This window comes from Triticum urartu, chromosome 1A (genome assembly GCF_056163025.1).
Source record: "Triticum urartu cultivar PI428250 chromosome 1A, HENAU_Tu73, whole genome shotgun sequence".
Classification (NCBI taxonomy): Eukaryota; Viridiplantae; Streptophyta; class Magnoliopsida; order Poales; family Poaceae; genus Triticum; species Triticum urartu.
Genome location: NC_141873.1, coordinates 279,917,513 through 279,989,601, shown reverse-complemented (window position 1 = coordinate 279,989,601; position 72,089 = coordinate 279,917,513). Strand labels below are relative to the sequence as shown.

The following is a 72,089-nucleotide window of genomic DNA, read 5'->3' as shown; positions in this document are numbered from 1 at the left end:
TTGTTATGCGGTCTGACTGATAAAGATCGTTGTAGAATATGTAGGAGCCAATATGGGCATCCAGGTCCCGCTATTGGTTATTGACCAGAGACGTGTCTCGGTCATGTCTACATTGTTCTCGAACCGTAGGGTCCGCACGCTTAACGTTACGATGACAGTTATTATGAGTTTATGCATTTTTTTGACTGGGAACTGTGGGTCAAAACCCCCACGGAGTTTATGCATTTTGATGTACCGAAGTTAGTTCGGAGTCCCGGATGTGATCACGGACATGATCGAGACATAAAGATTGATATATTGGAAGCCTACATTTGGACATCGGATTCATTCCAGGTGAAATCGGGATTTTACCGGAGTACCGGGGGGTTACCGGAACCCCCCCGGGGGTTAATGGGCCTACATGGGCCATAAGGGAGAAGAGAGGGGCCGGCCAGGGAAGGCCACGCGCCCCCTCCCCCCCTAGTCCGAATAGGACAAGGAAGGGGGGGCGGCGCCCCCCTTTCCTCTTCTCCCCCCCCCCTTTTCCTTCTCCAACAAGGCAAGAGAGGGGGAGTCCTACTCCCGGTGGGAGTAGGACTCCTCCAGGCGCACCCCTTGGCGCCGGCCGCACCTCCCCCTCCCTCCTTTATATACGGGGGCAAGGGGGCACCCTAGAACACACAAGTTGATCCTCGTGATCGTTCCTTAGCCGTGTGCGGTGCCCCCTTCCACCATATTCCACCTCGATCATATCGTTGCAGTGCTTAGGCGAAGCCCTGCGTCGGTAGAACATCATCATCGTCACCACACCGTCGTGCTGACGGAACTCATCCCCAAAGCTTTGCTGGATCGGAGCCTGGGGAGCGTCATCGAGCTGTACGTGTGCTAAGAACTCGGAGGTGCCGGAGTAACGGTACTTGGATCGGTCGGATTGGGAAGACGTACGACTACTTCCTCTATGTTGCATCATCGCTTCCGCTTCGGTCTACGAGGGTACGTAGACAACACTCTCCCCTCTCGTTGCTATGCATCACCATGATCTTGCGTGTGCGTAGGAAATTTTTTGAAATTACTACATTCCCCAACAGTGGCATCCGAGCCTAGGTTTTATGTGTTGATGTTATATGCACGAGTAGAACACAAGTGAGTTGTGGGCGATATAAGTCATACTGCTTACCAGCATGTCACACTTTGGTTCAGCGGTATTGTTGGACGAAGCAGCCCGGACCGACATTACGCGTACGCTTACGCGAGACCGGTTCTCCCGACGTGCTTTGAACATAGGTGGCTTGCGGGTGACAGTTTCTCCAACTTTAGTTGAATCGAGTGTGGCTACACCCAGTCCTTGCGAAGGTTAAAACAGCACCAACTTGACAAACTATCGTTGTGGTTTTGATGCGTAGGTAAGATTGGTTCTTGCTTAAGCCCGTAGCAGCCACGTAAAAACTTGCAACAACAAAGTAGAGGACGTCTAACTTGTTTTTGCAGGGCATGTTGTGATGTGATATGGTCAAGACATGATGCTAAATTTTATTGTATGAGATGATCATGTTTTGTAACCGAGTTATCGGCAACTGGCAGGAGCCATATGGTTGTCTCTTTATTGTATGCAATGCAATCGCCCTGTAATGCTTTACTTTATCACTAAGCGGTAGCGATAGTCGTAGAAGCATAAGATTGGCGAGACAACAACGATGCTACGATGGAGATCAAGGTGTCGCGCCGGTGACGATGGTGATCATGACGGTGCTTCGGAGATGGAGATCACAAGCACAAGATGATGATGGCCATATCATATCACTTATATTGATTGCATGTGATGTTTATCTTTTTTTTGCATCTTATCTTGCTTTGATTGACGGTAGCATTATAAGATGATCTCTCACTAATTATCAAGAAGTGTTCTCCCTGAGTATGCACCGTTGCCAAAGTTCGTCGTGCCCAGACACCATGTGATGATCGGGTGTGATAAGCTCTACGTCCATCTACAACGGGTGCAAGCCAGTTTTGCACACGCAGAATACTCGGGTTAAACTTGACGAGCCTAGCATATGCAGATATGGCCTCGGAACACGGAGACCGAAAGGTCGAGCGTGAATCATATAGTAGATATGATCAACATAACGATGTTCACCATTGAAAACTACTCCATTTCACGTGATGATCGGTTATGGTTTAGTTGATTTGGATCACGTGATCACTTAGAGGATTAGAGGGATGTCTATCTAAGTGGGAGTTCTTTAAGTAATTTGATTAATTGAACTTAAATTTATCATGAACTTAGTACCTAATAGTATCTTTCTTATGTATGTTTGATTGTAGATAGATGGCCCGTGTTGTTGTTCCGTTGAATTTTAATGCGTTCCTTGAGAAAGCAAAGTTGAAAGATGATGGTAGCAATTACACGGACTGGGTCCGTAACTTGAGGATTATCCTCATTGCTGCACAGAAGAATTACGTCCTGGAAGCACCGCTGGGTGCCAGGCCTGCTGTTGGAGCAACACCAGATGTTATGAACGTCTGGCAAAGCAAAGCTGATGACTACTCGATAGTTCAGTGTGCCATGCTTTACGGCTTAGAATCGGGACTTCAACGACGTTTTGAACGTCATGGAGCATATGAGATGTTCCAGGAGTTGAAGTTAATATTTCAAGCAAATGCCTGGATTGAGAGATATGAAGTCTCCAATAAGTTCTATAGCTGCAAGATGGAGGAGAACAGTTCTGTCGGTGAGCATATACTCAAAATGTCTGGGTATAATAATCACTTGATTCAATTGGGAGTTAATCTTCTAGATGATTGCGTCATTGACAGAATTCTCCAATCACTGCCACCAAGCTACAAGAGCTTTGTGATGAACTATAATATGCAAGGGATGAATAAGACTATTCCCGAGCTCTTCGCAATGCTAAAAGCTGCGGAGGTAGAAATCAAGAAGGAGCATCAAGTGTTGATGGTCAACAAGACCACTAGTTTCAAGAAAAAGGGCAAAGGGAAGAAGAAGGGGAACTTCAAAAAGAACGGCAAGCAAGTTGCTACTCAAGAGAAGAAACCCAAGTCTGGACCTAAGCCTGAAACTGAGTGCTTCTACTGCAAGCAGACTGGTCACTGGAAGCGGAACTGCCCCAAGTATTTGGCGGATAATAAGGATGGCAAGGTGAACAAAGGTATATGTGATATACATGTTATTGATGTGTACCTTACTAGAGCTCGCAGTAGCACCTGGGTATTTGATACTGGTTCTGTTGCTAATATTTGCAACTCAAAACAGGGACTACGGATTAAGCGAACACTGGCAAAGGACGAGGTGACGATGCGCGTGGGAAATGGTTCCAAAGTCGATGTGATCGCGGTCGGCACGCTACCTCTACATCTACCTTCAGGATTAGTATTAGACCTAAATAATTGTTATTTGGTGCCAGCGTTGAGCATGAACATTATATCTAGATCTTGTTTGATGTGAGACGGTTATTCATTTAAATCAGAGAATAATGGTTGTTCTATTTATATGAGTAATATCTTTTATGGTCATGCACTTTTGAAGAGTGGTCTATTTTTGATGAATCTTGATAGTAGTAACACACATATTCATAATGTTGAAGCCAAAAGATGCAGAGTTCATAATGATAGTGCAACTTATTTGTGGCACTGCCGTTTAGGTCATATCGGTATAAAGTGCATGAAGAAACTCCATACTGATGGACTTTTGGAACCACTTGATTATGAATCACTTGGTACTTGCGAACCGTGCCTCATAGGCAAGATGACTAAAACACCGTTCTCCGTTTCTATGGAGAGAGCAACAGATTTGTTGGAAATCATACATACAGATGTATGTGGTCCGATGAATATTGAGGCTCGTGGCGGATATCGTTATTTTCTCACCTTCACAGATGATTTAAGCAGATATGGGTATATCTACTTAATGAAACATAAGTCTGAAACATTTGAAAAGTTCAAAGAATTTCAGAGTGAAGTTGAAAATCATCGTAACAAGAAAATAAAGTTTCTACGATCTGATCGTGGAGGAGAATATTTGAGTTACGAGTTTGGTGTACATTTGAAACAATGCGGAATAGTTTCGCAACTCACGCCACCCGGAACACCACAGCGTAATGGTGTGTCCGAACGTCGTAATCGTACTTTACTAGATATGGTGCGATCTATGATGTCTCTTACTGATTTACCGCTATCGTTTTGGGGTTATGCTTTAGAGACGGCCGCATTCACGTTAAATAGGGCACCATCGAAATCCGTTGAGACGACGCCTTATGAACTATGGTTTGGTAAGAAACCAAAGTTGTCGTTTCTTAAAGTTTGGGGCTGCGATGCTTATGTGAAAAAGCTTCAACCTGATAAGCTCGAACCCAAATCAGAGAAATGTGTCTTCATAGGATACCCAAAGGAAACTGTTGGGTACACCTTCTATCACAGATCCGAAGGCAAGACATTCGTTGCTAAGAATGGATCCTTTCTAGAGAAGGAGTTTCTCTCGAAAGAAGTGAGTGGGAGGAAAGTAGAACTTGATGAGGTAACTGTACCTGCTCCCTTATTGGAAAGTAGTACATCACAGAAACCTGTTTCTGCGACACCTACACCAATTAGTGAGGAAGCTAGTGATAATGATCATGAAACTTCAGAACAAGATACTACTGAACCTCGTAGATCAACCAGAGTAAGATCCGCGCCAGAGTGGTACGGTAATCCTATTCTGGAAGTCATGCTACTAGATCATGATGAACCTACGAACTATGAAGAAGCGATGGTGAGCCCAGATTCCGCAAAATGGCTTGAAGCCATGAAATCTGAGATGGGATCCATGTATGAGAACAAAGTCTGGACTTTGGTTGACTTGCCCGATGGTCGGCAAGCAATTGAGAATAAATGGATCTTCAAGAAGAAGACTGACGCTGAAGGTAATGTTACTGTCTACAAAGCTCGACTTGTCGCAAAAGGTTTTCGACAAGTTCAAGGGATTGACTACGATGAGACCTTCTCACCCGTAGCGATGCTTAAGTCTGTCCGAATCATGTTAGCAATTGCCGCATTTTATGATTATGAAATTTGGCAGATGGATGTCAAAACTGCATTCCTGAATGGATTTCTGGAAGAAGAGTTGTATATGATGCAACCGGAAGGTTTTGTCGATACAAAGGGAGCTAACAAAGTGTGCAAGCTCCAGCGATCCATTTATGGACTGGTGCAAGCCTCTCGGAGTTGGAATAAATGCTTTGATAGTGTGATCAAAGCATTTGGTTTTATACAGACTTTTGGAGAAGCCTGTATTTACAAGAAAGTGAGTGGGAGCTCTGTAGCATTTCTGATATTATATGTAGATGACATATTACTGATTGGAAATGATATAGAATTTCTGGATAGCATAAAGGGATACTTGAATAAGAGTTTTTCAATGAAAGACCTCGGTGAAGCTGCTTATATATTAGGAATAAAGATCTATAGAGATAGATCAAGACGCTTAATTGGACTTTCACAAAGCACATACCTTGACAAGATTTTGAAGAAGTTCAAAATGGATCAAGCAAAGAAAGGGTTCTTGCCTGTGTTACAAGGTGTGAAGTTGAGTCAGACTCAATGCCCGACCACTGCAGAAGATAGAGAGAAAATGAAAGATGTTCCCTATGCTTCAGCCATAGGATCTATCATGTATGCAATGTTGTGTACCAGACCTGATGTGTGCCTTGCTATAAGTCTAGCAGGGAGGTACCAAAGTAATCCAGGAGTCGATCACTGGACAGCGGTCAAGAACATCCTGAAGTACCTGAAAAGGACTAAGGATATGTTTCTCGTATATGGAGGTGACAAAGAGCTCATCGTAAACGGTTACGTTGATGCAAGCTTTGACACTGATCCGGACGATTCTAAATCGCAAACCGGATACGTGTTTACATTAAACGGTGGAGCTGTCCGTTGGTGCAGTTCTAAACAAAGCGTTGTGGCGGGATCTACATGTGAAGCGGAATACATAGCTGCTTCGGAAGCAGCAAACGAAGGAGTCTGGATGAAGGAGTTCATATCCGATCTAGGTGTCATACCTAGTGCATCGGGTCCAATGAAAATCTTTTGTGACAATACTGGTGCAAAATTGCCTTGGCAAAGGAATCCAGATTTCACAAGAGAACCAAGCACATCAAGAGACGCTTCAATTCCATCCGGGATCTAGTCCAGGTGGGAGACATAGAGATTTGCAAGATACATACGGATCTGAATGTTGCAGACCCATTGACTAAGCCTCTTCCACGAGCAAAACATGATCAGCACCAAGGCTCCATGGGTGTTAGAATCATTACTGTGTAATCTAGATTATTGACTCTAGTGCAAGTGGGAGACTGAAGGAAATATGCCCTAGAGGCAATAATAAAGTTATTATTTATTTCCTTATATCATGATAAATGTTTATTATTCATGCTAGAATTTTATTAACCGGAAACATAATACATGTGTGAATACATAGACAAACAGAGTGTCACTAGTATGCCTCTACTAGACTAGCTCGTTAATCAAAGATGGTTATGTTTCCTAACCATAGACAAAAGAGTTGTTATTTGATTAACGGGATCACATCATTAGTTGAATGATCTGATTGACATGACTCATTCCATTAGCTCAGCACCCGATCGTTTAGTATATTGCTATTGCTTTCTTCATGACTTATACATGTTCCTATGACTATGAGATTATGTAACTCCCGTGTGCCGGAGGAACACTTTGTGTGCTACCAAACGTCACAACGTAACTGGGTGATTATAAAGGTGCTCTACAGGTGTCTCCAAAGGTACATGTTGGGTTGACGTATTTCGAGATTAGGATTTGTCACTCCGATCGTCGGAGAGGTATCTCTGGGCCCTCTCGGTAATGCACATCACATAAGCCTTGCAAGCAATGCAACCAATGAGTTAGTTGCGAGATGATGTATTACGGAACGAGTAAAGAGACTTGCCGGTAATGAGATTGAACTAGGTATTGGATACCGACGATCGAATCTCGGGCAAGTAACATACCGATGACAAAGGGAACAACGTATGTTGTTATGCGGTCTGACCGATAAAGATCTTTGTAGAATATGTAGGAGCCAATATGCGCATCCAGGTCCCGCTATTGGTTATTGACCAGAGACGTGTCTCGGTCATGTCTACATTGTTCTTGAACCGTAGGGTCCGCACGCTTAACGTTACGATGACAGTTATTATGAGTTTATGCATTTTGATGTACCGAAGTTATTTCGGAGTCCAGGATGTGATCACGGACATGACGAGGAGTCTCGAAATGATCGAGACATAAAGATTGATATATTGGAAGCCTACATTTGGACATCGGATTCATTCCGGGTGAAATCGGGATTTTACCAGAGTACCGGGGGGTTACCGGAACCCCCCCGGGGGTTAATGGGCCTACATGGGCCATAAGGGAGAAGAGAGGGGCCGGTCAGGGAAGGCCATGCTCCCCCTCCCCCCTAGTCCGAATAGGACAAGGAAGGGGGGGCCTTTCCTCTTCTCCCTCCCCTTTTCCTTCTCCAACAAGGCAAGAGAGGGGGAGTCCTACTCCCGGTGGGAGTAGGACTCCTCCAGGCGCACCCCTTGGGGCTGGCCGCACCTCCCCCTCCCTCCTTTATATACGGGGGCAAGGGGGCACCCTAGAACACACAAGTTGATCCTCGTGATCGTTCCTTAGCCGTGTGCGGTGCCCCCTTCCACCATATTCCACCTCGATCATATCGTTGAAGTGCTTAGGTGAAGCCCTGCGTCGGTAGAACATCATCATCGTCACCACGCCGTCGTGCTAACGGAACTCATCCCTGAAGCTTTGCTGGATCGGAGCCCGGGGAGCGTCATCGAGCTGTACGTGTGCTAAGAACTCAGAAGTGCCGGAGTAACGGTACTTGGATCGGTCGGATCGGGAAGACGTACGACTACTTCCTCTACGTTGCATCATCGCTTCCGCTTCGGTCTACGAGGGTACGTAGACAACACTCTCCCCTCTTGTTGCTATGCATCACCATGATCTTGCGTGTGCGTAGGAAAAATTTTGAAATTACTACGTTCCCCAATAGAAGGCACTGAGGATCTGGTGAGGTGACGAGCACGGAGCGGGCCACGAGCCAGAGCTCGATTCCTCAGGTTTGCCAGCGTTGCAGGGACGAACCCGAGCACAAGCGATGTGCCAGCATGTGTAGCCCCGTTGCGGGATGAGCAGGAGACCGGTCAGCAACGCGGGAAGCCGCGAAGGACAACGGACAAGTAAGCGATAATCGTCAAGTAACTCATGGAAGGAGATAAGCTAGCTTGGATAAATGCAAGAACGATACATGCCGCAGGGACGGACCCACGCGGCCTGGGGACGATGCAGCCCGAGGGACGCCCCCAACAGAATAAGTTAAAGATGCAAAAGGATACATGTCGCAGGGACAGGACCGTGCGACTTGGGGATAATGCTGCCCGAGGGGCGCCCTCAACTGAATGAATCGGAAAGAGTCACCTGGCACCATTGCTGAAGGGATGTTGAAGCAGCTGAAGACGCATGTTGAAGAAGTTGTTCCTCACGAGTCGCCTGAGTCCAGAGCCTCGGGAAGCTCTGGGGCCCGGGATGCTCATGAATAACCGTCGCCATTTTCTACTAGGACTGCGTGATGCTTGGCTTCCTGAGCTGCCGGAGTGCTCCGCAGGTGGCGCTGGAAGGTGACATTCGCGTTCGGCAGGCCGAATGGCATGCGAACATAGCTGTGAGGTGGACCCTCGCACCAACCAACGGGCGAAGACCAGAAACGCTCCTGGGATGCGGCCCTGTCGAGCCCTGGGATGTTGACGCAGACACGCAGCTCATTATCCTCGCCAGGAAAAAGAGTTGCACTAGGTGCTGGGCGGCGATCGCGGCGCATGGTCCTCGCCTCTTGAAGCTCCTCGGTCGCCTTGGTGATGAACTCCTGAGCACTGGGTACTCCCTGCCTTGTGCCCTCATGAGGGAAGCGTGCGGTGAAGCATGCCTCCATGTGGTGCCCGAGCACGTCCCTTGTGACATTGGCTAAGTCAGAGGCCATCCAACAGAGAGCCCCCGAGCCCAGCCCGAGGAGGGTGCCGGGCACGCCTTCCTATTCGAGGAACGGAGGCGCCCCGTCCGTGGGCGTAGGTCATGAGGTGGTTCCACTAGAGACACCGCTCTCCTGAAGCTTCTAGCTACGCAGCTGCTTCTTCTTATTCTTGGGGACAGCCTCAGGTGGGTAGATGGCACCTTCGTTGTCTGGGTCTTCGGCCGCCGCAGCCTGGTAGGCGTGCTCTAGAGAGCACACTGCATCCTTCTCCTCGCAAGCGACCGTGATGACGCTGTAGCTCCCTGGCATCTTGAGGACGTTGTAACCATGGTGGGTCATTGCCATGAACTTGGCCATGGCCGGATACCCAAGGATGGTGTTGTACGGAAGGCAAATGTGGGCCACGTCGAAGTCGATGAGCTCAGTGTGGTAGTTGTCGCGCCTGCTGAAGGTGACAGGGAGGCATATTTTCCCTATCGGGGTGGTGGAGCCGTCGGTCACTCCTGAGAAGGGCTTGGTGGGCTGCAGCTGATCATATGGCACTTGGAGGCGATCAAACGTCTCGATGGAGAGAACATTGAATTCTGCACCGCCGTCGATGAGGGTCTTAGTGACAAGGACATTGCTGATGATGGGCGAGAAGAGCATCGGAAGGACGCCGATAGTTGCCACGCACTTGAGCTATGGTGTACTTGGACCACCTGAGAGGGCGTGTGGCCTCGAGCCTGGGAAGGTCCGCGTTCACCTCACGAGCAAACTATTTGAAGACGTGCTGGGAGGTTGGGGCCTGAGCGCCACCCAGGATGCAGGTTGTGGCGTGAGGCTCCTGGAAGCCCCCAACCCCCTCATCCTGGTGGTGGTCGTCGTTCCTCCTTGGTGGTGGTGGCAACGGAGGGAGGCCAGCGTTGCCCTGAGGGCGGTCCTCATGAGGCTGGTCCCTCCAGGCGCCCTCACGAGGCTGATCCTGCCAGTGGTCCTTGACGGAGTCCTGGACTAAGGGGTCCTCGGGCGTCTGACCTATTGGATATGGGCCGGACTGATGGGTTGTGAAGATACGAAGACCGAAGACTCTAACCGTGTCCGGATGGGACTCTCCTTGGCGTGGGAGGCAAGCTTGGCGACCAAATATGAATATTCCTTTTTCTATAACCGACCTTGTGTAACTCTAGATCCCTCCTGTGCTTATATAAACCGGAGGGCTAAGTCCGTAGATACCCGAATAATCATAGCCAGGTTAGACTCTTAGGGTTTAGCCATTACGATCTCGTGGTAGATCAACTCTTGTAATACTCGTATTCATCAAGATCAATCAAGCAGGACATAGGGTATTACCTCCATAGAGAGGGCCCGAACCTAGGTAAAACATTGTGTCCCCCGTCTCCTGTTACCATCGATCCCAGAAGCACAGTTCAGGACCCCCTACCCGAGATCCGCCGGTTTTGACACCGACATTGGTGCTCTCATTGAGAGTTCCACTATGACATCGACGACAGGATTGATGGCTCACGTTGTTCTCAAGGACAATATCACCGCCGAAGGAGCATTGGCCCCAGGCCAAACCCTCCGGCTGGGCGGCTTTACCATGACCGCCCGTTCGGTTGTTAAGCCGATGATGACCTCCCGGGTCATCGAAAATCCCCTTCGTATCGACTCCGAACACTCCAAGCAGATGGATCCAATGGAGCTTTCGTCTTTAAACAAGCTCCTAGATCGCATCGCCGCCTGGGGGCTGCCACAGACTACGATCGAATTGGGTCTAAACCCGATCAGAGAGAAATCAAATCTCCACCGATCACCCACCAGATAGCGATAGTCAAGGAGCGAGACGATAACTCTTCATCCATACTAAGGACGGACTATGTCCGGATCTCCGGCTTTGAAGAGCCGGACAGCCACCTGCGAGGAGATGCATCCTGGTCTTCGAACATAGAATCGGACGACGGGCCTAAGAAATCAGTGGATATCCCGGAGCTCGATCTGTTAAGTCTGGAAGTCCTTCAGACTCCGGATCCAAAATTGGGTCAGGGTTCAGATTTAAAACCACCCACCCACCCAAATATAAGCGCTCTCATGAGCATACAACAGCAGTCTCAGGAAACAGGCCACCACTTCTGGGCCAGATTCCTTCTTGTCAAAGACAAGATTAAAGATTGCCGCAACAAGGAAGCGATCTCAACGTTCCGCAAAAATTGCATGGACAAAGGTATCCTCAACGCCACCAACCGCCGTCACATACTATAGTTCGTTGACTTGCCAACTATCGTACAGAAGTACAGCGCAATGGAAAGCGCTTGGAAAACTCAGGCAGCCCGTTGGGAACCATCGGTCCCCACTCACTCCCTCATTCGAGCGAAAAGGGCACCCTTGTAACATGCCCGGTCCAATAGTAAAGAAATATAAGTCCAGTACGAGGCGCGGAACCGTTCTGGAAGGATGGCTCGATGGGCCATGCAAAATACACACAACACCGGATAACATACCAACACATAGCCTTAGAGCATGTTGGATACTCCGGCAAGTGGCCAAGAGCGGCGAGGATATCCTCACCAAGAATACCCCAGAACAGCACCCCCCAGAAGACGACGACCCCAAAGTACTGACGGTCTTCGAGACATTCGCCTCAAACAATAGGCACAAAAGGGCACTCCGCAGACTCGCCGAAGTGTGTCAAATAGCAGCAATAAACCCTTGGAACAACATGGCTATAACTTTCAATGCCGGTGAAGAACCAAAATACAGGACAGTCCGAGCACCAGCCACCTTGGTCCTCAGTCCAATCATGGACGGCTTTTGGCTCACCAAGGTTCTCATGGACGGCGGTAGCGGACTAAACCTCATCCATGAAGATACACTCCACAAAATGGAAATAGATAGGAGCCGCATCGAGCAAAGCAGCACGACCTTCCTAGGAATCATTTCCTGTCGGGAGGCGCGGTGTGCGGGAAAAATAACACTCGACGTGGTATTCGGCACGTCGGAGAATTATCGGTCAGAAGAAATAACCTTCCAAGTGGCCCTTTCAGTAGCGGATATCATGCCCTCTTGGGGCGAGAGGCATTTACACGCTTCCAAGTTGTACCTCATTATGGGTACATGAAGCTTAAGATGCCCGGACCCAACAGCATAATCACTCTCGCCAGTGATCTGGACATAGCACTCTGCGCCGAAAATAAAACCGCATCCCTGGCCCTTGAGGCATTATCTAAAGCCCTCGCGACCGAAGAATTAACCGCACTGTGCTCCATGGTGGACAGAGACGATGTAATCTTAGACAAACGCCCCAAATCCACCTCCTTCAAGCCAGCGAAAGAAATAGTCAAATTCCAGGTCCATCCAACGGACCCCAAGAAGACAGCATCTATTGGGGCACAGCTAGACCCAACGGTCGACGCCGCGCTACAAGATTTTCTTCGCGAAAATTGGGACGTATTCGCCTGGCACCCTTCTAACATGCCAGGAATCCCACGCAAGCAGGTCGAACACAGCCTCAACATATTAAAGGGATACAAACTGGTCAAACAAACACTGCGGCGCTTTTCCGAACCCAAATGCCAAGCCATGGGAGAGGAGCTAGCCAAGCTAATCGAGACCGGATTCATTAGAGAAATAAAACATCCAGACTGGCTGGCAAACCTGGTGATGGTACCAAAGAAGGATAAATCCTGGCGCTTGTAACTCCAACAACACAGCCGAATACGAGGCCTTATTGCATGGTCTCCGGATGGCTGTCTCCATTGGCATACAGTGCCTGGAGGTGCGCCGGGACTCAAACCTTGCAATATCTCAAATAAATGGAGACTTTGATGCCAAAGATCCGAAGATGGCAGCTTAGCATAACGCCGTCCTAAAAATATCGGCTCGGTTCGAGGGGCTCGAGTTCCATCACATGGCTCAAGAAAGTAATCAAGCGGCGGACGTTCTTGCTCGTATCGGCGCCAAGCGCGACACCGTCCCACCTAACATATGTCTGGAAAGGCTTTTTAAGCCATCCGTGGTGTGGCAAGGGGAAAGCGGCAACACCAGTCCGGATCTGAACACAACCCCAGATTCCGAACACACCGATACCATCAGAGGCTCAGCCACCGAAATAACACCGTCGGCCCATCTTATTATGGCAGTCATTGCCCCATGGACCGAACCCTTCTTAGCCTACCTTAATAGGAAGGAACTTCCTAAGGATTAGAATGAGGCCCGCCGCATTGTCCGGCGTTCGAACGCCTACAAGGTCCACAACGAAGAGCTATATAAGAAAAGCGCTACCGGAGTCCTTCAAAGATGTATCTCCGAGGAAGAGGGGCGACAGCTCTAGGCTGAGATTCATGCCGGTCTCGGTGGGCACCACGCCGCAGCTCGGGCCCTTGTTATCAAGGCCTTCCGTACAGGGTTTTATTGGCGGACGGCCTGAGCAGATGTGCAGGACCTTGTCCAACATTGCGTCGGATGCCAACTCTTCGCCAACCAAAGCCATATGCCCCCCACCGCCCTACAAACAATCCCCATCACTTGGCCTTTTGCGGTCTGGGGACTAGATATGGCCGGACCCCTTAAAGGAGGAAGCCATAATAAAAAAATATGTTGGTCATGGTGGATAAATTCACTAAGTGGATAGAGGCCAAACCAGTTAAAATGGCCGAGTCCGAGCCGATGATAGAATTCATATCCGGCGTCGTACACCGTTATGGTGTTCCACACATCATCACTAATAACGGCTCCAACTTCACAGCCGATGAAGTGAAAACCTGGTGTGCTAATCTGGGCATCAAGCTCGATTACGTCTCTGTCTATCATCCACAGACAAACGGTCAAGTCGAATGAGCCAATGATCTTATTATGAGTGGCATCAAGCCTAGACTAGTGCGGTCTTTGAAAGAATCAGACAAGCACTGGGTTGAGGAGCTCAACTCCGTACTCTGGAGGCTGCGGACCACGCCCAATCGCACTACTGGATACACACCATTCTTCATGGTGTACGGAGCAAAGGCAGTGTTGCCCTAAGACTATTCATGACTCACCTCGAGTGCGCATGTACAAAGAGAGAGAGGCCAAGCTGGATCGGCAGGACAACTTAGATATCCTGGAGGAAGAGCGCAACGTCACAAAATCCCGTTCCGCATTTTACCAACAGTAGGCTTGCAGGTATCAAAGCAGAGAAGTGCGGGCCAAGACTTATAATGTTGGCGAACTTGTTCTACGCCTGCCGGAGAAGAAAAAGGACAAACTCAAGCCCAAGTGGGAGGGTCCCTTCATCATTGACGAAGTTCTCACCGGGGGAGCGTACCGCCTGCGTAATGCGTCAAACAATCGCCTGGAGCCGAACCCCTGGAACGCGGCCAGACTCCGAAGGTTCTACGCCTAGAGCCGAACTCTTTGTTCGTCCCCTTCCCCCTATTGCCTCCTTCAACTTTTCTCTCTTTTCTTTTTTTTCTTTTTTCCCTTTAGCCTTAAAACTTTCATGCGGTTAGATAACGCACCCCTGACGCACACATCTTCAAATATGTACGTCTATTATACCTGGAGGCTTCTTGTACAGAAGCTTACTATTATTCTCCGAGCATCAAGCTCATTACATATGCGTTTTTCCCATATGTACCTTTTCTTCGCCATTATATGCATCGATATAACTTAAGTTTTGGCCAAGCTGGGTTGCCTGGCTCTTGTGTTTACGCCCTACGTTCTCGTTAGTTCGGCTAGGGCATAAAGGGAGCACCTCTGTGATTGTTACTGCTGGGTCATCCGGATGTGTACCTCAGACTGGGTGAAGCCGAAAGCTAGCGTTCTTAAGGGAATATTTGGTCGGTGGATTAAAGATGTTTTTTCGCATTCACTCCATTGTGAACCCCCGGAAGTCACGCATACTGCGATTTTTCAATCACAGTCCGGACATGCACACCCAGGGAAAGGAACCCCTAATGGAACTATTCTCTCTAGAAGATGTTTCTTACAACTTTAATGTAATATAACATAACTAGTCGGATACAACTTGTCTGTTCAAGCAACTATGACCCCTACGCCTGGTTTCCATGCATACCCCGGTCTATTCGGTTGCACGGGTATTCGGAAACACTCCGCACCTTCGGTTCCCGAGGTTGAAGCAAAAAGGTCTACCATGACAATCGTTTTACAATTCAGCTAGAATTTACATATGTCAAGGAAAGTACATAGTCACTTAGACTCACAAATTTCCTCCTCTATACCATCCAACAGGCTATCTAACTTACAATCCTGTTGGGAATATTTGGCAGCTACTGCTACTTGGTCATATACCAAATTAACGGGCACTTCTTTCCCATCTGACCCTAAAGGTCCAACCCGGGCCATGTGATTCAGATCAAGCTTGGTATACCATGTTTTCACCATGGCCCAGGCCTCTCGCGCACCCTCCCGGCAGGCCGATATTTTCCATAATCAGATACGTCACCGCGCTCCCTTGAATAGCTCTACAAGCTCCTCCATACTTCCTGGAGGGGAGGCGGATGGCCATAAGGCCTTAGCAACACTCCGCATTGCCTGCCGAGCTTGCTCATGCATTTGTGATAGCCCCTACAGTAGATCATCTGACAATCTGAACATCTCCTCTTCGGGACGGCCTGTCAGCACACCTGCAAACGTAACTTTGTCAGTACCTTTCATCTTCGAACTATTATAAGGTAAGTCCGGTCACATACTGAATATGCCGCCTCGCAGCCTTTTATTCTCCTTCACGGAGTTGGCCAGTTGGGCCCGCACATCTTTCAGTTCCTCGCCTAGCTGGATGTTGGAATCCTGGAGTTTGTTTTTCTCCTCTCTGACTCGGGTCAGAACGCGCTCGCCTGCAGCATGTAGTCTTTTCGCCTCTTTCTCGCCCGTTTGAGTGGCCTTCAGTTTCTCTTCCAGTTGGTCAGACAACCCTGTTATGAGACAAGCAACAGGATCAGCATAGCTGGCATATAATCATTGTTTCTTGATGGAGGGAAATATTACCAGAGGACGCCTTCTTGAACTTTTCCAGTTCGGTGGTACCAGCAGTTAGCTGTGTCCGGCACATTTCCAGCTCTTGGGCTAGCAGGTCGTTCTTCTCCGTAAGAACCTGGTTATACAACGATCCTTAAATCATTTGTACCAACTGCTTCAAGTTTCGGGGATTGCTGGCATATGGTTATCATATTCAGACAAAGTAAACTTACCCGCACATCTTTTAAATGTTGCTTTGTGGCTCTGTTAAGCCCATCTCGAGCAGCTCAGATGTATGCATCAGCTGAGCTGAAGGTGTTAAATGCCTCTTATGAAAAGCCGGAGTCTTGTAAAACGGCCCTGCGGCACCGATGATTCATGGCGCTCTCCACTTCCGAGTTAGTGACGGATACGTCATCCGAACCCTTGGCTGGAGGACAGTCCGGCGTTTCCCCCGCATAAGCCCCCGTCTTTAAGGCAGGATCTGGATCCTGGCTGTGGGAAGTATGACCGGCCGGACCCCCGGATATAGTCCGGCACACCTTTTTCCTAATACAGGATAAACAGAAAGGTCATAGTTGGATGTGACTGCCAAGGTGCATATTTGCAAATCCATACCTCTTTGATGAAGGCTTGACCATATCTTCGTTTGCCTTCCTCTTCGAAGGCTTGCCCGGTGTGGGGGCGCTCTCTTTGGAGATGCCCCTGGGGCAGCACGACGCACCGAACGCCTCCCCTTTTGAGCACAGGACAGTGCGGTGGGTGAGGAAGAATGAGAAACACTCTTCGACAAGGTATCTCCGGATTACTTACGTGTGAAGCAGGGAGCAGACCGGGGTAATCGGCGATGATGGGTACATATGTACCGTCATAGCTCGTCTGATAGAATATTCCATCCTCAAGCTCCACAAATATGTCTAGATCTTCTTCATATCCTGGGTCAAGATCCCGGTTGCGATTCTCCGACTGAGGGGCGGGGTCATGGATCCCCTCGACGGCTTTTCGCCATTCCTATTATAAGCGGATAGGATACTGCCCGTCAAAAATAATTCAGGGAGAGGAGTAAAATAGTGGAGTTAAAAGCTTACCCAACTAGGAGGATTATACATGGAAAATCTATGTCGATATTGGAGACGGGTGAACTCCTCCTTCTCCCATTTATATAGTTCGGCCAACATTTTTGCCAAAGCGGTGGGGGTCTTCGGGCCCTTCCGACCGCAGCGTGAGGTGTCGTCTTCCCCATTGTAGTGCCACATGGGTAGCCCTCTATATTGGAGTGGTTTGACCCCCCGCGCTATGGAGATCGCCATTACCTCGACTATTGACAATCCGGACTGGGCAAGCATCTTAATCTTGCCCAGCAGCAGCCCATACGGACAGGGTCGGGAAGAGTGACGTCATCGATATAGAACCATTCGGAAGGCCATTCTTCGGAAGCCTTCTTCGGCGTACCAGACAGGTATCCGGTGCCGGCGATGCACCACACCTCGGCTCCCCCCCCCCCACACACACACACACTTCAAATATTGACCCTCCTTGATTACGAGGGACGAGGCAGAACAGTCTTCTCCATAAATCGAAATGGGACTCGCAGCCCAGGAATAGCTCGCATAGAGCGACATAACCTGCAATATGCAGGATAGAGGCAGGGGTGAGACTATGCAGTTGGAGGCCGTAATACTCCAGCAGACCTCGGAGGAAGGGATGGATCGGAAATACGACACCTCGTAACAAGAAGGGGACGAAGCATACTCGTTCCCCCCTGGATGTATTGGGGAAGTTCTCCGCTTGGGCCCCGCCATTGAAGGACGTCATCCCTGCTCGTACGGGGACCAAATCCGCGGGGGGAAGAAATCCATGTGTTTGCAGCTTCACCAGCTGACTGTGAGAAACTAAGCATCTCTCCCAATCCCCTTTTCGGAGTTGTGGGGATGAGAGGAAGAGCTGGGAGCGCTAGCCATGTTGGGGTGATTCTGCTCCGCAAGCTCTGAGGATCTCTTCCGTGGATTTGGAGGGGATCTAAGATCTATTCTCTTTAAATAGGCACCTTTCTGGTACGGTCAGGGTGGTATATGTAAAAATACCCCGACCTCTTATATTCATTCAACATGTGGAAGCTGGAGTCAGGAAGGCACGGAAGCTGAGGGGTGTGACATTAAATGGACAGCCGAATACATCACTTTAAAGTCATAAGAGGAAGAACCCGCCTTGCAATGCCGAAGACTATCTGTATGCCGAACACCTCGTCATTGAAGCCTGGTTTGGGGGCTACTTAGGGAGTCCTGGACTCAGGGGTCCTCGGGCGTCCGACCTATTGGATATGGGCCGGACTGATGGGCTGTGAAGATAAGGAGACTGAAGACTCTACCCGTGTCCGGATGGGACTCTCCTTGGTGTGGGAGGCAAGCTTGGCGACCAAATATAAATATTCCTTTCTCTGTAACCAACCTTGTGTAACCCTAGATCCCTCCTGTGCTTATATAAACCGGAGGGCTAGGTCCGTAGATACCCGAATAATCATAGCCAGGTTAGACTCTTAGGGTTTAGCCATTACGATCTCATGGTAGATCAACTCTAGTAATACTCATATTCATCAAGATCAATCAAGCAGGACGTAGGGTATTACCTCCATAGAGAGGGCCCGAACCTGGGTAAAACATTGTGTCCCCGATCTCCTGTTACCATCGATCCCAGACGCACAGTTCGGGACCCCCTACCCGAGATCCGCCGGTTTTGACACCGACAGTCCTCATGAGGGCGGTCGCGCCACTCCTGGTGGGGGCCACGGTCATCCGAGCGCCCTCCACTTCTGCCTCCTCCACGGTCGTAGCCTCAGTCGTTGCGCTCAGGGCGTCATCTGAAGCGCCCGTCGTGAATGGCCCTGAGCTCCTGACAGTCATTGGTGTTGTGGATGTGTACGTTGTGGAAGGCGCAGAACGGGCGGTTGGCCTTGGATGACTCTGGGTGGTCGCAGCCGCGTTTCATCTCCGGCTCCGCTGCGAGCATGGCAGTCCCCTTGCGCTTCACGTCCTTGGTCTTGGCCTTCTTGTCTTCTGGGTCGGCAGCTGGAAGCTCGAGGAGGGAAAGGCGTCCCTCCTCAGCTCTCGCGCACTTGGTCGCCATATTGAACATCTCCAGGAGCCATGCACAGGTCCTCATGTATGGCGAGATCCTCCTTCATCTTGGCATCACGGACGCCATCGGAGAATGCCGAGATGATGGCCTTGTCCGTTACCTTGGGGATCTTGAGGCGAACATTGTTGACACGCTGGATGTACTTCTGCAGGGTTCCCCCTGGCTGCTGCTTGATGTGCCACAGGTCACCAGCGGCAGGCGGGTGGTCGCGAGTGCCTTGGGAGTTGGTGACGAAATGCTCGCGCATCTCGCCCCAGGAGGAGATCGATCCCACGGGCAGGTGATATGTCTCCAACGTATCTATAATTTTTGATTGTTCCATGCTATTATATTACCCGTTTTGGATGTTTATGGGCTTTATTATACACTTTATATTATTTTTGGGACTAACCTATTAACCGGAGGCCCAGGCCAAATTGTTGTTTTCTTGCCTATTTCAGTGTTTCGGAGAAAAGGAATATCAAACGGAGTCCAAACGGAATGAAATCTTCGGGAGAGTTATTTTTGGAACGGAAGCAATCCAGGAGACTTGGAGTAGACGTGAGGGAAGCTTCAAGGAAGCCACGAGGCAGGGAGGCGTGCCTACCCCACTAGGCGCGCCCCCCACCCTCATGGGCCCCTCGTGGCTCCCCTGACCGTCTTCTTTCGCCTATATATGTCCATATACCCTAAAAACATCAGAGAGCAGAATAGATCGGGAGTTCCGCCGCCAAAAGCCTCCGTAGCCACCGAAAACCAATCTAGACCCGTTCTGGCACCCTGTCGGAGGGGGGTCCCTCTCCGGTGGCCATCTTCATCATCCCGGTGCTCTCCATGACGAGGAGGGAGTAGTTCACCCTCAGGGCTGAGGGTATGTACCAGTAGCTATGTATTTAATCTCTCTCTCTCTCTCTCTCGTGTTCTTGAGTTGGCACGATCTTGATGTATCACGAGCTTTGCTATTATAGTTGGATCTTATGATGTTTCTGCCCCTCTACTCTCTTGTAATGGATTGAGTTTTCCCTTTGAAGTTATCTTATCAGATTGAGTCTTTAAGGATTTGAGAACACTCGGTGTATGTATTGCATGTGCTTATCTGTGGTGACAATGGGATATCACGTGATCCACTTGATGTATGTTTTGGTGATCAACTTGTGAGTTCTGTGAACTTGTGCATAGGGGTTGGCACACGTTTTCATCTTGACTCTTCGGTAGAAACTTTGGAGCACTCATTGAAGTTCTTTGTGTTGGTTGAATAGATGAATCTGAGATTGTGTGATGCATATCATATAATCATAACCGTGGATACTTGAGGTGACATTGGAGTATCTAGGTGACATTAGGGTTTTGGTTGATTTGTGTCTTAAGGTATTATTATAGTATGAACTCTATGATAGATAGAACGGAAAGAATAGCTTCGTGTTATTTTACTACGAACTCTTGAATAGATCGATCAGAAAGAATAACTTTGAGGTGGTTTCGTACCCTACAATAATCTCTTCATTTGTTCTCCGCTATTAGTGACTTTGGAGTGACTCCTTGTTGCATGTTGAGGGATAGTTATATGATCCAATTATGTTATTATTGTTGAGAGAACTTGCACTAGTGAAAGTATGAACCCTAGGCCTTGTTTCAACGCATTGCAATACCATTTGTGCTCACTTTTATCATTAGTTACCTTGCTGTTTTTATATTTTCAGATTACAAAAACCTTTATCTACCATCCATATTGCACTTGTATCACCATCTCTTCGCCGAACTAGTGCACCTATACAATTTACCATTGTATCGGGTGTCTTGGGGACACAAGAGACTCTTTTTTATTTGGTTGCAGGGTTATTTGAGAGAGACCATCTTCATCCTACGCCTCCCACGGATTGATAAACCTTAGGTCATCCACTTGAGGGAAATTTTCTATTGTCCTACAAACCTCTGCACTTGGAGGCCCAACAACGTCTACAAGAAGAAGGTTGTGTAGTAGACATCAAACTCTTTTCTGGCGCCGTTGCCGAGGAGGTGAGTGCTTGAAGGTATATATTTAGATCTTGCAATCGAATCTTTTTGTTTCTTGTTTTATCACTAGTTTATTTTATAAAAGAGAACAAAAAATGGAATTAAGTTTGCCTCATACGCTTCATCTTTTTAATATCTTTCGTGAGAATGATGGAAACGAAAATTGTGCTCAAGTGCTAGAAGAAGAAGTCTCTAAAATGTTTGGCACTAAATCTTTGAATGATGAGCATGATTGCAATGTTGTTAGTATGAACTCCTTGAATATTCATAGTACTAATGATGATTGAAGTAGTCATGATGAAAATGTCTCTTATAAGCATGTCAACTTTTGTGGAGTGCATAGAGTTTGCAAGTACACACCAAATAGGGAAGATAGATTTTGCAAGAGGCATAAGTCTTTAGAAACCAAATGGTTGCAAGAGACGCTAGATGTTTGTGCTGAAAATTTAAAATTTCTTCGCCATACTTGTGAACTTTGCAATGAACATGGTCATTTAAGTCCCCAATGCAAATTGTTTCATGATCGTATCATGTCCAAAAATTGTGATGATTTGATTTCCCTTGCACATCATAATGAACTTAGTTTGCTTTTGGGTTATAAAGAAATGAAACGTATAACTAAGCATATTCTAGAATATAACCTTGAGAAATTCCTCGATATTGATCTAGAAGAAAATTTTATGTATTGTGCGGTGAATTGCATTGAAAATCCTTATATTTCCAATTACATAAAGATAATAAAATAAATAGAGGATGAAGAGAATACTAATGAAAGAGAAGAGGCTTCCCAATATCCTCCTATTATTTCTTATGATGAATCAGGTAACGAGGAAGAGCCTTCTATTCAACCAATCTCACTAATAAGGAGCTCCAAAAAGAGGATTGAACCCACACATAATGTGAAGAAGAAAAAGAAAAGACGGAGAAGTAAAGGTGAAAAGGTATCCCTCCCAAATGATGTTGCCCCTATTACTCATTGTGAAAGGATCGAGAAGAGGTGTCTAGAAGGGGGGTGATTAGACACTAAGTGCCAAAAGTTGCAGTTTTTTATATTCTTAAGTTTAAGTGGAGTTTAAGCACAAGTTTAACAAACACAATACACATCAAGCAACCATGCAATGAGTATATGAGCAGCGGAAAGTAAAGCATGCAACTTGCAAGAATGTAAAGAGAAGGGTTTGGAGTATTCAAACGCAATTGGAGACACGGATGTTTTTATCGTGGTTCCGATAGGTGGTGCTATCGTACATCCACGTTGATGGAGACTTCAACCCACGGAGGGTAACGGTTGCACGAGTCCATGGAGGGCTCCACCCACGAAGGGTCCACGAAGAAGCAACCTTGTCTATTCCATCACGGCCGTCTCCCACGAAGGACTTGCCTCACTAGCGGTAGATCTTCAGGAAGTAGGCGATCTCCTTGCCCTTACAAACTCCTTGGTTCAACTCCACAATCTTGTTGGAGGCTCCCAAGTGACACCTAGCCAATCTAGGAGACACCACTCTCCAAGAAGTAACAAATGGTGTGTTGATGATGAACTCCTTGCTCTTGTGCTTCAAATGATAGTCTCCCCAACACTCAACTCTCTCTCACGGGATTTGGATTTGGTGGAAAGAAGATTTGAGTGGAAAGCAACTTGGGGAAGGCTAGAGATCAAGATTCATATGGTTGGAATGGAATATCTTGACCTTAACACAAGTGTAGGTGGTTCTCTCTCAGAAAATGTGTATTGGAAGTGTAGGTATGTTCTGATGGCTCTCTCCACGAATGAAGAGTGGGTGGAGGGGTATATATAGCCTCCACACAAAATCTAACCGTTACACACAATTTGCCAAACTCGGTGGGACCGAATGGTTAAACTCGGTCAGACCGATTCAGCAAACCTAGTGACCGTTAGGATTTTCGGTGGGACTGAGATGCAACTCGGTAGGACCGATATGGTTAGGGTTAGGGCATAACGTAATCTCGGTGTGACCGATTACACAAACTCGGTGGGACCGATTTTGGTAATAAGCTAACCAAAGAGTTGGTCGGGTAAACTCGGTGGGACCGATTCGCTCATCTCGGTGAGACCGAAATGTTACAAAAGGGAAACAGAGAGTTTACATTGCAATCTCGGTGGGACCGATCGCTCATCTCGGTAAGACCAAAACGTTACGAAGGGAAAGAGAGATTACAATCCCATCTCGGTGAGACCGAGATCCCTATCGGTGAGACCGATTTGCCTAGGGTTTGCGGCAGTGGCTATGACATCTGAAACTCGGTGACGCCAGATAGAAAGAATCGGTTTGGCCGAGTTTGACTTTTGGTTTAGGTCATATGTGGATGTGGGAAGGTAGTTGAGGATTTTGGAGCATATCACTAAGCACTTTGAGCAAGCAAGCCATTAAGCAACACCTCATCCCCTCTTGATAGTATTGGATTTTCCTATAGACTCAATGTGATCTTGGATAACTAAAATAGAAAATGTAGAGTCTTGATCTTGAAGCTTGAGCTAATCCTTTGTCCTTAGCATCTTGAAGGGGTTCCACATCCTCTAGTCCATGCCACTCCATTGTTGAACTTATCTGAAACATACTAGGTAAAAGTGTTAGCCCAACAAGAGATATGTTGACATTAATTACCAAAACCACCCAGGGAGCACTTGTGCTTTCAATCTGCCCCTTTTTGGTAATTGATGACAACATACATCAAAGCTTTAGATAAAGATTTAGAGAATAGCAAGTAAAGCTTTGGAAAGACATGTAACATGCATAGGCTCCCCCTACATGTATGCAATCATGTGAATATTGAATATAGGAGCATGTGAATGCGTAAACATGACAGAGTAAGCAATGTGTTACATGTATCTTGGCTATATGCATTAGAGCAAATGATGTGAATGTGAGAAATGCACCTTCATGCTCATGAGTCCTTCTTGCAAACAGTATGTACATCAGCAAGAACTTCTCATTCACATGACTGTGATGCATATACTTACCTTGTGGTCTTGAGTTGGCTTAGGATGGGATGAACCTGCGCAAACAAGGTTAAATAACACCGATACACCTACTGACCAGAGCAAGCAAGAGAAACCACAAGAGAACCAAGACTGGGATGACACGTAGAGTGAGTACTAAGTACCACATTGGATATAGACATGTCCCCAAAGGTAAAGATATGCAATAAAATCGGAGATTTCCTTCCCTTAGATGTCTTGCTCCCCCTGAATCTGCATGGGATATTGGGAGAAGATAGGGAACAGAAAATCAGAGTAACAAAAAGGAAACAACAGAGCTTGAGCTAAAGCAAGCAACCAAACATGTCTTTCCCCTCTTAAAGACATGTGACATCTCTCCTCTTAAACACCAAGCATCTGGGGTCTTTGATGATTTTACTTTCTCCTAGTTGAGAAACTCTCTCCCCCTGAGTATTCTCTCTTTCTCCCCCTATAGGAAGGATTAAGCTTTGATGTGATCTCTCTCTCCCCCTTTGACATAAATTTCCAAGAAGGGCTCTTCTGGACATGTGATACAAATGGGTTGGTCCTTGAGTCACAGAGCAAAGCAGCATGTCTAATATGATGCTGGTAGAGGACAAGAATCATTGAGTGGAGCTGGAGCAAACAGAAATCAGGAATAGGTGGAAAGTTAGTTTTCCTGTGATGGAATCGGTGACTCCGAGTTGTGTGCTTCGGTTGCACCGAAAGATTTCGGTTGGGCCGAAGAGAAAAAACCGGTGTGACCGAGTTCATCAGAGTGAAACCACTTGTCACCTCAGCTCACTAGACAAGTAAGATCTCACAAGGATATGCAAGGAATTTACTGAAAGATTTGCAATGAATTGGATGCAGAAAATGCAAAACAAAAAGGAAAGAAAAGAAACTAAAAGTTCTAGATGAAGTTTTTTTTTGAAAGGGGAAACAAATATGCAAATGCAAAAGCACGGAGAAACACTAGAGAACTTCATCTAGAAATGGTCGGTGACAAAGTCACCTATGTTAGAGTATATTGACTTAGGAGTCAAGTGAGAGCACTTGATCATAGGTCATACTCATCGTTTAAGCTCAAAATGGGGTTACCATTTTTCGTTTAAGCATCTTGATGTATTCACATCTTGTCGAGTTGCTTTGGCTCATGACTTGGAGTAAAGCTTCTCTAAGATGGAATAACATACCTTGGGTGGTGGTGTTGATCTTGATCATGTAATTGAACTTGTGTGGGTTGCTCAAGGTTGATGTAGTTCATCAAGAGTTGGGAGCACCACTTGGAGTTTGAGTTCATATACCTACATGGGTTAGCTTTGCAAGGAAGAGCACTTGTGTATCCAAAATGACAATCATGAGACTTAACATAGAATTTGCCAAAGGATATGTTTGAATGGTTTCGTGCTTCCTTGTCTTCAACCACCATTGTGTAGAGACTTGGTGATGTAGAAATTGCTCAAGATGTGAGTGTGTGGCAATCTCATAGATTTAGATTCATCCAAGTACCTACACGGGTTAGATACCATGCAAGGTACAAATATATCCAAGACATATGAATAGCATCATAAGATAAATATCGAGGATTAGTCATAGGCTCATGCCCCGCATGTATCAAATGGAGTTCCTACTCCAAGTTTGAAGCATCAATGATGTTCAATTCACCTCTCAACCTGCAAAACACTTTCTCATCAAGTGGTTTAGTGAATATATCCGCCAATTTCTTATCGGTGCGAACATGCTTAAGGTTAATGTCCCCTTTTGCAACATGATCTCGAATGAAATGATGACGAACTTCAATATGCTTAGTTCGAGAATGTTGCACGGGATTGTGAGAAATCTTAATAGCACTTTCATTGTCACATAGCAATGGAACATGTTTCACATATATCCCATAATATTTAAGAGTTTGGGTCATCCAAAGTAATTGAGCACAACATGAACCAGCGGCAATGTATTCCGCTTCGGCGGTGGATAAGGATACCGAGTTTTGTTTCTTGGAAGACCAAGACACAAGAGATCTACCAAGGAATTGACAAGTACCCGAAGTGGATTTTCTATCAACCTTGTCTCCGGCATAGTCCGAATCGGAGTAGCCAACAAGATCAAAAGAGGACCTCTTGGGATACCAAATGCCAAAATCTGGTGTATGGATTAGGTATCTCACTATCCTTTTCACGGCCTTAAGATGACACTCTTTAGGAGCAGCTTGATATCGTGCACACATGCACACACTTAGCATAATATCGGGACGAGAGGCACATAGATATAACAATGAACCAATCATAGAGCGATAAACCTATTGATCAACCGGTTCACCATCTTTGGTCAAATCAAGATGTCCACTAGTAGGCATGGGTGTAGTCATACCTTTACATTCTTGCATATGGAACTTCTTGAATAAGTCCTTGGTGTACTTCGTTTGAGAGACAAAGGTACCTTCCTTAGTTTGCTTGATTTGCAAACCGAGAAAGAATTTGAGTTCACTCATCATAGACATCTCAAACTTCTCCGACATTAGCTTTCCAAACTTCTCACTAAAATGAGGGTTAGTTGAACCAAATATGATATCATCAACATAAATTTGGCACACAAATAGTTCTCCATTAACCCTTTTAGTAAAAAGAGTAGAATCAATTTTACCAATTTCAAAGCCTTTTTCAATAAGGAACTTGGTCAAGCATTTATACCATGCTCTAGGAGCTTGTTTAAGACCATAAAGGGCTTTGTGAAGTTTGTAAACACGATTAGGTTTCTTAGGATTGACGAAGCCGGGAGGTTGCTTAACATAAACTTCTTCCTCAATTTTTCCATTTAGAAAAGCACTTTTAATGTCCATTTGGTACAAGGTGATATCATGGTGATTAGCATAAGCAAGTAAGATGCGAATGGACTCAAGTCTAGCAACGGGAGCATACATCTCACCATAGTCCATACCTTCAACTTGTGTGTAGCCTTGGGCAACGAGACGTGCTTTGTTGCGAACCACTTGTCCATCTTCATCTTGCTTGTTGCGAAACACCCATTTGGTACCAATGATGTTGTGGTTGTTGTCGGGCTTCTCGACCAATGTCCACACTTGATTTCTCTCAAAGTTGTGTAGCTCTTCATGCATAGCGTTTATCCAGTCCGGATCCTCCAATGCTTCTTCAACATTCATAGGTTCAATGCTAGAGATGAATGAGTAATGTTCACAAAAGTTAGCTAAATGAGTTTTAGAGCGAGTGATTCTCCCGTTTTGGATATCATTGTAGATTTGCTCGACGGGATGATCCTTAGCAATTCTTGCTCGAACTCGTGAAAGCTTTTGCTTGGGTCGGGGTGGAACATCCTCTTCATCTTGTGCTTCTTCTTGGCCTTCTTCATTGTTGACATTGTCATTCTCTTGTCGTGGTGGAGAAGGAAGTTGTTGATGTTCATCTTGGTGCGCTTCCTTGTTTTCTTCATCTTGGCGTGTCCCACTTGTGGATGCTTCTGTATCAACTCTTGGTTCACCTTGTCGTGAGGTAGAAGCTTCCACTTGGACGGACGAGGTACTCTCCTTCACTTCCGTTGGACGAATCTTGCCAATGGACAAGTCTTGAATTGCTTCCGAAGGGTCTTTGTCTCCTACAACAATTGGCAATTGCTCTACTTGCGAGCCATTAGATTCATCAAACTTCACATCTACCGTCTCTTCAACCTTTCGGGTGAAATTGTTGTAGACACGGTAAGTGTGAGAGTTTGAGCCATAACCAAGTAGGAAACCTTCATGATATTTAGGAGCAAATTTAGAACGACGATGCTTATCAAGAATATAGCACTTTGAGCCGAATACTCGAAAGTATCCAACTTGGGGTTTGTTACCGGTGAGGAGCTCGTATGTCGTCTTGCCGAGTAGCTTGTGAAGATAAAAGCGATTTGTTGCATGACAAGCTGTCTCAACCGCTTCCGCCCAAAAGTGCTTTGGCGTTTTGTACTCATCAAGCATCGTTCTTGCCATCTCGATAAGAGTCCGGTTCTTCCTTTCAACAACTCCATTTTGTTGAGGTGTGTACGTAGCTGAGAACTCGTGTGAAATCCCTTCTTCGTCAAGAAAGGTGTCCACATTTGCGTTCTTGAACTTCGTTCCGTTGTCGCTCCAAACCTTCTTGATCTTCACGTCAAACTGATTTTGGGCCTTCCTAGCGAAGTTTTTGAAGATCTTTTGGACCTGCGATTTGTCATCAAGAAAGAACACCCACGTAAATCTTGAAAAATCATCAACTATGACTAGACCAAATGAGTTACCACCAAGACTCTTGTAGGCATTTGGACCAAAGAGATCCATGTGAAGTAGCTCGAGTGGTCTTCTTGTGGTCATGATGTTCTTCGCACGGTGACTTCCTCCAACTTGCTTCCCTTCTTGACAAGCACTACAAAGTCTATCCTTGTCAAATATGACATCTTTTATTCCAAGGATATGATCACCTTTAATAAGCTTATCAAGATTTCGCATACCAACATGACCTAGTCTTCTATGCCACAACCAGCCTTTAGAAGAATTGGTAATTAAGCAAGTTCTAGGTTGAGCCTTTTTAGTGAAATCAACAATGTAAAGATCTCCTCTATGTATACCGGTAAAGACCATTTTATGATTGTCTCTATGAAACACTTGGCAATCTACTTCAGTGAATAAGACATTGAAACCGAAATCCGCAAGTCTAGAAACTGAAAGTAAATTGTATCCAAGGGATTCAACAAGCATGACATTTTGTATGGAGCTATCATGTGATATGGCCACCTTACCAAGGCCAACCACCTTACCCTTTGAATTATCACCAAAAGTGACATATTTTCGAGGGCCGTCGTTTTCAGCAAGCTCACGGAACATATCTTTATCTCCGGTCATATGATCAGTACATCCACTATCAAGGACCCATTCCTTTCCTCCAGCCATGTAGCCGCGAAGATTTGCCATAAGACCAAAAGGCCTCATTGCATCATCAAGATCATAGTCACTATCATCATCTTCATCATAGTATCCATGTTCAACATCATCTTGTGATTGATCAATTCCTAGAGAGGGTAATTCATTAGATAAATGATCATCACAATGGTTACCTTTATGAATTCTAATAGCTTCGGATATGATATCGCTAATGATTCCAACATTTCCTTTAGCACGCATGAGATTGGTAAGCTCAAATAGACAATCACCAAAGCTACGATCACTAGAGTTCATCTTACTCAAGGCAATAGACTTATGGAGAATTTCGTCTAAATTTTTCAAGGAATAATCTGGAAATCGTTCCTCAAGAAATCTCCATATGGTGTAGGCACACTTGAGAGTAGGCAAACATCTAATCAAGTTTCTAGGCAAGCCTCTAATGATGAGCTCAACAGTTCTAAGATTGCGAATCATGTCAATATCTTCATCTAGGGTAGGGTGCAAAGGATCAACATGAGGTGCGCAAGGGCTAGTAATGTACTTGTTCAAATGATATTCATTGAAAATCTCAAGCATTTCATTTTTCCACTCATGAAAATACTCTCCATCAAGAATAGGCACTCTATGTCTAAGACTCCCCAAAGTAGACACATCCATCTTCCTCCAATGGTGTTTAAACCAAGGCAATGGAGATCAACACTCTGATACCAATTGAAAGGATCGAGAAGAGGTGTCTAGAAGGGGGTGATTAGACACTAAGTGCCAAAAGTTGCAGTTTTTAATATTCTTAAGTTTAAGTGGAGTTTAAGCACAAGTTAAACAAACACAATACACATCAAGCAAGCATGCAATGAGTATATGAGCAGCGGAAAGTAAAGCATGCAACTTGCAAGAATGTAAAGAGAAGGGTTTGGACTATTCAAACGCAATTGGAGACACGGATGTTTTTGTCGTGGTTCCGATAGGTGGTGCTATCGTACATCCACGTTGATGGAGACTTCAACCCACGGAGGGTAACGGTTGCGTGAGTCCACGGAGGGCTCCACCCACGAAGGGTCCACGAAGAAGCAACCTTGTCTATTCCATCACGGTCGTCGCCCACGAAGGACTTGCCTCACTAGCGGTAGATCTTCAGGAAGTAGGCGATCTCCTTGCCCTTACAAACTCCTTGGTTCAACTCCACAATCTTGTTGGAGGCTTCCAAGTGACACCTAGCCAATCTAGGAGACACCACTCTCCAAGAAGTAACAAATGGTGTGTTGATGATGAACTCCTTGCTCTTGTGCTTCAAATGATAGTCTCCCCAACACTCAACTCTCTCTCACAGGATTTGGATTTGGTGGAAAGAAGATTTGAGTGGAAAGCAACTTGGGGAAGGCTAGAGATCAAGATTCATATGGTTGGAATGGAATATCTTGACCTCAACACAAGTGTAGGTGGTTCTCTCTCAGAAAATGTGTATTGGAAGTGTAGGTATGTTCTGATGGCTCTCTCCATGAATGAAGAGTGGGTGGAGGGGTATATATAGCCTCCACACAAAATCTAACCGTTACACACAATTTGCCAAACTCGGTGGGACCGAATGGTTAAACTCGGTCGGACCGATTCAGCAAACCTAGTGACCGTTAGGATTTTTGGTGGGACTGAGATGCAACTCGGTAGGACCGATATGGTTAGGGTTAGGGCATAACGTAATCTCGGTGTGACCGATTACACAAACTCGGTGGGACCGATTTTGGTAATAAGCTAACCAGAGAGTTGGTCAGGTAAACTCGGTGGGACCGATTCGCTCATCTCGGTGAGACCGAAATGTTACAAAAGGGAAACAGGGAATTTACATTGCAATCTCGGTGGGACCGATCGCTCATCTCGGTAAGACTGAAACATTACGAAGGGAAACAGAGAGATTACAATCCCATCTCGGTGACCAATTTGCCTAGGGTTTGTGGCAGTGGCTATGACATCTGAAACTCGGTGGCGCCGGATAGAAAGAATCGGTGGGGCCAAGTTTGACTTTTGGTTTAGGTCATATGTGGATGTGGGAAGGTAGTTGAGGATTTTGGAGCATATCACTAAGCACTTTGAGCAAGCAAGCCATTAAGCAACACCTCATCCCCTCTTGATAGTATTGGCTTTTCCTATAGACTCAATGTGATCTTGGATCACTAAAATAGAAAATGTAGAGTCTTGATCTTGAAGCTTGAGCCAATCCTTTGTCCTTAGCATCTTGAAGGGGTTCCACATCCTCTAGTCCATGCCACTCCATTGTTGAACTTATCTGAAACATACTAGGTAAAAGTGTTGGTCCAACAAGAGATATGTTGACATTAATTACCAAAACCACCCAGGGAGCACTTGTGCTTTCACATTGTGATGATGATGATTGCTATACTATTGGTGCCATCCATTCTATTAATGATGAGAGTGATTATGCTTATGATATGAAAAGGCCCAAGCTTGGGGAAGCTATGTTTGATGAGAATGACATGTTTGAGAATATATTTGCTGCAATTAATGTTTGTCCCAAGCTAGGGGATGCTAGGTTTAATGAAGATGATATTTTTAGCCTCCCAAGTTTTGATATGCAAATTTGTTATGATGATAGCATGCCCCCTACTTATGATGATTATATTGATGAAAGTGGGTTTGGAAGAGTGTCAACTTTAGGAAGTAATGGTCCCACTATTTTGGAGGGTGTTGAATCTTATTGTGATAATTATGAAAGTGAATTTGGAGAGGTCATGACTTTATTTAGTAATGATTCCACTATCTTGGAAGAGGTTTCAATCGATTATGATGAGAACAAAGTTGCTACTTATGATGATTATTGTGATGATACTTATGCTATAAAAAGTAGTGATGATTATATTTATAAAACTTTTCATGATTATGATTACCCTTTTCTGAACATTACTCCTTTAATATGGAAACAATTTATAGTATTCGAGTTTCTTATGATAATCCCACTATTCCGAATGAGAAGAATCTTGCTTATGTGGAGAGTAATATAAAATTTATATGCTTGTAGATCATGAAAAGAATGCTTTAGGTGCTGGTTATATTGTTGAATTCATTCATGATGCTACTGATAATTATTATGAGGGAGGAATATATGCTTGTAGGAATTGCAATAATATCAAGTTTCCTCTCTATGTGCTTAAAGTTTTAAAGTTATGTTTGTTTTGCCTTCCTATGCTAGTTGATTATTGTTCCCATAAGTTGTTTGCTCACAAAATACCTATGCATAGGAAGTGGGTTAGACTTAAATGTGATAGTTATATTCTTCATGATGCTCTCTTTATGTTTCAATTCTTATTTTTTATGTGAGCATCATTGAAATCATCATGCCTAGCTAGGGGCGTTAAACGATAGCGCTTGTTGGGAGGCAACCCAATTTTATTTTTGTTTAGATGTGGTTTTATGCTTTTATTTAGTGTTTGTGCCAAGTAGAACCTTTGGGAAGACTGGGGTGAAGTCTTTGCGATCTTACTGTAAAAAACAGAAACTTTAGCGCTCACATGTTTTGTTGCCATTTTTTACTGGAGAGTGAGATTAGGTTGATTTTTTGAAGATGTTTAATAGAAAAATTCCTAACGTCCACCAATTTATTTCAGAATTTTTGGGGTTACATAAGTATACGTTTGATACAGATTACTACAGGTTGTTCTGTTTTTGACAGATTATGTTTTCTATGTGTTGTTTGCTTATTTTGATGAATCTATGAGTAGTATCGGAGGGTATGAACCATAGAGTTGGAATACAGTAGATATTACACCAATATGAATTTAGAATGAGTTCACAACAGTACCTAAGTGGTGATTTATTTTCTTATACTAATGGAGCTTACGAGTTTTCTGTTAAGTTTTGTGTTGTGAAGTTTTCAAGTTTTGGGTAAAGATTCGATGGACTATGGAATAAAGAGTGGAAAGAGCCTAAGCTTGGGGATGCCCAAGGCACCCCAAGGTAATATTCAAGGACAACCAAGAGCCTAAGCTTGGGGATGCCCCGGATGGCACCCCCTCTTTCGTCTCCGTTCATCGGTAACTTTACTTGGAGCTATATTTTTATTCACCACATGATATGTGTTTTGCTTGGAGCGTCATTTTATTTTATTTAGTTTTGCTTGCTGTTTGAATAATATACCAAGATCTGAAATTATTAAGTGTTAGAGAGTCTTCACATAGTTGCATAATTATTCGACTACTCATTGATCTTCACTTATATCTTTTGGAGTAGTTTGTCATTTGCTCTAGTGCTTCACTTATATATTTTTAGAGCACGATGGTAGTTTTATTTTGAAGAAATAGATGAACTCTCATGCTTCACTTATATTATTTTTGAGAGTCCTAAACAGCATGGTAATTTGCTTTGGTCATGAATTTAGTCCAAATATGATGGGCATCCAAGAGGGATATAATAAAATCTTTCATATAGAGTGCATTGAGTACTAGGAGAAGTTTGATACTTGATAATTGTTTTGAGATATAAAGATGGTGATATTAGAGTTGTGATAGTTGAGTAGTTGTGAATTTGAGAAATACTTGTGTTGAAGTTTGTGATTCCCGTAGCATGCACGTATGGTGAACCGTTATGTGATGAAGTCGGAGCATGATTTATTTATTGATTGTCTTCCTTATGAGTGGCGGTCGGGGACAAGCGATGGTCTTTTCCTACCAATCTATCCCCCTAGGAGCATGCGCGTAGTACTTTGTTTCGATGACTAATAAATTTTTGCAATAAGTATGTGAGTTCTTTATGACTAATGTTGAGTCCATGGATTATACGCACTCTCACCCTTCCACCATTGCTAGCCTCTCTAGTACCGCGCAACTATCGCCGGTACCATAAACCCACCATTTACCTTCCTCAAAACAGCCACCATATCTACCTATTATGGCATTTCCATAGCCATTCTGAGATATATTGCCATGCAACTTTCCACTGTTCGGTTTATTATGACACGCTCCATCATTGCCATATTGCTTTGCATGATCATGTAGTTGACATCGTATTTGTGGTGAAGCCACCATTCATAATTATTTCATACATGTCACACTTGATTCATTGCATATCCCAGTACACCACCGGAGGCATTCACATAGAGTCATATTTTGTTCTAAGTATTGATTTGTAATTCTTGAGTTGTAAGTAAAAAGAAGTGTGATGATCATCATTATTAGAGCATTGTCCCAGTGAGGAAAGGGTGATGGAGACTATGATTCCCCCACAAGTCGAGATGAGACTCCGTACAAAAAAAGGCCAAAAGAAAAAATAAAGAAGGCCCAAATAAAAAAGAGGGGAGAAAAAAATGAGAGAAAAAGAGAGAAGGGGCAATGCTACTATCCTTTTACCACACTTGTGCTTCAAAGTAGCACCATGATCTTCATGATAGAGAGCCTCCTATGTTGTCACTTTCATATACTAGTGGGAATCTTTCATTATAGAACTTGGCTTGTATATTCCAGTGATGGGCTTCCTCAAAATGCCCTAGGTCTTCATGAGCAAGCGAGATGGATGCACACCCACTTAGTTTCTTTTTGAGCTTTCATACACGTATAGCTCTAGTGCATCAGTTGCATGGCAATCCCTATTCACTCACATTGATATCTATTGATGGGAATCTCCATAGCCCGTTGATACGCCTAGTTGATGTGAGACTATCTTCTCCTTTTTGTCTTCTCCACAACCACCATTCTGTTCCACCTATAGTGCTATGCCCATGGCTCACGCTCATGTATCGCGTGAAGATTGAAAAAGTTTGAGAACATCAAAAGTATGAAACAATTGCTTGGCTTGTCATCGGGGTTGTGCATGATTTAAATATTTTTGTGTGATGAAGATAGAGCATAGCCAGACTATATGATTTTGTAGGGATAGCTTTCTTTGGTCATGTTATTTTGATGAGACATGTTTACTTTGTTAGTATGCTTGAAGTATTATTATTTTTATGTCAATATTAAACTTTTGTCTTGAATCTTATGGATCTGAATATTATTGCCACAATAAAGAAGATTACATTGATAAATATGTTAGGTAGCATTCCACATCAAAAAATCTGTTTTTATCATTTACCTACTCGAGGACGAGTACGAATTAAGCTTGGGGATGCTTGATACGTCTCCAACGTATCTATAATTTTTGATTGTTCCATACTATTATATAACCCGTTTTGGATGTTTATGGGCTTTATTATACACTTTTATATTATTTTTGGTACTAACCTATTAACCGGAGGCCCAGCCCAAATTGTTGTTTTCTTGCCTATTTCGGTGTTTCGGAGAAAAGGAATATCAAACGGAGTCCAAACAGAATGAAATCTTCAGGAGAGTTATTTTTGGAACGGAAGCAATTCAGGAGACTTGGAGTAGACGTCAGGGAAGCTTCGAGGAAGCCACGAGGCAGGGAGGCGCGCCCTACCCCCCTGGGCCCGCCCCCCATCCTCGTGGGCCCCTCGTGGCTCCCCTGACCGACTTCTTTCGCCTATATATGTCCATATACCCTAAAAACATCTGAGAGCAGAATAGATTGGGAGTTCCACCGCCAGAAGCCTCCGTAGCCACCAAAAACCAATCTAGACCCGTTCCGGCACCCTGCCGGAGGGGGATCCCTCTCCGGTGGCCATCTTCATCATCCCGGTGCTCTCCATGACGAGGAGGGAGTAGTTCACCCTCGGGGCTGAGGGTATGTACCAGTAGCTATGTGTTTGATCTCTCTCTCTCGTGTTCTTGAGTTGGCACGATCTTGATGTATCGCGAGCTTTGCTATTATAGTTGGATCTTATGATGTTTCTCCCCCTCTACTCTCTTGTAATGGATTGAGTTTTCCCTTTGAAATTATCTTATCGGATTGAGTCTTTAAGGATTTGAGAACACTTGGTGTATGTCTTGCATGTGCTTATCTGTGGTGACAATGGGATATCACGTGATCCACTTGATGTATGTTTTGGTGATCAACTTGTGAGTTCTGTGAACTTATGCATAGGGGTTGGCACATCTTTTCGTCTTGACTCTCCGGTAGAAACTTTGGGGCACTCTTTGAAGTTCTTTGTGTTGGTTGAATAGATGAATCTGAGATTGTGTGATGCATATCGTATAATCATACCCACGGATACTTGAGGTGACATTGGAGTATCTAGGTGACATTAGGGTTTTGGTTGATTTGTGTCTTCAGGTGTTATTATAGTATGAACTCTATGATAGATTGAACAAAAAGAATAGCTTCGTGTTATTTTACTATGAACTCTTGAATGGATCGATCAGAAATAATAACTTTGAGGTGGTTTCGTACCCTACAATAATCTCTTCGTTTGTTCTCCACTATTAGTGACTTTGGAGTGACTCTTTGTTGCATGTTGAGGGATAGTTATATGATCCAATTATGTTATTATTGTTGAGAGAACTTGCACTAGTGAAAGTATGAACCCTAGGCCTTGTTTCAATGCATTGCAATACCGTTTGTGCTCACTTTTATCATTAGTTACCTTGCTGTTTTTATATTTTCAGATTACAAAAACCTTTACCTACCGTCCATATTGCACTTGTATCACCATCTCTTCGCCGAACTAGTGCACCTATACAATTTACCATTGTATTGGATGTGTTGGGGACACAAGAGACTCTTTGTTATTTGGTTGCGGGGTTGTTTAAGAGAGACCATCTTCATCCTATGCCTCCCACAGATTGATAAACCTTAGGTCATCCACTTGAGGGAAATTTGCTACTGTCCTACAAACCTATGCACTTGGAGGCCCAACAACGTCTACAAGAAGAAGGTTGTGTAGTAGACATCAGCAGGTTCAGGAGCCACGAGCGCGCACCAGCTTTGCAAGCCATGGGGAACCAGTTCGCCATGACCTTCTCGTCGCTATTGGCCGCCTCGATGCTCAGCTCGCAGAGCTGCAGGAACTCAGCAGGGTCGGGGGTGTCGTCGTAGCGCAAAGGCAGATCGGGCTTGAACTTGCCGAGCCAGACAACGCCACGCAGCTCGGGGGTGAAGGCTCGGCAGCCCGCGGTGGTGACTGGAGCCTGCCATGGGGGAAGAGCCAGGTCCTGGTATTCACGTGCCACCGCTGCCGGCGGCGTGTGGTCTTGACGCGGTGGTGCTGGGAGCGTAGGAGCACCTTCTTGCGGCCGCGGGATTTCCTGGCGACTTCCTTCTTCACGCGCGGGCACCCTGCGCGGTGGGTCTCGCCGCGGGGCATGCATCTTGGCACAAGGGCGACGTCTTGATGCGGAGGTGGCGGAGGTGCTCCATGGGCTACGTCGCCCGCTACAGGAGGCGGACGAGGCAGGGAAAGGGACGGTGCAGGGGAGCCCCCAGCGGCGCTGACGAGCTCGGCGATGCGGTCCAACCAATCTTTGTAGAGGTCGTCGACGGGGCGGTAGCGCAGAGCTCACGCACCATGAGCAGTGCAACATGCGCGTCCGCAGACCCGCGGCGAGCGTGGGTCAACGAGCCGGCCGGGGTCAACGACGGGGTGGCGGTGCGTCTGTCCCTCCGCACGGAGGGGTTCAACGATAAAGCTTGTTGATCATTCCCCGCCGGGCCGGTGGCGGCGTTGGCAATGGGTGATGGAGAGCGACGGGGAGGCTCGCCAATGGGGCGCTGTCTGGGCGACACGAGCATTGAGAGCGGCTCGGCGCTCAGCACGGGCTCGACGAGCGTCTGCCATGGAAGCGGTGGAGCAGTAGGGCGTCGATCTATGGAAGAGAGGCTTCCGCGCACCCCTACCTGGCGCGCCAGATGTCAGATTGCGGGTTCCGGCAAACCCTTGAGAGGTTCAAACTCTGGGGTGCGCACGAAGAACACTCTCTCCCTGACTCACTTGCTCAACGATTCCACGGCCTAGCTCGACGAACCCAAAGAACAAGAGACACAGGGGGTTTATACTGGTTCGGTCCACCTTGCAGTGTAATACCCTACTCTAGTTTGTGAGTGGATTGCCTCGAGGGGCTGAGGATGAGCTAGCACAGTAGATGAGCAGCCTCAGGAGGTGAGGTGTTCTTGAGCGCGATGAGTTGTGGGTGAGAGGGTGACCTCAATGTTCCGTCCCCTTCTATGGTGGTGGCTAGGTCCTATTTATAGTGGCCTTGGTCCTCTTCCCAAATGTTTAGTTGGGAAGGGATCCCACAACAGCCAAGTTTGAAGGGGGGCAACTAGTACAAGCTATCCTGACAAAAGTAGTCTTCGCCTGCCAAAGGCTCTGGTTGTGACGCTGCTGTGGGCTCCGCGATGACCCTCATCCTGCCATCCTGCTGGTCTTGGTCTTGTTGCACGGATGTGGAAAACCTTTTCCTGGTTCCTCGGGACCCCACGCCTGCGCTTGCCTCCTTAGCACCAAAGAGGAAACCGGTACATTGTGCCCACTGGCGCCCGCCTGGCCTTGGTCGTCATGGCTCATGTCACGCGAACCTCGTGAGGTGCCCCTTGCATAGATGTCTCCGCTCCTCGGGAGCCAGCCTAGTGAGGCTTCCCCTAGGGAGGTCTTGGTGTCGTCCGCCTCGTGACGCTCGGCCCCTCGCGAGGGTCTTGAGTTGTTGTCGCTGAAGATGGGACGTACCGGTCCGTTGATGGAGCCACGCCATGGGCCGCAGGCAGGCAAGCCTGGGTACCCCCGTTCCCAGGACGCCGAAACAAGCGAGCACACGTCTCGCACGACCGAACCAACCCATCTAGCGGACTCGGCGCAAAGGGACGCGCCTCGACGGACCAACGCTGGCGTCTATTGCCTTTCTTGCTCCGCACTGCTCTTCCCTCGCCACCCAAACCAACATTCACATCTGACCTCTTCGGCATCGAGCTCCTGTGTGAGTCCAGCTAGTACGAACAGGCGCTTTCCATGATCCAGAGGTGGTTACCCCTGTTTGTTAGTTTGTCTAATGCTTCTTGGTGTTCCTGATGAGGACATGACTACCTTGGCTATGACCACAAATATTGCATACATGCATATTTTTGAGGTGATTTCTAATGCAAACAATGCAATAATTTATTTATGTTATGCAGGACAAAAATACTTCACAGACTTTTGTGCCATGTCTAATTGCAGGTGTATGGAACATTCGTACAATCCACATATGAACATAAGAGAAAAAGAGAAGTTTAGGTGTTCTTCAAAAATTCTTCTCACGTAACTTTTGGGCCAAGAGAAAATAGAGTCCAATTCCCACATGTTCTGGACTCAGATTCGGACTGCACAGACATACCTGACTCAAAACGCCAAGATCTCTTTCATCCAGACTCCGAATTGGGTGATTCTTTTTTTTGTTGGAAATTTTATTTCATGAATTTTCCAAACCAATTGAACTCACCTTAGAATTCATCCCGAGCATTGAGAATTTTTTTACGAGAGTATGCCAATGGCATACCTTACTTTTATAGAAGGCAGAAAAACATTTACAAGAACTTGCACAAGATGCGAACATCCCCACAAGGATACAACCCACACCAGCACCTAGATCCTAATCCTACTCTCTCATGAATCTTTGGAGTGCTCCAACGCCTCGTCCAGCTTCTTTCCATGCCTTGATCTCTTCAAAGATGTGCCTGTAGAGTTGCTCCACCGTCATGACTTGCTCTACACGGTTGAAAACTCGAGTGTTCCTTTGTTTCCAAAGTTCCCAAGTAACTGTCGTGACCATTGTGTCGAATCCTCTCTTGTTTGCGCTATGGAAGCTCTCCCTAGCCCGAAGCCACCAGTCAAGTAGAGTGTCATCCCTGTCGGGTCGACGCACGGTACTGTTGAGGCATGTTAAGCATCGATGCCAAATTTCTCTCGCGTGCCCACATTGAATGTGGATGTGCTCTGCGTTGTCCTCATCCTAGAGGCAAGTGTAGAACACCGAAGGGGCCTCCTGTAATTCATGTCTTGCTCTGCGATCTGATGTCCAAATCCGGTGTTGCACTGTCAACTACATGTGGATTTTGCATTTGAGTGGGGCCCATTTCCTCCATATACAGGTATCAAAGGGGACGCGCTGCAATCCTAGGCACAATCTATCATATACCGACCGTGCGGTGTAAGGCCCCCGATGCATCGCATGGCCAGGTGGACTCATCCTCATAGTTGGCTCACGCGGAACAGTGGCGATTGCCTGCTGCAGGTGCAAGAGTTGGATGTGGGCAGTGAAGGACAGCTCACCCTGTACATCGAACGGCCATGTCGTGCCCGTTAGTGCCTATTGAACTGTCTATATGTTCCTTGTGCGCTTTTCCACTGCGTCAGACACCAACGGTGCTATGTAATAAGCGGCAAACCCATGGACCCATCTGTCTCGCCAAAACAGAACCTTTGAGCCCTTCCCAACCTTAATCTTAACCAAGTTGTCGAACACCTATCTCGCCTCCTTGTCCACAATCAGAGGTACTCCTTGCCATGGCCTCTCTGGATCAACTCTTCTTAGCCATTCCCATCTAACCCATAGAGCAAGGGCTTGGGTTTGCAAGTCTTTCACTCTCAGACCACCATAGCAAGTTGGTCTGCATATGTTATTCCATGCCACCATACATTGTCCACCGTGCACTTTGTCCTTGGTCGTCCAAAAAAAGTCTCTCGTCCACTTGTTAAGTTCCTCGTAGACCCATAATGGCACATCCATCACCAAGAAGTGGTGTATCGGCCTCGCCGACATGATCGACTTCACAAGAATCAGCCTGCCAGGCCTAGTGATCAAACCTCTCTGCCAAGCCGGGACAACTTTCTTCGCGCGATCAAGCATCGGCTACCATCCATTCCTTGTGAGTTGTTTGAATGCCAATTGTAAGCCCAGGTACTTGCAAGGGAACTCCTTCATATCACACTGCAACCATGTGGCCACCCTAGTCTTGTCAGGATCGCTTCCTCGTATCAGGATGGTCGAGGACTTGCCATAGTTTACTCGAAGCCCAGATGCTTCTCCAAACGCATGCAGTGCACAGCACACAAAATGCAAGTCCGCCACCAAGGGGCTGATCAAAAGTGCAACATCATCAGCATAGATAGAGATCCGCTGCATAGCCTTGATGCCATGAAATGAGCTTACCACATTCTCCTCCGCTGCCTTAGTGATCATCAGAGTAAGTACGTCCATGGCTATGACTAACAGGAGAGGTGATATAGGATCTCCATGTCTCATTCCGCACGCCTGCATAAAAGCTTCCCCAGGTACTCCATCCGCCAAAACTCGCGTGGACACCATTCTCAATAGGATGGATATCCATCCGATCCATTTGTTCCTAAAGCCCTTCGACCGCAAAACCTCAAATAGTAACAGCCACGAGAATGAATCAAAAGCCCGAGATATGTCAAGTTTAAGGAATAGCCCAGCTTCCCTGCGATTGTGTATCTTCCATGCGACTTGTCGGACAAGCAGGAAATTATCATGTAAGCTCCGAGTCTTGATGAAGGCAGGCCGATTTTCCGCAACCACCAATTTCATCTATGGCCTAGCTCTGTTAGCAAGCATATTGGCGAAGATCTGGGCCGCACTATGAGTCAAACTAATCGGTCGGAAATCCCCCACTTCAATTGTGTCAGGTTTCTTAGGGATCAATACAATGTGGGCATGGTTACTTACCAAAGCCACGACCGTCGCCAACATATAGCTTGAGCATAACAGCCATGAGTCCTACTTTATGATCGACCAAGCTCGCTGATAGAAAGCACTGATGAACCCGTCAAGCCCTGGAGCACGATCTTGTGGCATCTCCTTTATCGTATTCCACACCTCCTCCTCCGTGAAAATCTCCTCCAGCTCGTGGAGATCACAGGCTTGAACACCTAGGAAGTTCAGATCCAGAGTGGCCTCCCTCGAGTTCGCCTTACCCCGGAGTTGCTTATATGCCTTAGTGAATACCTCTTCCTTTCTTGTTTGATCGGTAATGATTTCTCCTTCAGCGCATATTCGGGGGATAAAATTCTTTGATCGCCTACCATTCGCCACCAGTTGAAACAACTTGGTGTTCGCATCACCTTCTTTGATCCACCTTAATCTGGACCGCTACCTTTCTATAGTGCGTTGTAGCGAGGCTAAACCCAGCAGAGACAGTTTCAATGTTCTCCGTAACCAGAGCTCTTCTGTAGTTAACTAGCGGTGCCCATGTGCTCTATCCAGCCTTAAGATGACATAGTTGGCCACCGACAACTGAATTTTGATGTTGCCCACTTTCTTTTGACCCCAAGCTCGGAGTGCTCGAGCTGTGTTCCTCAACAGTTCATTAGATCTTTTGAAAGGATCTGTGATATTTTCCTCGCACACCCAAGCATCCCGCACCACATCCAAGAACCAATCAAGCTTAGTCCAGAATAGCTCAAATCTAAACCTCCTTTTGGGGCACAATGCCGCGGAGGTGGAAAGCAGAAGAGGCACATGATTTGAAACGTTGGTCAAGAGAGCCTGGAGTAAACAGTCGGTGAAGTGCAATTCCCAATCCACCGATACTAGAACTCTATCAATTTTGGTCATCATCGGTTCATCTCGTTCGTTCGTCCAAGTAAAATTCCTCCCATGCATGTATAGCTCTTTTAGCTCGTGATCGACCACAAATCCCTGAATTTGTGCATCATCGCTCTATTGATATTGGCGTTGTTTTTCCCGGACGCTCTCAAAATCATGTTAAAGTCGCCAAGAACCATCCATGGCCCCAAGCAGCCTTCCCTCCTAGCGGAATTCCTCCAAGAAATTAGTTTTGAGCTCATCTCCTTGGGGGCCATATACCACCGAGATCCACCATTGAGCCCCGTCCTTATTATGCACCATGCCCGTGAGAAAACTAGTGTCCAAATGTATGTTGTCAACCTCCATGACCGTGGTGTCCCATGCGAGGAGGATATTGACGAAACAATCTGACGCTGCAGCAGAATCCGACTCAAACTACAAGTCCAAAGGTGTTACATCTCCTCTACTTGGGCCCATGAGCCTTGTACGACATAGGATTAGTATTAGGGTACCTTGGGACGTCCTCCCACCTCCTTGGCTGCCACCCCTTGCTCCTATATAAGTAGATCAATCTAGTAGATTTTTCCTTGGGATTTGTTTAGTTAAACGTTAGCCATTGCAACTTCGTGTACTTCGTTTGTGTCCAATGACCAGGCCAAGACCGCCTGTGAATCCCCACCATTACCAATACTTCATATATATTCGCAATATTCAGATTATTTTATCATATTATTGCTCGTTCTTCACTTGCTTGTAGGAATAGACCTTCGTGGTCAGGCTAATTGTGCTTCCGGCATCGTCAGTAACCTCAGGATATTGGTTAAGCATTTGCTAAGGCGCAACATCGTTGCACGTTTGTAGTTGGATCGTCAAAGTCGACTCCACCAAATTGATAGTTATCATCTCATTGAAAGATCAGGACACCTTCGCCTCTATCAAGTGGTATCGGTTTTCATGTTGCTCAGTGAGCATTTACAGTTATCCTTAGATTAGATTTATTTTCTTACCTATTGTCCAAAGAAAAAGCTACAAAAAAGTTAGATCTGTTCAACCTTTGTCCAAGACAGTCTGAGCCTTTGCAATTTTCTTTTCAGTGCTTGCATAGTTGAATTATCGGTTACATCGCCGTGTCGGGTTGCTGGTCTTAGTGTCTAGTTCCGTTAGAGTTTCGAGTTCTGTTCACATTAGTCATGCCGCCGCTGCATCATTATCCCTTCCGCTGTCCACCACCTCCATCCATCAATTTTCACCACGTGCTAACCATCGTTCATTGTCATAATCATAGTTGAATTCATTTGCATCTTCGCTTAACCCAATTTGCATCTTATCTAGTTTGTTTTGGAAAGAAAGAGAAAAAAAAAGATAGATTAAAAAGGTAAAAAAGTCAGAGAATAAAAAGGAAAAAAGTCAGAAAAAGAGAGAGAGAGAAACTAATTTCAGATTTATCTAGACTCAGTCTCGTACCTAAATTCGGATTGGAATCTGCTTTGCGCACTGTTCAGTAGAACAAGCATATCTTCCTCATACGAAGTCTGTTTTGGCTCCAGAAGTACTCAAATTAAAGCTAGCGACGAGGCACATATGAATATTTATAGAATCTAGTTCAATATTTGGCACCTAAAAATCGGCTTCTAAATAAGTCTTTTTGCCCTCCGAAGACGAACATAGTTTATCATTGTTTTTCAGGCCGGTTCCCGAATATTTTTGACTCCTCATACGAACTCAGAATTGAGTGATTCTTTTTGGCTTGGAAAGTTTGAGTCAGTGGCATTCTTGAGAAAAATAATCAAAAAATTAACACAAACTTTTCGAGAGGAAAGTTGGAGACTGTTTGGTATATCCTGCTTGGCATTGGTTTCTCATCATTGTCTTTACTATCATTGTGATCTTCGTTTATATCTTGTTGTCCAGAGCTACGACATATCCTTTGTTGCTACTAGCTGTGATACGTCGTGACCCCATTAGTGTTCCAGGCTCGCATCTCTAGTCTGTTCTAGCCTAGGACCAGCATAGTATCACCGTTCAGCGTTTATTCAACATTGCATCTCTGAATTGGTTATTGCTAATCTTTTGCTACCATATGTAGAGCCAACCAGCTCCACATATTTGTACACCATGTATAAGTACGTTCACCTGGCAATTGATTTACTCAATCTTTGGAGTTATTTGACACCGTTGGTTGCCTGTCATCACCTGCTGCATGGTAAGAACTTGTAAGATATTGATTTTGTCTTATTGTGAGCGTTTTACCACCACATCCTAGTAGTTCATAAGAACATTATTCTCGAATTTTAATTCTTGTTTCTACTAATCATGACAGGTTCCGGAGATGGAAGTTCTTGGACGACGGACACATCTTCACCATCACGAGAGGTGGGACAACACACACAAGCACATGGTCAGGTCGTCATTTGAGGGTAGATTTAATCCTGCTATTTATCTAACTTGGGAGCTTGAAGTAGAACAAGTTTTTAGTCACCATGATTTTTCTGAACATGAGAGAGTACGAGCTGCCACTCGAGCATTTACTGGTTTTGCTTCTGTTTGGTGAAGTGTGCATTGTAAGAAAAACATTGATAACCAACCCACAACATGGAAATATTTGAAAGATGTAATGAGACAATAATTTTTTTCTTCCTTACTATCATCGTGAATTGCTTCGCAAACTGGGACAATTAAAACAAGGCAGTAACAGTGTTCATGCTTACTACCAAGAATTCAAATCTTGCATCATTATGACATAGAAGAATCTGAGGATGATACAATGAATAGATTTTTTTGTGGTTTGAACCATGATATCCGTGCAAGATTTCGGTATATTCCTCATTGCATTACTGGTATGTATGTTCGCACTTGTACCTTTGAGAGACAGATACAGAAGGATGCATTGGGTGGCTACAACAACTACTATTCCAGTTCATGCTCACCACCATCGATTGGTTCCTCCACCGTTGCACCTACTAGAGCAGCCACACCTCAAATTGTGAGTGCGACATCATCTCAAGTGTATGGTATATTGTCATCGTCCGTACCTACATCAGCTACGTCTTTGCGACAAGGTAACAGTAAAGGTATTGATGATATAACTTCACATGAGAATGATGCATACCTAGTTAACTTGAATACATCGTGTGTTGAGTTACCTGTTGATTTAAGCACACCACCTATTTTGGCGAATCATGTTATTGTGATGAATATGTCATGTGATCAAACAACTGAAATACCAACAATTTTGAGTGCACCCATCGAATTAACTATTGATGCAAAAGAACCATGTGAATCAGGGAATAAATCAGATTTGGATCAAATACATTTGAAAGTAATTGTGCCAATGTTTAATCATTTTGATATGACCTCTAATCTTGGTGATGATTCTGTGACAAATGACTTATTGCATGTTTGCTTATTTAAGCATGATGTAGCATGTAAATTTGATGCAAGTAAGGTTTATTCACTAATGTTGGGGTGGTTTAATGATGAACATTGTCAATATTTTGATATGAATAAGAGCTTCACTTATATGTGCAAACTAAGTTGCAATATTTTCATACCTTCTACTTCTTGTGATAATATTTTGGCTTTATATTTTATGAACGATGAAAGTTACTCATGTATACATATGTCATATATGCAAAAACCGAAGGAAGTCAAAATGGATGACATATACATATACAACATGTACACCTTGTCTCTTTTGTTAGCCACATTTCAGATTAAGCAACGCTGATTACGGCTTTGTTTTCAAGAAGGGGAGGATGATGAGGACATGACTACTTCGATACAACCAAAAATATTGCATACATGCATATTTCTGAGGTGATTTGTAATGCAAACTATGCAATAATTAATGTACATTATCCAGAACAAAAATACTTCACAGACTTTTGTGTCATGTCTAATTGCAGGTGTATGGGACATTTGTACAATCCACATACGAAGACAAGGAAAAAAGAGAAGTTTAAGTGTTGTCCAAAAAGTCTTTTCACGTCACTTTTGGGCCAAGAGAAAATAGAGTTCAAGTCCCACACGTTCTGAACTCAGATTCGGACTGCACACACATACCTGACTAAAAATGTCAAGATCTATTTCATCCGGACTCCGAATTGGGTGATTCTTTTTTTGTTGGAAAGTTTATTCCGTGCACTTTCCATCCCAATTGGACTCATCTTCAAATTCGTCTAAAGCGTTGAGATATTGACAAAACAATCTGACATTGCAGCAGAATCCGAGTCAAACTATAAGTCCAAAGGTGTTGCATCTTCTCTACTTGGGCCCATGAGCCCAGTACGACCTAGGATTAGTTTTAGGCAGCCTTGGAACATCCTCCCACCTCCTTGGCTGCCACCCTTTGCTCCTATATAAGTAGATCAATCTAGTAGATTTTTCCTTGGGATTTGTTTAGTTAAAAGTAGCCATTGCAACTTCGTGTACTTCGTTTGTGTTCAGCGACCAGGCCAAGACCGCTTACGGATCCCCGCCATTATCAATACTTTATATATATTTGCAATATTCAGATTGCTTTATCATATTCTTGCTCGTTCTTCGATTGCTTGCAGGAATAGACCTTCGTGGTCAGGCTGATTGTGTTTCCGGCATCGTCGGTAACATCAGGAGATTGGTTTACCGATTGCTAAGGCGCAACGTCGTTGCACGTTTGTAGTCGGATCGTCAAAGTTGACTCCACCAAATCGATAGTTATCATCTGACTGAAAGATCGGGACACCCTCGCCTCTATCAGTTCCCGTATATGGAAATAATTCATAAACTGAACATTTATTAGAAATGTTGTCCATGGCTTGCTTAACTTCCTGGCCGCGGTTGATCTTTGTGTCAAGGGTGCAACGACTCATCTAGTTGGTTGAGATGTTACATCCTTTGAAGATGGTGAACCCATTTATTTGGATGAGACTGAAAACTAAAGGAACAATTATGTAATTGGATCATGTTGAAGAGAGATGCCCTGCTTCCAAAACATGATAGCAATATAGCTCCCACTAATTCTTCTGTCAGTCAAATCTTAGATTGGAAGAATTTGACAACCAGAAAGAATTCCCAAAGGCCTTTGTGTTCTTCATAGTCTAGCAAATTCCATTTGGAGCGAACGGATTTTTCAAATGTGTGCCCTCTCACAATGCTCAGATGTGCTGACGACATCCTGTCTGCGACGTCCAGTGTTCTTCCGGGCATGCCCAATGCACAACCCTAGGGTGATGCCTCGCGTGCCATGTAGGATCGGATGTCAGGAAAAGTAAGTTTGGATGGGGAAGCGGGATCCTCTACAAGAGGTGGATGCTTGAAAAAAAAAGTATGATCCGATGCATAAAGTTGAAAAAGTTGAAGTGAATAATAGAAATGCATGTGTAGTGAGAGACTATTTTCTACTCTTTGATGAGGCCCACTAGTACTAGTTTGCACTAGAAGGAAAAATCAATACATATGCCTCAAACAACTTTTTGTTACGAGTCCATATGTTCGCTTGTGTCTTTTTGTTCAAACTTTTTCTATGCCACCGTATAACTTTAGTAAGTAGGAATAGGAAAGATGTAGCAGTTCTATAGAGAGCCGGTGAGTGATTTTCCCAGAAGATCGTGCAGAACCAGAAACCTCGATTAGCTAATATTGTGCCTTGGAACCACAGAGAGGCAGCTAATATTCTGCCTAGGAACCAAAGAGAGGCGATCATACATCAGTAGTTACCTTCATAGAAGTGACACATACTCCAGGCTCGCACAGAAAGCATAAGACAGCTTGAATGTGACATCAAGGACATACTTAATATTTGGCAGATGTTTACATAAAAAGAATTGGTGGCCACCTCAATTCACAAAGTTAAGCTGGCCAGCCATTACAAAATTCAGGACCAGGGCAGATCACAATCGGTGTGATCTCCTAGTTGAGTACGTATACCACTGATCTCTTCCAGATAATAATACAACACAATTTTCCTCCCACATACATAAATGCACGACGCATGTACAGAGACAAACACAAAATGAATGACAATGACTACTGGCTGACCTATCTATCCTCTAAAGAAATCTGAACAGTATGATCGATGCCGCAACTCAAACCGTATGAAAGGGGAAAATATTCAGATGGCGCACACCGACACCATCACGGGCTTTCAACTGGTCTTGTAAAGAAAACATCCAGTCATCATGAATGCCGCGGAGCAACCGTGAAGGCCAAGTCATGAGGCTGCAAAGCAGCTTGAACTATATCCTGCACCGCTTTGTTTCGTCTGCAAACCTCTGATATTTCAGCGAATCTATCCGTCAAGGAACCAAGACTAGATCCCGATGATGCATCGGATATAATTGTCAAGAATCTTGAGCGTTCTGAATCTGTTAGGGCTTGTGGGGGTATAAGGGCAATGCAATCCCTTGTCCAATTCAACATATTCCCACCAAAAGCTCTGCTAAGGGACAGCAGAACATATGAGACCTGCAAAGTTTCATACAGAAGGGATATAAAGTTCATTCTTCAATCATTTACTGTCAAGAGTAAGCATAACATAGTCTTTAGGGCATATCTTTGCTTAAAGCTCACAGGCAGGATTGTATATAAACAGCAACACTCTTGCTACCAATCAACATACCTCCTCCAAGCGACCAGACGGTAGCGCCCCTGTTAAGGAAGCAATCATTATTCTTGCAAGTGTTGCACCTCGCTGGAGTACAATTGTGTTTATTAGATCCCGGTACTTTTCCCCCTCGGGTGATTTCGCAAGATCAAAGGTGTCAGATAGGAAACACAGTATGGATTTGCAGGCCTCCCTATAACATATCACAAAAAATAAGGTAACAATTAGCCACCACGATATCAGATTGCATCATTAAACAAGGATAACAAGCATATGCAGCTCATATAACACAATTATGACTCAATTCTAGCATCTGATCTTTATTCTCCCCTGTTTTCAGAAATATAGGGCGTCTTAGGATGTGTGCAGTCAGCCTTTTAGAACTTTAGCCAATAGTTTGTGGAAAACAATATGGATTGACTACAAAAGTATACTCTCTCAATTTTTCAATGATTTCATATTACATTTTATCTATTTATTATAGCATATTGTGATTAGAGTCGTAGTCAAAATCTTGCATTGAGGCTGTATAAAATTAAATATGCCTTATATTTTTTAACAGAAGGATAAGAAACACAATAATTGTGGAAGTACTTAATCTTGGAGGCACTACCTATGTTGTATAGTTACACCAGCCATTGCACAATCAACCAATCTTGGAAAAATCTCTGTAGGTACAAATAGATCAGGACAGTAACGAATACATCTTGACGCAAGCAGAAAGCAATCATCAGCTATGTCGGGTCTAGCTGTAAAATCCTGCAATGTAGGGAATGAAATCCACTGAATTAGTTATCGCTTGCTTTATTAATATGTTACCATGAGCGGATCAGCAACACAAGGGGCTAAAGCAGGAATAGTTACTTGAATAGTTCTGAGCAGTTGTATTGTATGATTAAAGAGTGTCTGTATCAGACATGTAAGATAGCTCGCACAAGATGGATCAGACCCAAATATCTACACATAAAATGCTGTCAGAACAATCAAAATACAGCTAAAAATACATCACTAGACTTCTGAAATAGCAAGAACCTTAATAACTTCACTGGATAAGTAAAGGAAGCAAGATTGATTGTGTTGCTGATATAGTGTTTGGATTTCTAGAAGCATTGCACCAATGGTGATTCCCATGGACCTCCCACATGTCCTTACCTACAGCACAGAAAAGATAATAAACATAGTAAGCATGAAAGTTTGGCAAAGAATCCACATGTATATGTTGTGTTGAAGTGATATCATGATTCAGCTAGAAAAATACTTCAATGCTCTCCATAAAAGTGAAAACCGCAAATCTGAAGAGAAAATAAGGCATGATTTGCAATATCATATTTATCATTTCTTAAACCTGGAAGTGTTACAGTCATACTAATCCCACCAAGGAAGAATCAGAACTCTCAAGAGTGAGACAGTATGTGGAAAAAGATAATTGTTCCGATTATGCCCTTCTGACGGGACTTGTATTCGATCTGAATGTAAATTGCATTCAAACAACAAGCAACATAAATAAATAAAATTAATTAACTTACAGCAAATTTGCAAGATCGGCATAGAGACTCCATGGTCCGTGTATCCCATGCCCGACTGCGCAAAAGAGTTTATTAGTAAAGTAGGGATGGATGAGATCTGCCATATATATGTACAAGTAGAAACTTCTCCCAGAATTCTGTCCGGTGCCCATACTCACTGATCAAAGATAATCTTCAGTGTGGACCAGTATCTATTGACAGCTTCAGCAACTACTTCTGGAAGTTTCACATTGCTGCAACAGTTTGGAGAATTTAATACAAAACCAAAACTTGGATGGGCAAAAAGATAAATGGGAGGTCACCACCTGAAAATGGTCGACAACCGGTCTATGTGAACGGTTAAATGCCGAGCAGGAACTTGTTGAAGAGCACTTTCACCTTGCTGGATTATTTCCTAGTTTTTCAAATAAAAAATTAGCAAGGATCATATCAACAGTTAACTATCAAAGATTGCTGCTCACCTGCAAGCTATTAATTATTGGCATGCAGATTAACTCCAGGGCTCTTCTAGCATGGTCTTGCGGAAGCGTCGTGATAACCACACTGATTTGAGTGGTGAATGAACAAGTAAGGTGACATGTTGAATGCAACCAAAATAGTAATAATAGCTAAGGGGAATTAATAAGGAACCTTAAGGCTTCAACCAAATGCAACGAGTCCTCTGAAGAAACTTTGTAACCACCAACTCCACTTATTGCAACATGATAGATCTGGAAAAGGCCATCCAATGAACCCGAGAACTTTCCCCTACAGTCTTATCACCAAAAAAAAGGAAATAAAATAACTATAAGCTGTCGACTCTTTATGCCAATAACAGAAATCTACCGTAAAATTCAAACAAGCATGGAAATATAAACAGATACTTCGTAAACTATTCGATGTCGTAATATATATCACAACTTCGTATATGTATATTACATATATGAGGGCAATAAAACAAAACGGAGCACCCTCCCAGCCTTCTCAGTCACGCCGTCTGCACTCTATTGCATCCGATCTGAAATGAACAGCCAAGATCTCTGTGTGGCAGGAGCTGGACAAACGTATGTACAACCAATTTGTATGCTAGACAGTACATCTGAAATTAACAGCCAAGATCTCTGTGTGGCAGGAGCCAAACAAACGTATGTACAACCAATTTGTATGCTAGACAGTACAATTAATGCTTAGCCAAAATTGCCCGTACGCTCTGGTCTCGGCAGCACCCCTGGTGAGCAAGCCTGAGGAAAGCTATTTACCCTGTTGTCATTCTAAGATTTGGAAAAGAACAGAACAACAAAAATATTTTTAGCAAAAAGAGACTATGCTTATGGTTCTTTTCTGGCAAGACCTAGGGATAAAGGCATTTGATCAAAAAAATGGGGGGAAACCTTGCATGGAGCTACAAAAATTGCGCACATCATGACCCGTTAGCACCTGATCATTTTTCACTTTGCCGTTTGCCAGTCTCAACCATAAGCTTTTTACAGTTTTCTCTCCCGCTTTATTAGTATATGTAAAGGGAACCTTTGGCCTTTTCTAAAAAGGAGGGACATGTAACATATATGAATTGGTTCTTGCCTCTTAGAAGAAAGATATTTTGTGGAACTTCAATCTTTAGGACTAGAAAAATCTTTGCACTTGATTTCAACGCAAACTTTTCATTTAGTCTAATCTCTTGAAAAAATATGTATGCCTCATGAGTTCCCATGTTTTTCCTACGGTGTAGCACAACTAACAGGAAGAAATGGGTAGGAAACAATAATCAATTTATTCCAGTCAGATAGGTCCATTAAAAAGAAGTGGATAATGAGGTAGTACCTTCACATATATACTTAAATGCCACAGAAGCAGCTGCAGCCGTATCCTCTGATGTACTCATGCCCTTGTTGAGAATATCAACCAAAGGTGGTAGGATGGGCAGTTCAGCTGGGGCAGCATCAATCCATTTTGAAAATGCTCCAATGGTTGAACAAACTGCAAGATTCAAGCGTATTTGAACTCCTGTCGTCGACATAATCAAGCTAGGAAAACTGAATCTCACAAAGTTTCTGCCCAACAACTGTGCCTAAAGAGCCCTAACTTATTATAAACCTAGCATCTGAACCAGACATCACAGGCAGTAAATAGCTACTGTCTACAATGTGATTCCCGAATACTAGTCACAGTATAAGATAAAACAAACACTGAGCTAAGAACAAGGACTTCTGAAATGCCAATTACACAAAACAAACCTGTTTGTAGCAACTGTTCTTGGTGAGGAAACCTTGGAAGCAGTGGCATAACCTTCAAAGGACAGCGTGACCACATTATGTTAACCAGACCTCATTAACGATGATTGTAATGTAAAGGCGCAGAAAAAAGTAACCATCCAGCAAAAAGATCTTACAACCCATCAGTTGACAATTTGACACTCAAGATAACAAGATGCCATTCATACCTGCGGTAATATTTCCTTCTCTTCAATCGAAAGCGATTTAGCAATGGCTTGTATACAGAAAAGGGCAGCCTCTAATGGTTGCCAATTCTGGTTCTGTTCGGCACCGCTTCCACATGCCTGAAAATCCAAAAGCATACCGCTTTGGTTACAGAAAACCAAACAAATTTCTTGGTGGGACTGGGAAGCTACAGGACTAATCATCAGCCAAAGATATGCCATCGTACACGAGAAGAGACTAATCTTATAAAATGAATAGACAAAAACTTACGATGGTATATCATACTAAGTACACAACATAAGCACAAACAAGAGGCAGATAAACAACTCAAATTAAGTTATTTGGTACAGTTTGCATAAATTGTAGTGCCTCAAATAAGAATTTAAATTGTATTACTAGCATGAGCAACAAAAGTAGTGATTGTGAAAAGGCCAGACAGGGAGTAGAGCTCAACACATTACACTTCACTGAACTTGCTACAGTATATTCCATAAAAATAATTTAATTCCAACAAAAAGAAACAGATGGATAAGTAGAAATTCACAGGCTAGACCATCAATAAGAACTATGAAACAAATAGTCCAATTTGACAAGTATAGATACTAGCACTGAGCAGTGGCTAGGGAAGAGAATTGTTGAGTGTGCAAACAGACTCGCCTGAATTAACTTCATGAAAAGTATTTTTAGCGTCGAGTCACCTCCAAGGACATCAGTTGCATCAAGTAGCACGTCACTAACCGCTGAAAAATGAATGGTTCTGTAATTATTTGGCAGTTGCATGACATAGATAATATGAACTGCAAGATTAACTCGGTCAAAAAAATCAGGAAGCATACCATATCTAGCATATCTGAAATCTCTCCGATCTTCCTCCGAGAAAGTGTGAAAGTCCTCAGGGTATTCAACTCGGGAACTAACCTGATTCAGTATCAAAACAGCATGAGATGAACAGGAAATCCCAACAAACAATATATGTAATGAATGATTAGTCGCACTCCATGTTTTTATTGCATGGCGCATCACAAAAATATGAGCATTATACTAAAAGGACCCCCCCCCCCTCAAACATACCAGAGACACAAGAACTTCAAACGGAGGACGGAATAGTTGCATTCTTCTATTTCTTTCAGCTTCAATCGACACCTCAGATCCACACGATGTATACGAATCCCTACAATTTGTAAGCACTGAATTGGTTGTTTCTCAAGTAAAACCAGTAATGTTTCAAAAAAATACCTCCCAGTTAGATTACGCTTAAGATGGTGCCAGAAATTAAACGTCATGGAGGATATGTCAAATTCTGAATGGGAAGTAACTTCCAGTAGTGCATTCACTATTTGCATGGCATCGCCTGAACCTTCAAAATAAATTGTAAGTGTAATTCTTAAATGGTCAGGATGATTTGGTTCATGTACAGCATGAAAAAACAGATCCATATTTTGATCATCGTCATCATCGATGAAGTGTTACCTGTTGCAATCAAGTCAACGTAGGAATCACCCATGTCTGCAAATAAACGAGCAATAGCTTTTACATCTTCTTCATCCTGGTAATAGAAAAAGAGTTATCAATGACAATGATGAAAAACACATGTGGATACACATTTTACCATGTAACAGTACAAGTGCTTATGTAAATCTAAGTATCCAACACTACACTAATAAATAATCCCTCTGTCCCATAATATAAGAACGTTTTTGACACTACACTAGTGTAAAAAGCATTCTTATATTATGGGACGGAGGGAGTAACAATCAAGGAGAAATCTGCAGATGGAGGAATCCGATGTGCTTGGTTTGAACCCAACTCAATCACACACAAAAAAAATTGGTAGCTAAGAAATTGGTGAATGCTTTGGCTAATCTTGGCAAGAAAATAAATTGGGAGTAGATACAGAAGCATGAGCATGCAAAAAAAATTATGACCACTCAAGCCAGAGCAAAAAATTTGGCATGACCAAATATTTGGTATGGTGGATCTGGGCACAAAACAAACACATTGATAGATCATTAATGCAGAGTATGGTAAACATGTTACATACCTTAGATGAGTCTTTCAGCTGCTCTTTGAGGCCCATAACATGAGGGATGAGAATTTGGATCAGCGGAAACTGTTCAGTGATGCCACAAGAATCTCGAGATACAGTAAAATGTATCAACTCAGAGGTAACTGGCAAGTTAGAGACGAGCGTATTATTAGCAAGCTGCTAACAAAATCCTGAGAACATAGGGTCTATCTTAGGTTTAACTGAATGCAGCCATTCACAATAACTATGGTGGGCTTGGTCAAGCATAGCTTATCCAATAAGCTAGGTTTGGGGACTTCTTTGCTTATAAGATCAGAAGGCCAGCTTACGCGACAAGCTGGAGAAGCTTTTTGGAACAATTTTGAGCTTACAAATTTACAAGGACAACGGTGTGAAGAAATATCTCCTTATACAAATCAAGAAAAAATTCACATTTCATAAACATATCTTCGAGCTGGTCCAATGAAACTCATCCATCATCAAGCGCCAGAGATAGGGGGACCCATCAGGACCATAAATTAGTTGACCCTAGCAATGTCGATAGATAGTATTGTCTGCAGTGAAGCAGCAGCAGAGCAGCATGTGAACCAAGATCTTGGCAACAACAGAAAGCATGTAGCCTCTGATCTAGACAATGATCAATGGGTGCAAAAGATGCACGACCATGTTCATATCCAACTGCTAATTGCAATCCTTAATCTTGATTGCACGGGCCAATTGGGAAAATGTAAGAAAGTGTCGCATTCAGGGGGGGCTGGCTTTTCCGTTTGGCTGGTTTTTAGAGGTCAGTAAATCTTGAGCTAGAAAATAAACATCTTGTTACTCAAAGAAGTTGCAGTTGAAACTTGATGTATCCAATCTACACTCTGCTGAGCTCCGCAGCTTCCACGATGAGCCAGCGGGCTTGATTAGGGCTTGGTAGCTCCACCGATGTGAGCGCACAGAGGTGGTGGTGCATAGCCTGGAGAAAGAGGGGGGAGAGTTGGAGGGGAAGCCTGCAAGAGGTCAGGGTTCGTGATGGTGTGGCTAAGTGAAAATGTCTGCAAGGAAGACACATTGTCCATCCTCATCTCTGTCAGCACCGCACTGCAGCAAAGATCACTGGCATTCAGACCCATAGTAGTATTGCAAAACAGCACCTATCTGAAACTAGCAACAATACTCGCCAAAGTTTCATTGACCTCTAGAGACCAGCACCAAAAATTAGTTTTTAGTGAAACTTGTCAAAACCTACACAAGCTCTCATCCAGCTCTGGAGACCTACACCAGAAATCTGTTTGTATGAAGAAACTTGTTGAAACCTAGTTAAGTGTTAATTGATTTTGCTTGTAACCAGAAACATGCGCTTGGCTTTGACTGGAACTTGTTGTAATATGGAGCCCCAAATTTGTACAAAACCACATCCCAATTCCATATGTGTTCCCTGGAAACTCACAGATTTTTAGTGACTTTGAGCAAAGATCCATAATTGATTTGCATCCTTCCTTTGAACTTGATTATCCATAAATTTAACATCACAAATAGCAAGAATTACCCAATACTATTGTCATTTGTCATGCATAGAAAAAACATGCCTAGAGCAGATGGTCGAAAAATTAACCAAACTCAATGTGTCAACTTTTCTATGTTGGTAGCAACTGAATAAGGTGAACAGTGGTACATCACTGTGGTAGCAAGAGCATAGCAGTAAGTGATTGACTGAGGTGGCAGATGAAGAAAAAATGAGAAACTGGCAAGAGATGAACTAAAATATGACAGGAACTATGTGCGCTAGCAAACAATACCATTTACAGCTGCCTCCAGAAATTGATCTGTGTTCAACGAAGAGAGTGACGTATGGACCAAAGGATGTGAAGCAAGGGTAGCTGCGGTAATTCTGAGAAAAAATAAAAGAGAACTTCCATAAATTCATTAGACCATTACTGTTTGGCAGCAGTAGTATAGAAAGAATACAAAATATTAGATGTACCACAACAGTTAGATTCTCAAGGAATAAAGTATTACTATATCAAAATCGCAGAAGCAGCATACCCATGACAGAAACGAAGCCAAGAAGCAAAACCCTCCAAAACCTGCGAAAGGAAGAACCAGTATTAACTACCAAAATACTCCCACTCCCCTCATTGCATAACTATGTCTCGGAATTTCATATATGTAGTTCCGGTCTCTGGGTTCAGATAAGCATATTGAAGCATTAATATGGATAAAATGTCTGCCTGGCTGAAAAGAGATCCGTCTGAACTCTGAAGTTACAAGTGAGACTGCTCCCAGACTATCGGGAAAGGCGTGTACGGTGTAACAATCTAAGCTAGTTTGTAACACAATGAGAATATGTGCAAACATCAAAACTACTTTTGCTAGTACGTGGCAAGTGGATAGCACATTATAAACCAACCTTCTAATCGAACCCCTTATCTTAGTACAAGGGGCCATAACATAACCAGTGAAAAGAACTGCAACTAAAAAATACCTCTCAAGTATAGTACTTCCAAATGTACGTCATAATGGCCAAAAGAAAGGGAAGTAGCCCAGAGGACTCAGTTATGGAAGGATTTTGCGTATGCATGCAAGATATGAAACAACAGATAATGGGAATATTGGGTTTACTATTCAACTGTTCTGTATAGCTCAATTGAACGCTATTGGTTCTCATTGCCTTCTGTACCTGTTGAGTTATTTTAGCAAATGCTTTACCTAAAGCGCTACTTTTTTCAGTGGCTTTCCTTTTCTGCTTGGGGCAGGTGCGGGTGTGGACTTACTTATCACACCTATGAAGCAGGTTTCCTTAGCTACTTTAGCATGTAATGAGTTTGATTGTGCCATATGAAGCTATCTTTACGAGGAAGAAACTAACCTGTTCTTTTAGCTCGTCAAAACCCAAGCAAGCAGTCAATAGACTAAGAGCAACATTAGCTGATGAACAAAGGTCGTTCTCAAACTGATTGCGCCTTTCAGGACGAGCAGCTATTTTATAACTAGAAGTTTCCTGTCAAGATAGCATACAAATAGGTTACAATTTCACCAAGAAAAAGTATAATATACATTGAATGTGATATACAACAAGTCCTTCATTGATTATATTAGGACAATCTGGACACTTATTCATTGAGTGTGATAGTTCTGGACCATAAGATTTTGAGCATATGATGTACATCACTCTACTGAACTCGACACTACGCTATGGAAAACATATGGTTAAAATAATACCGTTGTATGATTTAAAACAAATCTGGTTCAAGATTTGGAAGCTCTAGGAAAATCATCAATGGTATCTATGAGTGTGATTCATCGATGATCTACTTTTTTATTGAAAATAGAAACATGACCATTGACAACCACCGACTACTAAGAGAAAACTTCTGCAAATGGTAAAGAGAGAAAAACAAAGTTTGTTGCTTCACCAACTTACCTTCTTTTCACAGAAATGAGAAGAAGCCAAAAATGCCCAATTTACATGGCATGCAATCATATGTTCAGCTTATTTGACTCAAGACTAACAGATTATTAAGTGCTTAAAAGAAGGCATGAAACTTCAATTTGCAAGGCATACAATCATATGTTCAGCTTATTTGACTCAAAATTAACAGATTATTAAGTGCTTAAAAGAATGCATGAAAGTTAATATGATATTGTAAAATGACCTAACAAATTACAAATGAAACTTCAGCTACGAATAGCTTTTATCCCTTTTCCTCTATATAAACAGAGGATATGAGGACTAATATTATTTGAGAGTCTGAGACTATGATAGGCAACCAAATGAAGCTAAATTTGTTATGTACCTGTGGCAAGATAATAAGCAGTTCAAGGAAACTTGGAATGAACTCTTGTTGAGATTTCATTTCATCGCCTAGCCAGTTCACGATGCCACCACCTCCCCAGTCCTCCACAGGTACATGCACAGCCAGAGCAGCAATTGCAATACAAATCTGAACATGGTAGAACAAGTGTTGTTGTCATTAGAATTTTGTCAGTATAAAATATGCTTGCTTAATTCAATCATCTACCTGTGTTCTAACTTTTGGTGGTCCTTTGTTAAATTTCTTTAGCAATCCCTGCAGATGGAAAACAATTAAACAAAAAAGGGACAACGCCCTTAGCAAGATCGACTGGAGCTTATAATTAGGGGAAGAGGTCCACTTGTCAACCCTCAACTTACCACTTAGTTTAAGACTCAACCCTCAACTCAAAAACCGGTTACTCCACAACCACTACCGTTCAAAACACACCCTTCACTCCATTTCACTGGTTTTTACCATTGGTTTGACCTGGTTTAGCTCCCGTAGACGCCAGCTCAATGTGTGATGTGGCGAGGATAGATATGGTCCCATCTGTCTCTCATGTGACTGAGCATTTTATCGAGCAGTTGGCGTGCAAGGTCTAAAGCTGCCGACAATGGTTAGCTGCGTCATCCGACCGCAGCGATCCAGGTGATCAGCTGACGCAGCGGTGCAGGTCTTCGTCGTCGACACGCGTGGAAACCCACACCGTGCTCGCCGCAAAGCACGCAGGGTGCGCGTCCAGGCCGAGCATCACGACGAGTGCATGCTCAGCCAACGAGTTCCTCCGCCTGCGCGTGCTCGTGGAGCGGGAGACGGCGCCTCCATGGTGTAGGCTAGGGGAGGCTCAGGGCCACGTAGGGGCATTGCCAGCGACGTCGCTGGCGGCAGCAGAGATAAACGGTGAGCATGAGGATGGCCACGGTGGTGCCTGCGGCGACAAGGACCTATGCGCAGAGGCCGAGCATAGGGGTGCGCCATAGCCAGGTGCTAATGAAGCCGACAGCAGCTGCTTGGGCTGCTGCCCATGGATGTGAATGTAGTGCAACTTCGATGCCCATGCCTCATTGATGCCCACGGATGTGGGCGCTGGTCGCTGCACATCGTCGTCTTGCTCACATCGGTTCAGCGACACGAGCAGTAGCTCGTTGTGGTCGCCCTGTACGCTGAGTACTCTCTGACGTCCTGTACGATGCAATTCCCTTATCGGCCGGTGCATTTGGCCGCTAGAAACAAGCAGGTACAAGCTAGCTAAGCTAAGCAAATAGGCTGGTGAATTGATTCTTTAGAGATAAACGCGTGCGCAACACAAGCAAGCTGCCCTAAGCAGCTTAATTGACACCGGGAAGGCCGCGAGGCAGCTACTTGCATGTTCATGGAGGCACACAAGCGGTGGGGAGCGACGAGCCGGGCAGCAGAGACAACATGGGCGAGTAGAGGGAGCATAGGGTTTGAGCGAGCAATTGGGGCACGATAGGAAGGGGAGTGCTCGAGCGCACAAAACGTGCTTGAGACTATGTCACGATGGAGATGTGTAAATGGGTATACTATAACATGTGGGACCAGACACTTTTTTAAGTAGTCAAGGTGACATGGCAAACGTTGATGAGGCAGTCAAGTTGGTGAAAACCAGTCTACTCAGCGAAAACCAGATTGAGGCAAGTGTAGGGTTGAGCTTAGAACTGTTTGGCAAGTTGGAGGTGTGAAGTAATCGGTTTTGAAGTTGAGGGTTGATCCTTAAACAAAGTGGTATGTTGAGGGTTGAAAAGTGGACTTAGAATTGATAGTAGTGCAAAGCAGAGTTACACAAATTATACTCTTTACTCTTATATTGAAAAACTTGAAAAGCTGATGCTTACATATAGAGAGTCTTGCAATGGTCGAAAAGCTTCTGACGGTAACTCCTCAAAATCCCTTTGCACCTAAAATGCAAGCATATTCAAGATAAATCATTAAGAGTTACACTAATTAACAAGTTTCTAGATAGTACTCCCTCCGTCCGGAAATACTTGTCATCAAAATGGATAAAAGAAGATGTATCAAGACATATTTTAGTTCTAGATACATTCTTTTTTATCCATTTTGATGACAAGAATTTTGGGACGGAGGAAGTAAGAAATAGCATAATGCATCTATGTATGCATGTTTCACCTTGCTTCTGAGAGTCTGAGAACAAAACATGAGAGTCTCTAAATTGCTGCTTTCGTCATGAAGTAAGCTGTCAGCTACCTGCATAATGAGAACAGAATGATTGGATGCCTTCGGGATAACCACCAACCACAAAATAAACAAGATGGCCCAGTGTAAAATAAAATACTTTGCACCATAATTAAAAACTGCCTCCAAATCTGAAATAAAACCCTGCATTTGCTAGGAAGACACTCTGTGTATACAATAAGAAAAACATAGTGACATGGTACAATGAAAATGAATTTTAGAGCGCATCAAACTTTTCATGGAATTTTCCTCAACTGATAAATACCACGGCAGTGAGTAGAAAAGATTGGATAGCCAGTCCCACAGCTAAAAATGCAACTTAAACTAACAGCAAAAACTGAACTTGCCCACATTCCCAGGGTTTACACATTCAACTTGCAGCAAAGTTCAGCACAGAACTAGAATTCAATCCTGCGTCATCTAAAGCAGTTCATATTCTAGCCACTGGCTAAAACCAAGCCTGATCTGCTCTACGTTTTCAAAACTCTAGTCTTGACACTACAATGAATACTAAAGCAGCTCTACATTAGCTGTCACACCCACAGGCCCAAATTGAAATCCAATAAAACGATCAGACACTGGAGAAGCAGAAGAAAAGCACGCTTCAGACAAAACAAATCTCAATACATCGCCTCCAACCACCACTCTAGAGCAATCACACAGCTGAACCACTCCAATATCTCGGAAATTCTGCGCCAGCCGGGCCAAATCCATACAAACACGCCCACATCCCACCCTCACCACACCGAATTCACCGCCTGAATATCTCTGTAGGCAAACGAACACGATTGGGGGACATGAATCGAATCGAGCCGGGGAGGAAGCCCGCGCGCACCTGCCACGCGTCGAGCGTGTGCTGAAACTTCTGCAGCCAGCGGTCGGCAGCGGCGCGGATGGTGTCGTCGGGGTGGTGGTACAGCGCCGCGAGCGCCTCCTTCACCGTCGCCGTGGCCTGCGCCTCCATGCCGGCGCCGAACCCTACCGCCTCCTCGACTGTGCCGCCGCTGGCGCGCTGCCGTGAGTAACCCTCGACGGTGGACGATTTCCGCGGCGTACTGGATCTGCAGCCGGCGATTCGGGGCGGGTAGGGTTTTTGGAGGAGGAGAAGAAATTTGAAACGGAGAAGGAGAGAGGGGCCTGCGCGAGTGTGCGGGATTCGATTCGATGGACGGGGGAGGGAGGGGGAGACGCGAGACGAGAGACAATTGTTTGAGATTTTCTTTTCTTTTCCGTTTTTGTTTCTGCGCCGATGACAATTGTTGTGAGCTGTACCTGTCTCCGTGCGCGTGTGATCTGATGACATTAATTAATTATTTTTAATTGATAGGGTGGCTCCCTGGTATGATATCCTTTGGAAAAAGGAAGGAAATGACTTTCTTGGCGACGCTTGCTGGCCGCTCGATCAAACTCGATCTAAAGGACCATGTGTAGCTTCCCCGACCACCACCTCCGCTCCCTCCTTAATCCACACAATCATGATGGTTCATCCCTCCCCTTATTCATTCATTCCCGAGCAGCTCTCGCCGGTGAGGTGATGGCCGGCACCAACTCCATGCCTATCTCCTTTGCGCACGGATGCTTTGCTGCCCTTTGGGCACGCACGTCACATCTCCTTCTTACCCATCCACTGTTTCTCTGCACCGGCGAGTCGTGATACGGCAAGGCCGCGACGATGCGAAGATGGTCGGCGGCGATGCGGGCGGAGTAGGCGGCCACGGATGCTGCGACCGGTGGCCATGGTTGTTGGGATAGACATGTTGTGCTACATGTGTCGACAGCGACCAGCAACAACTGGTGCTGCAACCAGCAACTGCTGATGGTGGAGACGGTGACCTCCGGTGCTGCAATCGGTGAAAAGCTGCAACCACACTGACCAGTTGCTGCAGAGCACCCTACGGTCATCCCCGTAGATGCACCACCATCACCCCCAAGCACCAAGTGGGCCAATTACTAGAGCCCACGCAAGGGCTATCGAAACCGAGGTTACTTTTCTCCTTATCGAGCTCCTCTTCAACTCACATGAGACATGGCTACCTCAAGCGGAGACCTTGTGCGTCCTTAGGTACCAAGGAGAAGGCCATGAAGAAGCAATGGGACAAGACCAAGAATTAACGAGAGCAAACGAGGAGAAGGAGAAGAAGATGCGCAGGAATGCATTTGCCCGGACGATCCGGACACCATCCCGGACCATCCGGGCCGAGCCGCCTCTTTGTACAAGCGTCCGGACTAGACATCCGGACCCTGATCAAACAATCCAGACACCTACCGGATGATATGAGCAACCGTCGGACATCTGGCCACCAACTCGGACGTCCGAGTAGGACACCCGAAGCTTTCACATGAAGTCGAACCATCCGGGTACCTACCCAGATATCCGGCAATTGCCCAGACAATCCGGGTAGCTACTCGGATGATCCAGCCCTGCCTGCTCACAGCTCGGCCAAGAGGCCATGTATTCCTCTCCCTCACCCCAAATCCACTTGTACTATAATAGACGACCCTACCTCATATCCATGGTAGCAAAGTATATTGAACGAAATTGAGAGAGCTTTGCTCCTTGTACCTCGTCCTAGAGGATCAAGCCCTCCTAAGGGAGAAGAATCTCTCAAGATTGCCAAGCCCACCTAAAGGAGAAGGTTCCCCATCACAGGATCACCAAGACCTCCCATGGGAGAAGGATCCCTTGAGATCATCAAGCCCCCAACTACTTAGGAATTGGGAAGAACTACCCTTGATACTCTTTCCCTCTTGTTGACCTTGTAATCTTGTGAATCTCATGTGTTTGCAAACTTTGTGGATGTATGATTTGAATCTTGTCTTGAGTGAATTTCCCTCTTGTTCTTGAGTGTTCTTCTAGATCCCCTCCGGGTGTGGGTGATTGGGCAAGGTTCATTAAATCTTGGAGTTCTCCCCCTCACTTTTCTAGCCAATTTTGTTTTGTTCTTCCTAATTTTGAAAATCCCCACAAAAATATGCATGCCAATTGTTTTGCAATTTGTTAGTCCTTGTGAGAATTTTTTGGATTTTGGTCCGTGGATTTGATGTGTTGTTGGTAGATCTAGCCTCTACCCACCTTCCGTCACCTTTTCCCCCATGAAAACCAACCCTCCCACACACCCCAAAAAAATTCTCCACCACCAATTTTCGTGTTCTTCCGCCCAAAAATCGTACATGAGTTGACCTGCCTGAATCATCCGGATACCATCCTGAATAGTCTGGACTTAGCCCGAACGATCCGGACACCATCCCGGGTCATCCGGTTCCTCCTGAATTTTCTACATTTTTGTCAATTTTGCTACCCAGCTTCCGCATTTCTACCCCGTTTCTTTCAAGGTTATTTGCATTTGGGGTCTTCCATTTGCTAAAGTGTTTCGGCTAGTTAAGGATGACTACATCAATAACTCCACCGCCATTACATTCACCGCCATCGATTTTGTCAACAACAACTACACCCTTCACCCTTAGACACTGCAACTGGAAGCAAGGCCGGCCGGTTAAACTCTCTGGCCTTGATGAAGGTAGTGTCGATGAAGGTAACCATTATGTCACCATTAACCTTCCCTTTGCCATTACACTTGATAGCCCCCTTTTGCATTACTTACCCATTGAAACTAGCCATTTGAGTATTGTCGGGCCACGTCACTTTGTGCACCTTAGTGATATAGTTACTCTGTATAGCTACAATTGTGTGCAACTATCTTGGTATCATCTTGAGTGTCATAAGTTACCCCTGTGCATATGTTGAAGGAAATATGCTCTAGAGGCAATAATAAAGTTGTTATTTTATATTTCCTTATCCATGATAAAAGTTTATTATTCATGCTATAATTGTTTTGATTGGAAACTTAGATACATGCACTACTGTAGGATGCTGCTAACGCGACACTACGATTAGAGACCCTTCGACGAAACTGTGTGCGATGCAATAACCGCAAACAATGGTGTAAAAAAACCCGTCAAAAAGGATGCAAAACGTTTGCGATGGAGGATGCATCAAACACGGTTTAGATTTTAGTTGCGTGTGCAATGCAGGGCATATGGTTCAGTTCAATTAACTATTTGCGATGAGGAGGAACAAAAGAAACGGGCGGCCAGATGGAGGTGTGTGCGATATACATCATACGGTTCACTCCGATAAACTGTTTATGATTAGGCAATACAAAAGAAATGGTTAGCCCGATCAAGGTGTGTGCGATATACGGCATGCGGTTCACTCGGATGAACTGTTTGTGTTGAGACAAGAGAAAAGAAACAGATCAATATAACAAGATGTGTGTGATACGTGACAAACAGACCTATAATCAGAAATGTGTGCGGAGACCGATAATAACACAGACGGTTGTTGTTAATAAGATGTGTGTGTTGTGCGATGGGATTGCATACAGAACAACACACACACACACATATATATACACACACACACAGACACCTATAAGGACATGGTTGCATAACCAAATTAAACATCCACTTACATAGGTGGCTACTACAACCATGGCATCTGCACACACACCAAAGTAAACTATTACATGCATAATTACATAGGTGGCTACTACACACATGAAATTTTCACACACCAATAAAGTAAACTATACATTACATGCATGATTAACTAGCATAAATGATCATATCATCATCATCTACTTCTTGTGACGCTTGCTCTGCTTGTGGCTCGATCCGGACTCGTCGATTTGGGTAACGAGGCACTTCTTCATGTCAACGATCCACCTGTGCATCTCGTAGCATGTGCACACGCTCTTGGCCGCGATCCTGAGGTGAGGTTCATCCAGTTGCCGCATCCAGGCCTTGTGCCAGGATAGGGGACTTGTTCTCTGGGCATCCTGCTTCATCTTTTCGTAGTAGGCGTCGATGATGGCCGAGGCGAGTTCGACCAGGGAGTCCTTCTTCGTGCTGCCCCAGACCCTGTAGTGGTCAAGAATTTCAACAACGTTCTTGCAGGCCAAGCCCGTAACACTGAGCGCTTTTACATCGTCGGTGGTTTCCACCGTGGCGAACTTGTAGTCCGTGTTGTTGACAAACCTGTTGAAACGGTTGCAAGGCTCTGTGGCCATGCAGTAGTGGTAGATGAGGACATGATGGCGCACGCACAACTGGGCGACGGCAACCTTCTAATCTATGTCAGGATGACCGGCGGTGTACTGGAGGTCGATGCCGACCACCTTGTACTTGTCTCGAGCAAGCAACTGCTCAACGATGTTGATGTAGTCGTCCATCACGGCTGGGTCGATGGTGTACACCACCGAGAGATCCCTCTCCCTTGCGTGGGTCTCCACTCTATGCACGCCGAACTCCATTGGAGCGCCGCTAGACATCCCCTTCCTATGTGTCATCGTGGGTGTGCTTGTTGTGTTCTGGGCGTGATCGAAAGGTCGAAGAGACTAAGGTTATAATGGCCGGGGGAATTAAAGGGGAAGCCGGACGGCCAGGAATATCAGCAGGCCCTGATGGTAGTTCTAATATGCAGCACGTAACTCCATCGTGCCGCACGTAACTGCATCGCGTGGCAACGCGCGCGGTGCAACCGCATGCATATGGGGCCCCCGACATGATCATGCGCACACCCAACCGCTGGCAGAGTGCGCGCGGAGGGACGCGAGTAGACCGCTTTGTGGTCGCCTCAACGACGAGCAACCACATATATATGCATATAACAGTTGAACACGCAAGGAAAAACTGTCCACAAGCCAAGCGCGCTGACGGACGCGAGCAGAGTGCTGCGGCGCCTAACAGCGAGCACAGTGCACTGCGGTGTCTAACGGCGAGCAGAGCTTGCCGAGGGACGCGAGCAGAGGCCGGCACAGTGATACGTGGCAAATAAGATGAACCGTGCGAGCGATGTCGGAGACATCAAGCACGAATCAGATTAGAGTTTTGTGTGCAATACGTGGCATACAGTTGATCCATCTGAGTTGTTTGTGATGGAATAAGCCGTGTGTGTTGCGGGCAAACGCTTGCTGGTATATAACCTTAAATTTAACCAAAAAGTGTTAATACATGTTACAAAAATTGTATAACTGGAAACTATGTTCAAATATGAATCCAACGATATATTCTTTGGCGACATGCATTCGTATTTTATTAGTTAAATCCTACATATAAACCATGACGGGGTATAGTAGGTAATTAAATCGCAAACGTTTTTTTGTATTAACCGTATGTGTACGTGTCCTTTCGTCCTCCTCTTGCACGTCTTGTCACCCCGCTGCCGCAGATGACTTACAGCGCAAGCTTGCGCAGCACGCGGGGCGTTCTTTTGGTCAAACAGTGGCACCAATGAATCATCGGTAAGCCCGTCCCCACGCAACCTCGCAGGTTCCCGCACAAGCTTCCCACCTGACTCGGTGAAATCCCCCAAAATCCCAATGCTTACCGGCCTGCTATATAAACCCTCACGACCAGCGAGTCCTACGTCGCATTTTCCCTTCCCTCCCCGTAGCTTATCTCGTCTGCTTCTCCCACAATCGCCAATGGCACCGGTCCGTCATCGTCGCTCAGCCACTCCGTCATCATCATAGGACAGCTCCAGTTGGGAGGCTACACTACGGCGACGGCTCAGTCCCCGGTGTAGTGTAGTGCGCGTGGCGTCCCTGTTGGGTGTGTGCGGAACACCCACCACACGCTCCGCCGCCGCTGCCCGTCGGCAGCTGTTGCCAGCTGCTATTGCTGCCACACCACCATCGAAAGCTAGGGCCATCGCCCACTCCGCCGCCGCGGCCGTAGGCGGGAGGTGGCCATCGTGGCCGCCACCCCACTGCCGGCCATCACCCGCTCTGCCACCGCAGCCCGAAGGCGGGATGTGGCCGTCGTGGCCGCCACCCCATCGTCGGCCGCCGTGGCCGCCAGCCCACCATCGACCGCCAGGATCATCACCCACTCCACCACCACTGCCCGAAGGAGGGAGGCGGAGGTGGAGGCCCACACGTGTGTCAGTGACCTTGCGCGCTACATCGAGTTCCTGCGGGAGGAGGAGGAGCGCCTCGTCAAGCACGCAAAGAGCCTTACCGCAGCCGTGGCCGCAACACACACCGACGCAGAGGCGAGGAATCAGGAGCTCTATGAGCAGTCCGGATGCTTCGAGAGGGATCGTTTGGAGCGGCAGTGGGTGCTCGAGCTGGCGAGCGTCGCTGAACACGCAGCAGTGGCAGGCATCGTATTGCATTTGTCCAGCTCGTCGGCCTCCTCCTCCTCTGCCTCTTACTGAGCGCGCTCGGCAGAGGAGAGGCTGCCAGAAGTAGCACAAAGCCCCTCCGTAGTAGTAGTATTTAGGGGCTATTTTGTTCAGTTCATCTGACTATAGATGTGTGGTGAAACTATACAACGTACTTAAAATTAGGTAGTATATATATAGTTGAACTAGCTATTTCAGTATGTGGTTGGCAACAATTGGGGAAAAGTTTGGTCGGTTCAGCTATCGAGTTGAACTAAATTAAGAACGACTGCTTAATCTATGAATGAAATCTATGCTTAATTACTGAACTTTAGTTGCAAAAATTAGATAGTGCTAGTGATTTCTAGCTGCATATTTTGACAAATTGCAGTGTTACAAGGATTGACAAATGGCAATGTTATTAGATCAACAAATGTCAATCTTTCTAGTTTGACAAATGGCAACATACCCAATATGACAGATGCAAATCTTACCAAAATGTTTGTATGTGGTTGCACACGGGTCATCCAAAACAACCGTTTGTGTTGAAGGGATGATCGTAGCTCTCACTTTGCATATGGGTGTTCTATCTAAAACGTTTGCGATCAAGAGCTGCAGAAATCTTGCTTGGCACATTTTCTCTTGGCTTCCTAGGAAGCTGTCGGTTTGCATACGGGTGTTTTAACTAAAATGTTTGCGATTAAGAGCTGCACAAATCCTGCTAGGCACATTTTCCCTTGGCTTCCTGGGGAAGTTGTTGGTTTTGCATACGGGTGTTCTAACTAAAACGTTTGCGATGAGTGTTTTATATTTAAAAACCGTATTAAACTGTGGCTTGGGCACCATTAACGTAGAGGATGCGAGCAAGGCGGGCGACCATGGAAGTCAAAGGGCTCGTTTCTCGATGAGCCTGCGTGGCATACAGCTCGCACGCTTCCCGATGAGCCTCCGCATTGGAGTACAGCTCGCACGCCTCCCATTTAGTCAAGCACTCAAGCACCTGTCCTCACGGTACCTCCTAGACATTAAAAGAGTGAGGCGTGGCGTCATGTGAATGGTTAACAGAACGCACACAATTTAAATTATACAGAACGTTTGAGATGTTACAGTGGCAGCTATTTGTTTCAAAATGCCTTTGTTGGCTGTTATTCGAGTGCGCCTTCTCTCAAAATGGACACGAAAATACCACAACATGCCAGGTGCCATTCCATTATAGCATTCCAAGTTTCATGAATTTCAGACGAGTTTTGGATTTACTAGAATTTAAAAACAAAGTATCTCAATGTTTTGTCGGTAATCAACAGTGCCCTGGTGTTTGAAATTCATTCCCATTTTTGCATGGGGCCTAAGCATGCACCAAAGGACACATATTTGATTTTTCAACCAATTTATATGCACTGGAGCATGTGCATGTAGTTCAAATTTGAATTATGCACATAAAATGCCTAGAAAACCCAGTTAATGTATAAAAATGTCCAAACGAACCCCAAAAAATTCCAAAATTAAACACAACACTCCTATTGTTCTATGTTGACACTTGATTTTTTTTGAAAGCAATAAGAGGCAACGGATATTGTTTCATCTCCAAAGGTGGCACGTTCCCTACCGAAACCATCACGCTTTGTTGTGAGAAGCTCTGGTTTGTGAGAAGTTTTGATGCCTACTACACAACCTTCTTCTTGTAGACGTTGTTGGGCCTCCAAGTGCAGAGGTTTGTAGGACAGTAGCAAATTTCCCTCAAGTGGATGACCTAAGATTTATCAATCAGTGGGAGGCGTAGGATGAAGATGGTCTCTCTCAAACAACTCCGCAACCAAATAGCAAAGAGTATTTTGTGTCCCCAACACACCCAATATAATGGTAAATTATATAGGTGCACTAGTTCGGTGAAGAGATTGTGATACAAGTGCAATATGGATTGTAGATATAGGTTTTTCTAATCTAAAAATATAAAAACAACAAGGTAACTAATGATAAAAGTGAGCGAAAACGGTATTGCAATGCGTTGAAACAAGGCCTAGGGTTCATACTTTCACTAGTGCAAGTTCTCTCAACAAGGATAACATAATTAGATCATATAACTATCCCTCAACATGTAATAAAGAGTCACTCCAAAGTCACTAATAGCGGAGAACAAATGAAGAGATTATTGTAGGGTACGAAACCACCTTAAAGTTATTCTTTCCGATCAATCCAATTAGGCTATTCCTATAAATGTCACAAATAGCCCTACAGTTCGTAGTAAAATAACACCTTAAGACACAAATCAACCAAAACCCTAATGTCACCTAGATACTCCAATGTCACCACAAGTATCCGCGGGTATGATTATACGATATGCATCACACAATCTCAGATTCATCTATTCAACCAACACAAATAACTTCAAAGAGTGCCCCAAAGTTTCTACCAGAGAGTCAAGACGAAAATGTGTGCCAACCCCTATGCATAGATTCCCAAGGTCGCGGAACCCGCAAGTTGATCACCAAAACATACATCAAGTGAATCAATAGAATACCCCATTGTCACCACGGGTATCCCATGCAAGACATACATCAAGTGTTCTCAAATCCTTAAAGACTCAATCCGATAAGATAACTTTAAAGGGAAAACTCAGTCCATTACAAGAGATAGAGGGGGAGAAACATCATAAGATCCAACTATAATAGCACTCGCGATACATCAAGATCGTGCCAAATCAAGAACACGAGAGAGAGATATCAAACACATAGCTACTGGTACATACCCTCAGCCCCGAGGGTGAACTACTCCCTCCTTGTCATGGAGAGCGCCAGGATGATGAAGATGGCCACCGGTGATGATTCCCCCCTCCGTCAGGGTGCCAGAATAGGGTCCCGATCGGTTTTTGGTGGCTACAGAGGCTTGCGGCGGCGGAACTCCCAATCTAGGTTTCTTTTCGGTGGTTTCTGTATTTATAGGAATTTTTGGCGTCGGTCTCACGTCAGGGGGGGGTCTCCGAGTCATCCACGAGGCAGGGGGCGCGCCCAGGGGGTAGGGCGTGCCCTCCACCCTCGTGGATGGCTCGGGACTCTTTTGGCCCAACTATTTTACTCCGGGGCTTCTTTTGGTCCATAAAAAATCATGAAAAATTGACATGTCAATTGGACTCCATTTGGTATTCCTTTTCTGTAAAACTCTAAAACAAGGAAAACAGAAATTGGCACGGTGCTCTAGGTTAATAGGTTAGTCCCAAAAATCATATAAATGCATATAAAACATCCAAGGTTGATAATATAATAGCATGGAACAATCAAAAATTATAGATACGTTGGAGACGTATCAAGCATCCCCAAGCTTAATTCCTGCTCGTCCTCGAGTAGGTAAATGATAAAAACATAATTTTTGATGTGGAATGCTACCTAACATATTTATCCATGTAATTCTCTTTATTGTGGCAAGAATATTCAGATCCATAAGATTCAAAACAAAAGTTTAATATTGACATAAAAATAATAATACTTCAAGCATACTAACAAAGCAATCATGTCTTCTCAAAATAACATGGCCAAAGAAAGCTATCCCTACAAAATCATATAGTCTGGCTATGCTCTATCTTCATCACACAAAATATTTAAATCATGCACAGACCTGGTTTTAGCCAAACAATTGTTTCATACTTTAGTATTCTCAAACCTTTTCAACTTTCACGCAATACATGAGCGTGAGCCATGAACATAGCACTATAGGTGGAATAGAATGGTGGTTGTGGAGAAGACAAAAGGAGAAGATAGTCTCACATAAACTAGGCGTGTCAACAGGCTATGGAGATGCCCATCAATAGATATCAATGTGAGTGAGTAGGGATTGCCATGCAACAGATGCACTAGAGCTATAAGTATATGAAAGCTCAAAAAGAAACTAAGTGGGTGTGCATCCAACTTGCTTGCTCATGAAGACCTAGGGCATTTGAGGAAGCCCATAATTGGAATATACAACCCAAATTATATAATGAAAATTCCCACTAGTATATGAAAGTGACAACATAGGAGACTC

The 72,089-nt window shown here is 44.7% G+C and overlaps 1 protein-coding gene across 2 annotated transcripts; it reads right to left on the bottom strand.

Annotated features, from left to right (window-relative positions):
- Nucleotides 1-48,117: 48,117 nt before the first annotated feature.
- On the bottom strand, nucleotides 48,118-62,156 carry MOS14 (ARM repeat superfamily protein). Of its 2 annotated transcripts, none has more exons than XM_048672382.2 (27): nucleotides 61,746-62,156; nucleotides 60,845-60,922; nucleotides 60,553-60,615; nucleotides 58,922-58,969; nucleotides 58,697-58,843; nucleotides 57,769-57,900; nucleotides 56,946-56,986; nucleotides 56,699-56,790; nucleotides 54,930-55,057; nucleotides 54,359-54,434; nucleotides 54,125-54,245; nucleotides 53,960-54,059; nucleotides 53,725-53,806; nucleotides 53,546-53,628; nucleotides 52,891-53,007; nucleotides 52,685-52,736; nucleotides 52,272-52,427; nucleotides 51,102-51,225; nucleotides 50,933-51,014; nucleotides 50,777-50,865; nucleotides 50,630-50,704; nucleotides 50,472-50,526; nucleotides 49,978-50,097; nucleotides 49,810-49,902; nucleotides 49,559-49,704; nucleotides 48,961-49,138; nucleotides 48,118-48,806 (listed from the first exon to the last, which is right to left on the bottom strand). In XM_048672382.2, exons 1-27 carry the CDS (start codon nucleotides 61,872-61,874, stop codon nucleotides 48,519-48,521), a joined length of 2,895 nt encoding a protein of 964 aa, XP_048528339.2. In that variant the 5' UTR covers nucleotides 61,875-62,156; the 3' UTR covers nucleotides 48,118-48,518. The 2 variants fall into 2 exon arrangements, with proteins under 2 accessions (XP_048528339.2, XP_048528345.2); XM_048672388.2 differs by having other exon boundaries at nucleotides 54,125-54,239.
- Between the last annotated feature and the right edge of the window lie 9,933 nt (nucleotides 62,157-72,089).

Excerpts from the sequence above, each read along its gene's own strand:
- MOS14 (XM_048672382.2), bottom strand. The coding sequence starts at position 61,874 with ATGGAGGCGCAGGCCACGGCGACGGTGAAGGAGGCGCTCGCGGCGCTG. Across the intron at positions 51,015-51,101 it reads CATTTGGTTGAAGCCTTAAG|TGTGGTTATCACGACGCTTC; the intron begins GTTCCTTATTAA and ends CACTCAAATCAG. Across the intron at positions 50,705-50,776 it reads CGGTTGTCGACCATTTTCAG|CAATGTGAAACTTCCAGAAG; the intron begins GTGGTGACCTCC and ends AAACTGTTGCAG.